The sequence below is a fragment of the Balaenoptera ricei genome, chromosome 2 (assembly GCF_028023285.1).
Source record: "Balaenoptera ricei isolate mBalRic1 chromosome 2, mBalRic1.hap2, whole genome shotgun sequence".
Lineage (NCBI taxonomy): Eukaryota > Metazoa > Chordata > Mammalia > Artiodactyla > Balaenopteridae > Balaenoptera > Balaenoptera ricei.
Genome location: NC_082640.1, coordinates 4,914,005 through 4,984,259, shown reverse-complemented (window position 1 = coordinate 4,984,259; position 70,255 = coordinate 4,914,005). Strand labels below are relative to the sequence as shown.

At 39.3% G+C, this 70,255-nt stretch overlaps 1 protein-coding gene across 1 annotated transcript; it reads left to right on the top strand.

Moving 5' to 3' along the window:
• The first annotated feature begins 25,018 nt into the window (after nt 1–25,018).
• Nucleotides 25,019–62,855, top strand: TMEM236 (transmembrane protein 236). The gene is made up of 4 exons (XM_059915266.1): nt 25,019–25,275; nt 36,540–36,612; nt 40,351–40,492; nt 62,264–62,855. The coding sequence occupies exons 1-4, from the start codon at nt 25,019–25,021 to the stop codon at nt 62,842–62,844; spliced, it is 1,053 nt and encodes a 350-aa protein (XP_059771249.1). The 3' UTR covers nt 62,845–62,855.
• The last annotated feature ends 7,400 nt before the right edge of the window (nt 62,856–70,255 follow it).

The window sequence follows — 70,255 nt, the reverse complement described above, 5'->3', positions numbered from 1 at the left end:
TTTTCTCATCTTACCGATTGTATTAACAATTATATAGCATCCTGTTATATAACTCTTTAAATATTTAATAACAAAATTATAGTTTAAATTCTTCACTCATATCATTTTCTAATTTTTAAAAATTTTTTTCATTGTCGATGAATCCTTGCAGCCTTTAGAATAAATATATAAAAGAAACTTACCTAAATATTTTCTCAAAGACCTTATGTTCAGTTATCTTTTATTTTAGAATCATGGTTCGATTAAGTGTTCTAGTCAAATATCTAGATTATTTTCTATGCTGTTTATAATTACATGCCCCCCTGGTTTTTAAGCAAAGCTGCCTTGAGTTTTATATATTCTTTTTTAGTGTGATCTTCCTTTGAAATTATAATACTTAGTAATTTTTTTCCCTGAAGTTTTTCTAGCTTCAGCAATATTTTTTCCTTATAATATTCTAGAGCATTTTAAATCTCAGTGTTTAAGATATTAGATTTCCTTATTGAACAAAACCTAACATTTTATTGGTGATAACTTGTGATCATACTGTTTGTTCTTTGTTGATATTTCAACTCCCTAGCTTTATGTTAATACTTCCCTCTGCCTTTATTCTCTGTTTCCTGCTTCTTTTAGAGTCAAGAGTTTCTGATAAAGATTGAAGATTAAATTATTGTGTCGGTAAGCCCTTGTATAAACGCGAAAGGAACTGGTTCTAATAATCGTTTGATGTTCAGAGACTTAAAAAAGTTATGTCTATTTTAGAAAAGAGTATATACAAATTCGTTGATCTGCTGCCCTCATAAGAGTATATACAAATTCGTTGATCTGCTGCCCTCATCAGTAACAAATATCTTTTGAGTTTATAGCCTCAAAATGTGTCTATGTATTTACAAATTATAGAAGTTCTACTGTAGTAATACATATAGTACATTATGAAACACACCAAAAATAGAAGTCTTACAGGGCAAGAGGTAAATTATTAATAGAAATTCTAATATTTTCTTCCCGTATCTCTGGTTCATTTAGTCTGTGCCCTAGGATGTGTATGCCCGATTTGGAGACCACTGTTTTAGAGGTTAAGATTAAGCAGAGGGGAGTACGATGTTACTAAGTTGGCCCTTTGAAGTCAGTATCTGATACTACAGGTGGTGCTTTTCCCAGCAACTCTTATGTTGAGAATTTTCAGACTTACAGAAAGATTGAAATAATGCATTGAACACCTGAGTACTCTTTGTCTTGATTGACTAATCATTAACATTTTGTCACATTTGCTTTATCTGTTTATGTATGTTTATATATACGTGTGTGTGTGTGTGTGTATCCATGTTTGTGTCTAGGTGTGTCTGTATGTGCATATGCACATATACTTTATTGTGTGAATAAACAAAGTTACAGACTTCGCACTAAACCATACACCTAAGCATTTCATCATGTATTTTGTAAGGATAAGTACATATTCCTTCATAACCTAAACCTTTGTCATATCTAAGAAAATTAACAGTAATTCTGTAATATTATTCTCACCAAACATCCCCAAACTGTTTTATAGGTACAGTTTTTTAAAAATCCAGGAAATATATCACATTTTTAATGTCCATTTATTCTCTATTAATCTGGATTGATCTCTTCTTTTTTTCCCTGCCTTTTTAAAGATCTACACCAGTTGTCTCATAGTGTGTCCCACATTCTGGATTTATCTCGTCTTTCTTTATGATGTTATTTAATTAACTTGATGCACGGTTCTCATTATAGTAACTCTTTATTATTAATTAATCCCCCCAAATTGCAGTCAGAACTATGTGACTTACGGTTACAGGGGATGAATCTAAATTTTCCAAGCTCGTATCAGAAAACTGTACATATAAATGAACATTGTTAGCCTAAAGTGTGGTTATTCTGTAGAAGAGACCGTGTGCTCAGGCCATCGATGCTGCCATGGCTCAGTACAGTTTTGTGTTCTTCCTTTCAAATTGCATTCAGAGTACCTGAAGAAAATTTGTGCCCTTGAAAAAAATAATTAGCTCCCCTTCTCCACCATTCAAGCCCAAATGAGCTTTTCTCAAGCTTGTTCATGTACCTGATTCACTCTGGATGGCTTTTAGGTATTTTAGAAATGTCATCAACAATTACAGGACTTTGTTTTGGGATGTGTACATTTTGGCATGTTTGTTTAAAAAGACTTCTCTTTACCTTTTAGTCGTATCTTCTATTAAGATATTGAAATCACTTCAGAGGAAGGGAAATCCTTTCTTTTTAAAAGTTCTAGTTTTTACTTATTTTCCTCAAATTGGTTGCCAAATTGGAATCAGGCCGACTAAAATTTATACCCACAGTCAAGTTAGAAACACATGCAAGTTACAGTAATGTACACTATCAGGTTGTGAAATAGCTTGTTTAAGCCCTTGCATTATTTCAGTTGGTTAATGGCTTTTAAAAAAATAGAATAAATGTTTGGAATCCATTGTTTCTGTGGCAGGATATATGAAGTTTCTTAAGTGCAGGATAATTACATATCTTGTTACTTTAAAAAGAGATATGTAAACAATTGAGAATGTTTTTGATTAATTATGTGTAATATTATGTTAGGCATTTAAAATGCCAAATGTGAAACATCCATACGGTATGATTATTTTCCTCAGAACTAAAAACACACAAAAAAGACCTATATACTGGTTTTGGATTTTGTTCCTTTTCCCTCAGAGAAAAAAAAGTTTCAATTTAATATCTTTGATATTCTGTAATTTAAAAATACAATGATAACACTTAGTTGTGAAACATGACTGAAGAAGTTGTAGTGAAGAATACAGGTAAATTCATTTAATATTTACCAAAGAAGCTTCATTATAACAAGTCCATTTCTATAAATGGCAGTTGGCACAGGATAAAAGGAAAGATTTCAGTATTTGCCTTGTAAAATGTATCCGTTTTGACCACATGGGTTTTTTGTAAAGGATGTGGTAATACTTTCGGTTGAAGAAAAGAATAAGAACTAAATTATGTTATGGGAGTTTATTGGAGTTCTATTCTGCTATGAAGTGGAAATTTCAGTTCATTGCCCTAGGAATTTAGATTTTAACCCAGATATATCTTTTCTCAAAAGAATATCTTGCTAGATATGTGATCCTAGGCAGTTCCATGAGTCTCTTGGGCCTTCTACTTATTTATAAATTGTAGTGTACGTGTAACTGTCACATGATCCTTTGACGCTTGCAGAAATTCTGTGCTTCAGATCCCCAGCCTCCCTGCCGTTCAGCCTGAATAACTCATCTGTGCCACTGCAATTACCTCATAGCTCAGAGAAGGAAAAGGTACTGAAACTCAGGAACATGTTTCCAGCACATGGTCATAACAGTATATTCCCTGTGAGTAATCTGGGGATGCCTGATGTCCATTAGTAAGCTCCTGAGCCTTTTGTTGATGTTTGAGTGACCCCACCAGGAACATCTGCGCTTTGAGTAGAAGCGCTTTCATTTGATAGTACTTTCACTTTCATTGGGGGAAGAATTAGATAATTACGACTCTGAAGCATATACAGTTTTCATATCTTGCTTCAAGCTAAAGGAGAGAGGTAGCATTGGACTATATGAAATTTTACCATTTTTGATGTTCTTGTAGGCAGAGTTGTGTTTATTGACGTGAAAATTATGATGAAGCCAACATACTATACTTGCCATCCTTTTGCTGTTTTATTTACTAAGTAAGCAGATTACCTGAAATGTTAGAGAACTATGGAAACTAGCAGTTTCCATCTTTGAGGCTGGCCGAGCGAGTCTTTTTCTGATATTCCAAATAAGGTACACAATCAGCAATGGCATTTTTTTACATCACAAATATTTGGCCTAGAAAAATGTCATTATACATTGTTACAAGTTATTAATATTAATACACATAAACATTAGCCGTTAAAGTTGTTTTTCTAGTCAACAACTTTTTTCTTGTATGTCAGTCAGTTACATGTGTCTGTTATTTTATATAGTTATATAAAACAATTCCAAGGGTAAAATATATATTTTTTAGTTTTCTTGTTTGCACTTTAGGAAATTACATACCCTGCTGGCATTAAAGAAGATTCTTTCCAAAATTAGTTTATGCTGAATCTGATAAAAAAGGCTTATATCAAGTATTCAATAAGGTAGATAAGCTTTTTCAGAGGGGGGGAAAAACAAAATTTCCAATTGTTATCACTGGTTGTGTCATATTCTCCCTTTGTAAGCAGGAGTAGTCACTGACTTTTCAGAATCTTTTTTTGCTGTCTCATGCTAATTTTTTCAAGAATAATTCCGTGAGTGAATACTGGTTGAGTTTTACCAAAACAAAGAAACAAGCAAACAAAAGAAAGTTCTTTATCTTATGTCATAGTAAAAATCAATTTTGTGTTTGTACAGATAATGTTTATTTTTAAAAGATTACTTAGATTCAGATTGGTCTTATCGAAATGATTTAATATCAAAACATCAGGATAATTTAATTTCATTCATGGTTGCCAAATGTTAATTTGCTTGGAGGAGGAGCAGGTAGGCCAGTGGATTCCTTTCAGGTTAACTTAAGTATGTATTTTAAATAGGAAGACTTCTAGTATCTGGAATGGAACTATATTAGGCTGCAAGTTAAATTATTGTGCTGTTGCTTAACTCCATTAAACTAAGGAATATTTTGTCTCTGCATGCCTTTCGTTTATTTGAAAGAGAATTTCTTTAAGGTTTTTAACATGATAGGAGCAAAGTTCTGTTTTTATATTAACTCTTTTCCAGCATTTGTATATATTTAACTATGCGGACCTATTTGAAAAGCAAAAAACACCCCCAAATTTTATTTTATTTGCAACATGACTCTGTTTATGCTTTCAGTGGGGAACATTAACATTGAGTAAGTATCCAGTTTATACTAAATGTTTGTTTTATGTATGTTATAATTCACAATGGTCAGGGAAATTGTTCTCAAAAATTAAGCAGAGAAGGATAGATTAATAGCTAAAGGAGCTGAGTTTAGGCATAAAACATATTTGTTTCTAACAGTTTTGTCAAAAACACTTTGAGATTAAAAACTTTGAAGTATTATTTTCCATTTTTGATGAAGAGGTAAGCGTCATTAAATTAAAATTGACTAGTGTGATCTAAATTACTGTGTGTAGTATGTTTTGAAAGTCATATTTCTAAATATTCTTTTTATCTAGTAATTCACAGCTTATTAATCAAATGCTGTGTATAACTCATTTTTTTCTGGGTGTTTACAACAAGAGCTGTTGTCCGAGAAATGTAAAATTCTATACATAATGTTTGAAATCAATTCAAGGGCAACCTTAACGTTGTCTAGCAGATGACTCCTGTATATTGGACTTGAATTGTTGTAATTTTGGTGACCTGGAGCTCATAATAGAATACAGGGAATTCTGCTGTCATTCATGTATGTGTTCTAAAAATCACTGTGCTGTGCATAACTGCAAAATAAAGAAGCCTTAGGTTTTGTGGGGAAAACTGGTTAGAGGCACAACATTCCAAAACTTCAGCAATGACATACTAATGAGTAAAGGTAAGAACCTAATATAGGGACTTCCCTGGTGGTCCAGTGGTTTGAACTCCGAGCTTCCACTGCAGGGGACACGGGTTCAATCCCTGGTTGGGGAACTAAGATCCTGCAGGCTGTGCAGCGTGGCCAAAAAAAAAATGAAAAATCTAATATAAACAGTATTAACTGTTTCACATGTTAAATGGTTTCTAGATACATGAATATTACAATAAATATAGCAGTTTACCTTGAAAAAGACCTGAGGCATGCCTATGGGAGTGGGAGCGGGAAGGGTTGTATTTGTGGATTGAGTAAAGGTGGGCGGAGGGCCTGCTGGTGTCGGAGGGCAGTTGTGACACCAGACCTGGGTGAGCTGAGGGCGCTGGTGGTGTGAGGTGTGCACGCGTGTGTGTTTTGCCTACTCCTGCGTGTGTTTTGTGTGTTCCTGTGCTCAGTTTAGCTGGGTGCAGTTTTCTACATGTCCTACCATTTCTCCTGGACAAAGCCACGCAAACTGAAATTTGCATTTTGTTCACATTGTTCCCTAGTGTCATCTCCTGCAACAAGCTTTTGTTTTCCAAACAGTCATTATATCAAAACTGACTCTCAAAGTCATTTAGAGATGGAGAATGAGTGGCTAGTCACTATTAATTTCTAACTTAAAAAAAATACCTTTTATACTTTTAAGCGATTGATAAGAATTATGGATATCTAGGATACAAAGCTTTCTTTCCCCCTACTAGATCAGAAAGGATCCCAGTTGAGCATGTGAGCACATTCAAATTCAAAGAATTATGCGTTTTGCTTAATTATAGTGAGAATATATGCCCTACAATCTTGCCCTCTCCTTCCAAAAAAGAAAGAGGAAAATTAAGGAAAACCATTATATTCCGAGTTAAGTGGGCATAGCCATCATGCCATTATTTCCATTGATTTTTAAAAATTAACTATTAATTTGTCCTTCAGTTGGCTGACTTTTGAATGTGTACCAGGTTTTCAAGGTTTACTAACTGATTTCTAAATTTTTACCTATTTCGCAGCACTAAATATAGTAGATATTTATTTAAATATTTACGTACTTTTACAAATCAGAAAATATAAATACAGGTTATTTACACATTCATTTTGACATCAACAGATTTTTGTCTTGTTGGACAAAATTCCTCCATTTATTTCTAAAGCGTGCTGTGTAAATGAGCGGGTCTTCCTAGGGATGAGGTTATCCGTGTCGGTCACATCTACACTGGCTTATTGCATTCACTTTTCCTGGTCCTCAGTTTTATCATCTATAAAGTGAGTTATGTCTCTTAAGTTCTGTTCCAGCTGCACTTCCTCCAGGTGATGTGAAAAACAGCATCACTTTAATTTTATTTATTTAGCAAGCACTTGCGTCGTTCTTACTGTGGGGTGGGTACCACTCTAAGTGCTTTTCAGATAACTCATTTAAACTAGGGTGATGCTGGAGGTGAGGAAACTGAGGCAGAGAGTTTGGTCATTTGCTCAAGGTCATCCAGCCAGATGAAGGCGAAGCTGGGGCTCAAACCTAGGTAACGGTTGCACTCTTGTCCATCAGTTTGTCATTGAAACGTTGATTAACTCTGTACTGCGTGGAAACTCTGGATGCAGCAGTGGAGAATGAGGCAGGCCCCTGCTGTCCAGAATCTTCTCACTAAGGGAGGATTTTGTACTCATGTGTGTGTGAATGAGTGTGTGTATCCCACAGAAGGACTCCAAGGTAGATATTTGTGAGACTACCACATTAGAATGTAAAAATATACATTTTCAGGTTAAGTAATTGGGTCCACGGTTCTAACTGGTTTATTTAAGATGGTTTAAATAAACCACAGGGTTCTAATCTAATGGTGGTAAACTAGGTGAGATTCTTTCAGGGGACTATGGAGACACGATAGTCAAAAGGCCTACTTAATTGATACCTAAGATTAATGATATGTGTAGAAATTAAAACAGTTATGCTGAATCATTTACCTTAAAAGTTCTTAGTCAAACCACATCCCCTGTATGTATGTTAATATGAGCTTCTTGAGGATCAGAATGGAATCTTCTTCATCTTTTTATCTGTACTGTACGTAAAATAATATTTTTCCCACTGTATTCACTTAAGTGTTGAGTGAATGATCAATTCAGTTTTACAGTGTGCAAGATGATTCTGCAGAGAGCTCTGTGTCTGTCAGGGACCTGCCAGGAGGTCGAATTACACTCAGGAGGTCAACTGCACAAGCTTTCGTGAAAGAACTACTTACTGAAGACTAAGGGAACGAGGAAGGGAAGTTGAGGCATCCTCTACCGTCAGGACCCCTGAGTCAAAAGGGGTAAGTGCTCCATAGCAATGCACGGAGCCCAGTGAGAGCTGGACTGATTGGAGGAGGGACAGACGGACAGAGCTGTGACTGGCACAGCAGGCGGGAAAGAGGCGCAAGGGGAGTGAATACCCTAGTGTCCCCTGCTGCCCTCTGATCTCCTGCTGGGCCTCTCATTGGCCGAACCCAACTGGAATACAGAATGATGGGGACATCCGTGTGGGGGGACAAATGGAGAACAGCCAGCATGGGAGAAACATATCTGGATGTGTCTTAGTCCATTCAGGCTGCTATCACAGAATGCCATAGACCGGGTGCCTTATAAGTAACAGAAATTTATTTCTCACAGTTCTGGAAGCTGGGAAGTCCAAGGTCAAGACGCTGGCAGATTCAGTTTGTGAGGGCCTGCTTCCTGGTTCATAGCTGTCTTCTCACTATAACCTCTAACGGCAGAAGGAAGGAGGTAGGCAGCTCCTTGGGGTCTCTCTTATAAGGGCACTAATCCCATTCATGAGAGCTCTGCCCTCATGACCTAATCGCCTCCCAAAGACCCCACCTCCAGACACCATCACACTGGGGCTTCGAATTTCAACATGAATTTTGCGGGGACATAGGCATTCGATCTATAGCATGATTGAAGTGTGCATTGTCATTGAAAGCAATTTGATTCACTGCTTGCAAAAATATTAAAAATTTTCCTCTATCAATTATATTATCACATATTTTATGAAAAGCCAAACATGTTCTAGGTGTTTTCCAGTTAATCGTTTAATATTCACATTGCTAAGAGTTTACATAAAGTACTGAATTTAAATTATCAGTAGGTGGGGCTTCCCTGGTGGCACAATGGTTTAAGAATCCACCTGCCAACGCAGGGGACACGGGTTCGAGCCCTGGTCCGGGAAGATCCCACATGCTGTGGAACAACTAAGCCCGCGAGCCACAACTACTGAGCCTGTGAGCCACAACTGCTGAAGCCCACGTGCCTAGAGCCCGTGCTTCGCAACAAGAGAAGCCACCGCAATGAGAAGCCTGCACACCGCAACGAAGAGTAGCCCCCGCTCCCCCTGCTTGCTGCAACTAGAAAAAGCCCGCACGCAGCAACGAAGACCCAATGTAGCCAAAAATAAATAAATTATCAGTAGGTGGTGCTGCTGAGATTGAATCCAGACACTTAACTGAAAGATTAGGATTCACACAGGTTTTGTGGGAAAGAATGTGACAGAGCCGTCAATTTCTGATTTGTTGTTTTTCATGACATCTGAAAAGCATTGATTTTTAGAATTTTGATTTACTTAATATGTGGAATATTCTGGATTTGCCCAACAAAGGAGCAGCAATGGATGTGTCTCCACAGAATCTGAAGGATAGGCATGTTATAGATCATTTTCTGACATGCTATACTGGGGATTAACTATTGCCTTCTTGATTCATTGCTTTGAGATATAAGCAATGAATCAAAATGTGCCTCAAGATTTTTTAAATGGTTCAGTTTTAATTTCCTGGAGAAGAGAATTAGATGCAGTTTAACAAGTGCCCCAAGCAATCCTTGTGGCCACACTGGCTTGGAGAACGCTGACAATATGCAGCCTTCTTCTTCCGGCCTAAGTTTCCTTATACACTTGGCCTGAGTTTTCACAAACATTCTGGGGACACAGTCACCTTTGAAAAGGTGAAGAAAGCTATGGATCTTCTCCCCAGAAAAATTCTCCCACCTAGAGTGTTATATATAATTTCAGGTGCTTCAGAGATATTTATTTTTATTTATTTATTTATTTGATGTAGACTATTTTTTTTAAAGTCTTTATTGAATTTGTTACAATATTGCTTCTGTTTTATGTTTTGGTTTTTTGGCCGCGAGGCATGTGGGATCTTAGCTCCCTGAACAGGGATCGAACCCGCACCCCCTGCATTGGAAGGCGAAGTCTTAACCACTGGACCGCCAGGGAAGTCCCTCATAGATATTTAGAGTCCATCTATATAGGCTATTTTATGAACCCCTGTCCTATAGAATCAGTTTAAAACTCCTCAGTCTAGATATCGAGGCTTCCCCTAACCTCGGCCCACCCCACTGATGGACCCTTTTGCCCCATTATTTCCATCATAACTCAGGAGGTGTGAAGATGAACAGATTTTATAGATTATGTTCTTGACCATAATGGAAAAATTGAAATCAAAGAACCCGTATGGTTTCTGTACAGCCTATGTGAGTTCTTCATACTACAGAATACAGTCGATTGAGGAAATGATCTAGGCAGGATTTCATATTTTGCATCATTGGCATCTTCCAGGAAAAAAAAAAAAATGGTAAAGGAGATTGCGTTGACCTGTTAAGCCACTTTTTTCTAGACTCAAAGACAAGCCTTTTATTTTGAGCATAATTTTAGGGCCATGGTGTACCACAGGGAAAGGTATTCTGGCAGCACCATGGTGAAGCATGAAGGCTCACGTCAGGCTTCTCCAGTCTTTTACCAAAACATCCTTCGGCATCACCAGGCCTGGATTCTACCAGCAGAGCTGTCAAGTCACTCAAAGTTTTCTTTTTATTATTGAGACTAATAAGTTTGTTGCTAGTCTGAATCAACTTAGCCGTTTACTACTGACTGTAATATAAGTTCAAAGTATTGTTATCATTACAGAGGAAGGTCTATAGACTAATTCCAATACCTTAGGTCAGATCCCAAATAGATATTAAAAATAGAAATCATATCTGGGCCATAACCTCTGTGATGGTGATTTAACCACTACATTGTGTTCACTTCTATATTTATTATAATGATTAGCTAGCTGTTTATGTAAAATTGGTTTATCCAAGCTTAAGTAATATAGGGGGAAAAAAAACAAAACTCATGTTGAGTGGCAAGACAAAGTTTTTAAAAACACATGCAGAGTTTTAAAATGTAAACATAGTTCTTTGTATATATGAAATTTTCATTTACTTATTTCCCATCATCTCATTTTAACAATAGTGTAAAGTTGAAGATGGAATTCAGCAGATGTTTGAGCACCAGTGGGTTCTAACAGCTACTAAGTGGACAGAAAAAAAGTTGGCATAGCGGGCCTGACTGCCATTTTTTTGAAAGTCCTGTTTCCAAGGTTGGCCCTTGGCTGGCATTTGGGAACTTGGATTTGAGGAGGGTTCCCACCATTCTCACAACAGATATGAGTGGCTCACTGGGCCTAAACTATTTGCACAAATGATGTGGTTTATGCTGAACACCTGCTTTCCTTCTGGGAGTCTGGAATTTGGGGACATGTCAGGTAGAGAGTACCTACATGATCAGCCCCAGTAAAAACCCCAGGCACTGAGTCTAGAGAGCTTTCCTGGTTGGCAACATTTCACATGTGTTGTCACAGCTTGTTGCTGGGGGAATTAAACTCGTCCTGTGTGACTCTGGACCGAGGACTTTCAGAAGCTTGTACCTGGTTTCCCTGGACGTCCCCCTACGTGCCTTTTCCCATTGCTGGTTTTGCTTCAAGTCCTTTCAGTGCAATAAATTACGGCCATGGGTACAGTATGCTGAGCTCCGAGAGGCCTCCTAGTGAATCATCAAAACTGTGGGTGGCATTGGGGTCCTTACAACACAACAAGATCCTGTCACTGCCTTAAAGGAGGTCATGAATGTGTAAGGAAAGAAAACATGTACATTTAAAACTACAGCATGAGGTAGAATTTAGTAAGGCATTCAGTACTATAAGAAGAGATAAGGGCTAATATTGCAACTGGGGAGTTAGGTACAGGCTTTAGTCATTTCAGTGTTTTGGAGCAAAATTTTTTCTTCAATTTTATTGTGGTAATAATCGGTACACAAAAAACCCCACGTAATTAACGTACACCCTTTTGTGAGTTTGGACGTATGTATATACTCATGTTACCATCACCACAATCAAGGTGATAACTATATCCGTCATCTCCAAGTTGTCCTTGTGTCCCTTGGTTTTGTTTTTGTGGTAAAAACACTTAATGTGAGATTTACCCTCTTAAACTTTTAAGTGCATAATACTTTATTATTAACTACTGGCACAACGTTTTAGAGCCCATCTCTGGAACTTACCCATCTCGTATAACTAGCTTTATGCCCATTGCACAACAACTTCCCATTTCTCCATCTCCTGGTACCACGATTATATTGTCTACTTCTATGTGTCTGGCTATATTAGATGCCTCATATAAAAGGAATCACACGACATTTGTCCTTCTGTGACTGACTTATTTCACTTATCATGTCTTCAGTGTTGTTGCAAAGAGTAGGGTTTCCTTCATTTTTTTAAGGCAGAATAATATTCCGTTGTATGTATATACCACGATTTCCGTATCCATTCGTGCTTGTGGACATTTGGGTTATTTTCATTTCTTGGCTGTTAACGAATAAGGCTGCAGTGAATGCAGGAGTGAAGATACCTCTTCAAGATCCTGATTTCAGTTCCATCCCAGAAGTGGGATTGCTGGATCATCTGGTAGATGTATTTTTAATATTTTGAGGATGCTCCATACTATTTTCCATAGCAGCTATACCATTTTACATTCCCACCAACGGTGTACAACAAAAATTCCAATTTTTCAATATCTCTCCTCGCCAACACTTATTCTTTTTTTTTTTTTTTGGATAATAGACATCTCAACAGGTGTTGTCTTGTTCCAGATTTTAGAGGAAAAATTTTGCTTTTTCACATTGAGTATGATGTTAGCTGTGGGCTTTTCATATATAGCCTCTATTGTGTTGAAGTAAGTTCTTCTATACTTGATATAATTTTTAGAGTGCCATGAAAAAGCACTGAATATTGTCAAATACTTTTTTCTGCATGTATTGAAATAATCACATGATTTTTTGGTCCTTCATTCTGTTAATGTGATGTTGTCACATCGATTTGCATATGTTGAACTATCCTTACATCCTAGGGATAAGTCCCACTTGGTCATGGTTTATGATCCTTTTAATGTGTTGTTGAATTAAGTTTGCTAATATTTTGTTGAGGACTTTTTATATCCATGTTCATCAGGAATATTAGCCTGTAGTTTTTTGTTTTTCTCTTGTGGTGTTTTTGTCTGGCTCTCCTATTAAGATGATGCTGGCCTAATAAAAGGAGTTTGGATGTGTTCTCTCTTCTATTTTTAGAAGAGTTTGAGAAGGACTGTTATTAATTCTTCTTAAATCTTGATGATAGAATTTACCTATGAAGCCCTCTGGTCCTGGGCTTTTTTTCAGTTGTTGGGAGATTCTTGATTATTGATCCAATCTCATTATTTGTTATTGATCTGTTCAGTCTTTCTATTTCTTCTTGACTCAGTCGTGGTAGTTTTTAACGTTTCTTCTAAGTTATCCAACTTGTTGATATATAATTGTTCATAGTATTCCCTTATTTTTTTTTTAAATTTCTGTGACATCAGTTGTAATGCCTCCTCGTTTATTTCTGATTTTGAGTCTTTTCTCCTTTTTTTCAGTTATTTCAGCTGATGGTTTGTTGATATGTTTATCTTTTCAAAAAACGAACTTAGTTTTATCTGTTTTTTGTATTGTTTTCTATTCTTTATTTCATTTCATCAGTTTCTGCTCTAGTCCTTATTATCTCCTTCTTTATGCTAATTTTGAGCTTAGTTTGTTCTTCTTCTATTTACTTGAGGTGTAAAGTTAGGTTGTATGAGATCTTTCTTCTTTCTTAATGTAGGTGTTTGTCACTAAAAGCTTCCTTCTCAGTACTGCTTTTGCTGTATCCCCTAAGCTTTGGTATATTCTGTTCTTTTTTTTCATTTGTATCAAGATATTTTTAAATTTCCCTTTTGACTTCTTCTTTGACCTAGAGGTTGTTCAAGAGTGTATTGTTTAATTTCCATGTATTTGTGTGTTTTCCTGATTTCCTTTTGTTATTGATTTCTAGTTTTATTTCATGGAAGAATGCAATAAAATAAAGTAAAAAAGATTTCAGTCTTCTTGAATTTGCAGTGACTTGTTTTGTGACTTAGCATGTGATCTATCCCAGAAAATGTTCCATGTATGCTTGAAAAGAGTATATATTCCACTGCTCTTGGTTTGGAATATTCTGTTTATGCTGTTAAGTCAAATTGGTTTATAGTGTTGTGCAAGTCTGCTGTTTAATTATTCATCTGCCATCTGAAAGATACATCCATTGTTGAAAATGCAGTATCATAGTCTCCTACTATTATTGTTTTGCTGTCATGATATGTCTTGATGTATTTCTTTGTGAACTGATGATTTTCCATAGTGGTATGCTTTGATTTCCCTCTTCTTTATCTTTTTTGTATCTACTGTTAGATTTTGCTTTGTGGTTACCATGAGGTAAAACATCTTAAAAATATAAAAGTCTATTTTAAGCTGATAAGTTTGATGACTTATAGAAATTCTACCCTTTTACTTCCCCCCACTTTATGTTTTTGATGTCACTGTTTATCTCTTTTAATATTGTATATACATTAACAAATTATTGTGTCTACAATTTTTTTTTGGTTTTTTTTTTTTTTGGCTGTGCCGTGCAGCTTGCGGATCTTAGTTCCTGACCAGGGATCAAACCCGGGCCATGGCAGTGAAAGCGCAGCGTCCTAACCACTGAACTGCCAGGGAATTCTCTGTCTTTTTAATACTCTTATGCTTTAACCTTTATACTAGCAAAAATGATTAACACACTACCATATTACAGTATTAGAGTATTTCAAATTGGATTATATACTTTACCAGTGTTTTATATTTTCATGTTTTCAAGTTACTGATTAGCATCCTTTCCTTGATGAAAAAAACTTGGAAGAACTACTTTTAGTATTTCTTATAGGGCAGATCTAATGGTGATGAAATCTTTCAGATTTTGTTTTTTGAGGAAGTCTTGATCTTTCCTTCATTTCTGAATGACAACTTTGTTGGGTAAAGTGTTCTTGTTTGGCAGGGTTTTTTTGTTTGTTTGTCTGTTTGTTTCCCCAACACACTGAATATATCATCTGACCCTCTCTTGGCCGGCAAGGTTTCTGCTGAGAAATTTGCTGATGGACTTATGTGGGCCCTTATATGTGAGGAATTTATTTATCTTTTTTTTTTTTAATTGTCTCTTTGTCTTTGATTTTAGGCTGTTTTATTATAATGTATCTTGGAGAAAATCTTTTTGAATTGAAATTTCGGGATGACCTGTTAGCTTCATGAACTTGGGTGTCCAAATCTCCCTCCAGATTGAGAAGTTCTCAGCCATTATTTCTTTTAATGAGCTTTCTGCCATTTCTCCCTCTTTTCTTCTGGGACTCCAATAATGTGTAGATCGTTTCTCTCAATGGTGTCCCACAGTTCTTGGAGGATTTGTTCACTCTTTTTCATTCTTTTTTCTTATGCTGCTCTGACTGAAGGATTTCAAATGATCTAAATTCTAGTTTACTAATTTTTTCTATTGTGTGGTCAAGTCTGCTATCAAAGCTCTCTATTGAGTTATTCAGTTCATTTTATTCTTCAACTCTAGGATTTTTTTTAATAGTTTCTGTTTCTTTGTTGAACTTCTTATATTGTTCATGCACTGTTTTCCTAGTGTCCTTTAGTTGTCCCTGCTTTAAGAGGGTTATTTTGAATTCTTTGTGAGACAGTTCATAGAGCTCCCTATCTTTAGGGTCAGTCACTGGAGCTAATCATGTTACCTTGATTATTAGTGATCCTGTGGCTTTGTGTTGGTTTCTGTGCATTTGAGGAAGTAGGCACCTCTTCCGGTCTTTACAGATGGGCTTCAGCAGGGAAAGCCCTTTACTAGTGAGACATTCCAGGTGACCCATCTGGTGGTGTCTGTGGTTGGCCTTGCTGATGGAGGCCCTGGGCTGGCAGCTCTGGTGCCTGGGTCAGCAGATGGGCAGGCTTGGTGCCTGAGTCCTTGTGGTCAAGCCTGGATCCTGGCTTCACAGAGCCAGCTAAGTGTTGTGAACCTGGGGTGAGCCCAGTGTCTGGGTCTGCAAGTGCTGGCTTGCTGCTAGGCTGGGCACCTGGCTTCATGGAGCTAACGTGGTGCTGGGGTGGGTTGGGAGCCTGGGTCTGTGATAGCAGACCTGGCACTGGGCCTGGCTGGGAGCCTGGGTTCATGGGGGCCAGTCTGGTGCCAGTGCTGGGATGGGCTGGGATCCTGGGTTTACAGGAGCCCACCGGCAGCCTGACGCCACAGGAGCCACCTGGGGCTGTGGAAGCTGGCAGTGCTGGGGTCTGCAGTGAAGCTGGGTGCTCACTTCATTCTCCTGCCACGGGAAGGATGTCTGTTTCCCCAGTGGGCTGCCCAAGTTTAGATAACTTCACATAATGTGATTATCTTTCCTGCCATCTTCAATGGCTCTTTTCTTATTTCTGTGCTCCATCCAGGTGCTGTAATCCCTCACCTGGAACTCTTAGCTCTTCTGAAGGTATTTTTACATGTGGACAGTTGTTCCAGCGGATGTTTCTGGGAAAGGATGGGCACTGGAGATTCTAATACTGCCATCTTGCTGACGTTAGTCCATTCCATTTTCCTGTGTTTTCCTGATTTTGCTTAGTTGTTTATCTGTGTTCTCTTGTAGTCCATTGGGCTTTTTAAGATGATTAGTTTGAATTCTTTGTCAGTTTGTGGAACTCCATTTCTTTAGGGTCAGTAACTAGAAGTAAATGTTTCCTTTGGTGGTGTTATGTTTCCCTGATTCCTTGTGATGTTTGTTTCCTTTGTTGGTGTCTGTGAATTTCAAGACCGTCTCAACAGGCTGGCTCCAAAAGGGACAGGACTTCATCAGTATGACTCAGCCTGGCCTGGGATCCTGGGATTCTGGATTTTGGTGGCATCCACAGGCAGGGGAGGTTCACTTCCAGGGTCCTTGGGGTCTGTAGTTCAACAGTGCTTGTGGGGTTTGTGATTGGGCAGGACTGGCTAGTTGAGTGGGGCCGGCTGGCGGAGCTCTGTGGTCAGGTGGGGTTGTCCGTGTGGCTGCGATGCCGTCTCTGAGATCTGTGTGCACTAGCCACTGAAAACCTCGACCTCTTGTTAACTTCTTAACCGTCTCCAGGTGGTCTAGCTGTGCCAGTTTCTTCAGTTTTCTGCATGAGGTGAGACAGAAGTGGGCCTCTTGAGGAGTGCCCTGAAACGCTGGGGAAGTTGGATATGCACCTTGGTCTCTCTTTTCTCCACTAGAGAAATGGGCCAAAGGGGATCCTTCTCGGTGCTGATGTGCCGGCTTGGGGGACACTGGGGGGCAATGCAGACAAAGTGAAACTGTTCTTCTTATAAGAACAGTTCTTATAAGAACATTCCTTTTAAATGTGATCTTTCTTAGTTTTCATGCTCTACTGGGGTGCTGTAGCCTCATCCCTGGGTTCTGGAATTCTCACGAAGGCATTCTTGTCCATGGATAGTTGCTAAACTGGTGTCTCTGTTGGGAGACTAGGGCTGGGGACTTCCCATTCCACCGTCTTGCAGGTGTCACACCTTGGAGCAGACTTAAGAGTCTATTCCATTAAGACCTTTGAAGGAGTATTCTGTTTCTCTAGCTAGACTAGTTTCTTGAGCTCGAGAACGTGCCTGCTTTTATTCAGGAAACTTTACCTGAACCTCTGGGTTGACCATGTCCCCTTCCTCTCTGCACTGGAGGTGACTCGGATACGCATCTCTCATTGCACGTGTACTGAAATGATTCATGGCTCCATCCGTCTCTTCAACCAGATCGTAAGCCTGTAAGGGCAGAGGGCATCATGTCTTGGTCATCTTTGTACCCTTGCATTAGCATAGTAGCTAGCATAGAGAGTCCACTCAGTTCATTTGTGAATTCATTCTGTCACTCATTCAACGAATAATTATTGAGATCTTACTATGTGCTAAGCACTAGCCTAGTATGAGTATATAACAGAGAGCAAAATTGGTAAAAATTCCTGCCCTAAATAAACTTACCTTCTAGTTGGGGGAACAGACAATTAATGTAATAAATAAGTCAAATAAACATTATGCTATTAATAAGTCAAAAGAAAAAGTAGGGAGAAGGATAAGAAATTGAAGAGGGAGAATATTGGAATTTTGGATAAGCAGTCTCACTGAGAAAGTGTCATTTAAGTAAAGGCCCAAAGAAAGTGAGGTAGTTGGCTCTTTGTCTTCTGTAGGAGACAACAGCAAGGAGGAAGGCTGGGGGAAACCTTGATGCCTGGTGTGTTTGAAGAATATTGAGAGAGAGTAATAGGAAATGAAGTCAGAGAGAAATGTGCTGAGTGGTAGGGCCTTGAAAATTCTGGTAAAGCCTTGGGCTTTTACTCTAAATGAGATGGGAAGCCAATGGGGGGCTTTTGACAGTGAAGAGATCAACTGACTTACTTCATTAAATGTTTATCAAACTAAATAGTCCAAGAAGACATATTAATTATGTACATTTATAGTCTAAATGGTAATTTAGGTTAGAAGATTCCAAACCCACAATATCTTTAAAACTATCCCCTTAAAACAAACCAAAACAAACCTGCACCGTGCAATGGAGTTAGGGAACATTGCATTTAGGCCAACCACTTAGAGATTTTGATCTAGCTAGATTAACCAAAATAACTAGATAATCGTCACTTCTGCATACTTTCTGAAGATATGGGTGTATCTACTAACATTGTTCTCAAGTTATTTTATCTTAAGTAAGGAACAATTGGAGTGCTGCAAACTTACCATCATATCCATAACCATGAAGATTTGAGAAATTTAGGTTAAATCATTCTTGTGAACTTTGGGATGAATATACGGTAATTAATTAGGGCTGCATCTACACTCAAATGGATTTTATTTCTTTGCTTAAATTTGTCACTTTGGAATACTCAAAGGTCAACTAGATTACTGTAGTCCCTTAAAAAATAAAAGCTGAGAATTATTGTAAAGAATGAAGTGACTTCCTGCCCCTCTTTAATATTATATTTCTAATTCTTAGGTCCCATTTATATACCACTCCACACAATTTGTGTGATGTTTATATAGCAGGAGTGGGAAGTTTTAGTTCTTCCTTTCCTTTCTGCTTTCTTGCTGTTTTGAGACCTGGACAATTATGATAGAAAACATTTTACAAGAGAGCACCATTACTTTTAAAAAGTAAGGACATTCTAGGGTTTCCCTGGTGGCGCAGTGGTTAAGAACCTGCCTGCCAACACAGGGGACACAGGTTCAAGCCCTGGTCCGGGAAGATCCCACATGCTGCGGAGCAACTAAGCCTGTGCGCCACAACTACTGATCCCACACACCATAACTACTGAAGCCCGCATGCCTAGAGCCTGTGCTCCGCTGCAATGAGAAGCCCGTGCACTGCAATGAAGAGCAGCCCCCGCTCACCGCAACTAGAGGAAGCCCGCATGCAGCAACAAAGACCCAACGAAGCCAAAAATAAATAAATAAATTCATTTTAAAAAAAAAAGTAAGGACATTCTATATAATTTGTTAATTTGAAGAATAAAGTCACTAGATACCAGATATTAAAAGGGTTACAAGAGTGAATACGCTGTCATCTTTGTTCTTACAAAGTTGTTTATTTATAAATAGCCAGAGAGATGAAATTAATCCTTTCCCTATAATATGAATCTGTATAGTCTGGACTATGACAGCATAACATTAGTAAAGGGGCTTATATCACATGGTAACATAATCTTACTGAGTTTACTTCAGGTGATTTATTTGATGACATCATCTTATGAGGATCAGTAATGTATTTTGGAAATACTCTTTGGAAATGATAAATAATCAGTAAATTAGGCGTAGGGACACACTTTTGCCTCTTCCCTGGGCTCTTCGTAGATCCAGCTTGATCCCGAGAGCAGTTTCACTGCCACCAGATCCTGCCTTTTTGCATATCAACACCACATGATCACAGGAAACAAGCCACAGATATGCCAGAACATTCCTGGCAGTTTGTACATTTTGTTTCACAGAATGAAATGCCGAAAACAATGAGCAAAACTTGAGATTACAAATGATCTTACAAACAATTTAAGAGACTTTCAATTTTTGGCTTCCTGCCTGCAGGAAGGAAATGACAGTTGGAAGTGTGGAGAACAGGTGCTACCCTGGACAGCATGATATCTTCTGCTTACTAAAATAAAAAACACTGCATCAACACTCCTGTGTGGAAGTGAGTTCTAACCACAAGACTCAGTCTTTCCACCACAGACCCAGCTTCAGAAAACCAAATCTGTTTCCTACCAGGAAGTTGTTAAAGCCAGCCTTAAAGAGCAGACCCAGGGACAGAGTTCTTCAGATCAGTCTTGGATAAAAATCCAAGTAAAGAGTTTGGGTGGTTTGAAAATGTCCCCCTCCGTGTCCTTCTAATTACTGGCAGTGCAATTGCATGGCGGACTCATCAGGGGACTTAGAAGGGAAAGAATCAGGATTGGCATAAACTGGTCCCTGCTGAAGGGGTAGGTGATCGTAAACCCTCTCTTGTATCCCTTTGTCTTTGTCTCCGAGTCAGGGGTGTGGCATTATTTTTTCCCCAGTAGCTTAATGCTGGCATCATGACTTGCTTTTTCTTTGGTAAACTTGCTGGTTACTCTATCCCTCATGAAGGAAACTTCCCTGCCTCCCAATCTGTTCTGGAAAATTTAGACAAATGATACTTTGGAAGGGCTGAGGACCCTGAAATGATTAAAGGCTATGCCTCGGACCAGACAATTACCAGACAGTCCTCTCCAACCTCCTTCATTAACGATGCAAATCCATCATGGATATGCATTCTTGAGGGCATGTGGGTTGGAAAATGTTGGGAAAGGCATTGTAACATTGGGACCTATAAAGTCTTTGTGAATGCTTGCAAGGGGCATAGTCTTTTCCGAACACGCATCGTGAGATTAACAAGCTCTGCAATCCCCAGGGGCTTTGTCCTTTGAGCCATGGCTATCTAGGAAGGAGACATGGCGGCTGTCACTGGGACCACTCAAGGACATTGAAACTCATGAGCTGAGTGAACAGATTGTATTGGGACAGGTAGTACATGATTTCTCCTTCTGAAGGGTCAGTGTAGGAACTGCATTCTCTTGGAATAAAAGACGAGTTAGCCATTTTCACAGCCTCGCACATTCTCCCTGCTGCCCACCACTTCTCTTACCTTTCATCTGTTCATTCCTTCCTTTCCCAAGTATGTACTAAGGGCCTATTATGTGCCAGGCATTGTGCTGAGAAGTGATGGTACAAGGATGAAAGCAGACATTCTCTGCCTTCAAGGAGCTTGCGGTTTTGTAGGGAAACCAGTGTGCAAACATTGTAGGGAGACAAATGCTCCAGTGGTAGTATTTGAAAGCTGTTTTACATACAGGAGGAAATACTCGCTTCTACTTGGAGAAGGAGAGTAAGGAAAGGTTTCACAGAAGCTAAAACCCTTAATCTGGGGCTGAAGGGTGAAGACTACACTTATTCACACTCTCCTTTGAGGTCAGGAGAAGACATTCAAATACAACCCTAACTGTCCAGCAAGGAAACAGTTCTTCAGGGCATTCCCCCATCTCCTGCTTGCCTCTTGGCTGTTTCACTGCTGTTTAGTACAGCCACTGCAGGGATAAGTGGGAGTGAAATTTGTTCATTTTGCTTCTGCTTGGAAGTGAGGGAAAACAAATTTGTGGAGGGAAGATTCTAAAAGAGCACAACATTTTTATTAAGCTGGAATTTCTTTGTTCAAGTGACTTTTATTAGTCTAAAATTATTTTCTAATTTTTATGCTTGTGAAATATTACAACTATGCAAATATTAATTTAAAAAAAACACAAAAACCCCCTCTGCCCCAACTCACCCATTCCCCAGGGATAGCACTCTTAACAGTTTGGTGGATTATCTTTCTGGATCTTAAATTTACATTTAAATCTACAACTATAGTATTTCAGAACAAACATCCAATTCTTCTCTCTCCCACCCCTCTCCCCACCTCACTGCATCATGAAAATTCTTAAAATTATTTTTCAAGGAAAATATAATTATACTATATGGAGAAGATTGCTGTAACAATATATAGATCTTGCTTTGAGTCAATAGAAAAATCGATACATACGTTCATTTGTACCATTTTTTTTTTTAGATTCCATATATAAGCGATATCATGGGAAAGAATCTAAAAAAGAGTGGATGTATGTATATGCGTAACTGATTCACTTTGCTGTACAGCAGAAAGTAACACAACATTGTAAATCAACTATCCTCCAATAAAAATTTTTTTAAAAATAAAGGTTTCTTAAAATTCCCCTGTGAAACCAAAAAAAAAAGAAAAGAAAAGAAAAGAAAAATCAATACAGGCCAAAATTCACCTTCTCTAATCAACTCGACTTTGATTTTTTTTCAATCCTCTCCTCTGAATCATCCAGTAGTTTTACATATTGTTTCTGTATGATATTTGGCCCCTGCTCATGAACACATTTTTCTTTTCTTTTGTCTTATACTCAAGCCCTTTGGTTGCAAAGAATGAAGGCCCTGTTTTGTTAGAATACAGGTGACCTGGAGAGTCGAGCAGCTGGGGGACTGGTCTTTCTTTGTGTGCTTGCATCGTCCCATCCATCTGTCCCAGTCAGCTCACTCTCTGGATTGACCTCCTGTTCCCTCACCATTTGGCTTCCATTTGTTCATTCATTCATTCACTCATTCATTCATTCACTCACTCACTCACTCATTCAGCTAATTACTGAGTTTGACCACATGTCAGGGGTGGTTCTAGCACATACAGTTTGAGCCGCTCTGATCCTGACTCAAAATCATGGCCTCCTTTAACTCCACTTGTCAAATTCTCCACGTTTTTTAGTTCAAATTCCTAAGGGTGAGAAAGTGATTGGCCTAGGTTATGCCAGGCCACGTTTAGACGGCTGGACCTCTGTGGCCCCGTGCCTGTTCGTCCAGATGTGGCTAGAGGAGGGTGGTGGAAGCCTGGGCAGGGTAGGGCTGTCCAGCTCACTCCGTACACCTTCTTAGGTCCTACCTGTGTGTCTGTGTCATCTCCCTACCAAAGCGTAAGTCACTCACTAAGCCTCTACCATGATCTACCATGATGTTACAAGGGTAACACAATCAGTCTTTCCTTTACATGGAGTTGGGCTCGTTGTGGGCAGAGGACGACAGTCATAAACTCCCTGCCACTCAAGGAAAGCACAGCTAGTATCAGGGCGTTCCCTGTGGTGGAGAACAGCTGGTCCCATCACGTGAATGTAACACTCTTGGTCTTATCTTTGAAGGTAAAAGTGAAGATAGAATAGGAACCGGAGGAAGATTAGAGGTGAGAAATATAAAGTGAGTCTCAGTTTTAAATTCCCGTACATGGAAATAAATGGAATTACAGTCCAGGTAAGAGCCAGGCTGTTTTTACTCGACACCTGTCTTCAAACGCTCAGATCACAATTTCTATTAATACACAAAATTTGTGGAAGAAATTATAATACATTGTAGCACTAGATGACTCAAGACCGAGGGTTAGGAGGTTAAAATCTAGTTTGTATCTAGTATCATTTAAACAGAAATTTTGTCAGGGATGATACAGAGAATTGATGTCAATGGTATGCTATTAGAAATAGTTGTCTTAACAGAACCGCTGCTCAGACGGTTTTCTGCCCCATCCTTTCGTATTCTTGCTGTCCTTCTTCCAAGTCTCTTCTTTCATTTGTGAGGGCTTCTGCTACACGTCAGTGGATCCGAGGTCAGAGAGAGTAACTTGACCGCTAGAGGAGCCGCCTGTCTGATTATCCTGCAGTGGGAGGGCAGGAGGTGTGAATCCTCGGGGCCACCCCCAGAATCCTAGGTGCATCCCGAGAGCCAGGCAGCCCCGGGGTCCCTTCTGCGGAGGGCCTCGGGGGAGAGAAGCTGAGAGAAATGCACACAGGGGTCGGGTGGTGAGGTGGGGTGGCATCTGACAAAGCCAGCAGGTAGGAGGGGTTGGGTCAGCGTGTGTGGGTGCTGGACTCCCCTCGTCACTCCTGCACTTGATGTATCAGGCTCCTCTGTGCAGGTGGCTTCCCTGTCTCTAGGTTAATACCACTCCTGCCCTGCCTTCGCATCAGCACCGCCCCTCCTTTCCAGGTGTTCAAGTGACTCCACTGTTCAGAAAATGCTTTTTGACACAGACACGCACGCGCGCACACATGCACGCACACACGCCCCAAATCCTTCATGGGACGTGGAGTTCTGACCCCAGCCGATTTTTCTAGCATCACTTTCCCCTGGGTCCTGCCATACACACCAGACTCTCACCACCATTCCTCCCTCCTTGCTTCTTTGCCTGCCTGAAATGTCACTGACACCCCAACACCCACCTTCGGGCCTCCTCATCATCTTTCCCTCCCCTTCCCACAGCCCAAAGAGGAAGTTCTCTGGGGTACCGTGGCATTTAGGCTATACTTCTGACCTCGGTTAATTTTTTGTTGCCCGTAGGTTTGTTTCCTCCATGGATTGTGAGCTTTTTTAGGGCAGGAACCTTTGTCCCTCATTCATTGTCACACCCCACACCCGGCAGGGTGCTCGTCGCGGCTGCTCCAAAGCGGTTTGCAAAGGAGGGATATTCATGGGGACCTCTGTTGTCTTTTCAATATTTGCTTTTGGACTAGATATAGATAACTCTTTGTGTGTCGATCCTGATAACCGGTTCCTCGTATCGCCATGTTAGCTTCCTGACCTGCAAAGTAAAAATAATGCTGGTCTGCGTTGCATAGCAATTAATGTGCAAGAACAAATAAATATTTCAAGTAGCAGGAAGAAGTCTGGTTAGGAAACTGGCAAAGTGAATCCAAACTCCCTCTTCAAGCACTTTGAAGAAAAATGAGGGGTCATTCTCCTAGATGAAGTCTCAGATTTTGGGTATTTCTCTTTGCCTGAATTTGCTTAGATATAAAAATAGGGGATTGGATTATGTCTCTTCTTCCCCTTTAACTCTAAAATTATATTATTGCAATGTTTCTACTTAACAGGTGTTAAATATTACATAAATGTTTTTTTGTGCTCAAATTCACAATAAAGACTACATTAAAAGACCCCGCTTTCACCGATGCTCCAAAGCATATCCTGAAATTCATCTGACTTCTAGTAACGGATGTGCAAACACATTAAGTGATCACTTCCACAACTCCTCTGTTTCTTTAAGAGACCTCGGTTGTTAAGTTGGAAGTTCATTGAACCATATGAGGGTCAATAAAAGAATAAAAAGTCACCGGTTAGTGATTCGAGTACAAGGAACTTGATCCCAGTTCAGTGTCTGTGTGCCCATATGCTGCTCGCAGTCAGAGAGAGAGCCTTTGCCCCAGGCGCTCGCCCCTTCCAGGATGGCTTCCGGAAGACTCGTGAAGCTGTTGGTTTTTGAGCTGCTTGAGCTTGCTGCTTTCTCTGTCCCCACGCTGGTGATAATGGAACAGTTTGCTGATGCCTACCAAAGCACAAGTGGTACATCCGACAAAACGCATTATTGGCTGATTGTTTCCTGTTCCATCGCCTACGTATCTTCAGTGACTCTTTTGATTTGGGTTCCCGTGAAAGTTCTCTTGTACAGGAAACGTCATCTTTACCAAAAAATCAAAGGATGGTAAGTAAAAGAATTCTTTAGCAGGGAACCCCTGGGATGCTTTCAAAGAGATTTTCTCATGTACTCTGGGTAAGGATGTTAGTGTAGCACACAGGTACATAATGTGAGATTAAGGAGAAGTAATAATCACTTTATATAAATGTGTTCCTATTATGGTATCTTCCATATTTTTTATCGGGTCATTTTTTACTGACATGTGTTCCTAAGAGTTAGCATGAATCTCTGATACTCTGAGTAGTAATTGTTGTTGTACTAATTCCTCTGTACACTGAACCGCACAAAGTTATCACAGTTAATTTACAGAAATCATAATTGTAAGGTTCTAATATAGAATTTTTTCTTTTGTGTAAAACTGAAAGTAATGTCTATGTTAAAATGTTTACATTGCATTATTTTGTAGCTCTAAGGCATCCTTTGAGCATTAACCAACAGATTTTTAAGCAAATTGGTTCCTTTACTTAGATTTAAAAAAAATAATACTTTGCTATGTTGGTAAATTCTATTACCTTGGTGAGGGGAGGGGTAAGTACTTCAAATAATAACACAGAAATATTTTAAATAAGTCAAGGTTTAATATGGATTGAACTCAGTTTAACTAATGACTGTATTGATCCAAGTAAAGGTAATGAGAACGTATAATCTCTGATCCTCATATATTTTTCCTTTTAAATCTTCAGATATGGTTCTTGTCATCTGGGATTTCTTTGTTTTCTTTGATAAGTTAAATTTTTCTTTCATACTGATTTTTTTTTTTTTTTTTGGCTGCATTGGTCTTCGTTGCTGCGCACGGACTTTCTCTAGTTGCAGCAAGCAGGGGCTACTCTTCGTTGCGGTGCGTGGGCTTCTCATTGCGGTGGCTTCTCTTGTTGCGGAGCACAGACTCTAGGCGCATGGGCTTCAGTAGTTGTGGCACATGGGCTCAGTAGTTGTGGCTCGCAGGCTCTAGAGTGCAGGCTCAGTAGTTGTGGCGCACGGGCTCAGTTGCTCCGCGGCATGTGGGATCTTCCCGGACCAGGGCTCGAACGTGTGTCCCCTGCATTGGCAGGCAGATTCTTAACCACTGCGCCACCAGGGAAGTCCCCATACTGATCTTTTAAAGTTGAACAACATAGGACTTCCCTGGCGATTCCGTGGTTTGGACTCTGTGCTTCCACTGCAGGGGGCCTGGGTTTGATCCCTGGTCAGGTAACTAAGATTAACATTCCACAAGCCACACGGTGTGGCCAAGAAAAATAAAGTTGGACAACATAGAACACATTTGAAAAGCAAGGAGTCGGGAATTTTAACCCAAACAAAGGCAGAAATGTAAAAGTAATAGACACAGCAGTATAGCGAGAAATCCTGTTGGGAGGGTGTGGCAGGGGAGGCATGAAGCGTGGGGCGCAGGAAGGGCTCCTTAGGTGCTGACACTGGGTGTCACCCCCAATCTCACCAGGGGACTTTCAGTTCCCCGACGGCAGAGCTCCTGTGAGGTTTCCGAAAATAAATCATGTGGCTAGCATCAATGGGGTTTAGGTGTTTTCCAACACTTGATCCAAATCCTCAGCATCAACTAAGGGGTGGGTCTGAAGCTGAGCTGGGCCCTCCACCCCTCACACCCGCTAGATGTGGCTTCGACTGTTGAAGACTCCTGGCCAGGCTGGGGAATGTGTAAATGAGTACAGGAGTAAATCAGTGGCAAGCTAGTTATGCCCAAGAAGGTGCTCTTTGAGGTTTTTTTACATTGGCTCAATCCCTAGGACCTTAGGTCTGAATATCATTCAGGCAGCAAACCTTCCCATGTTGCTTACTATTATTAATATACTATTATTGTTATTGTGATTAAGCTATAATTGCTTCTTTACTGATCACTTATTATGTACTATAAAATTTATGTATGAATTTCATTTCATCCCATACCACCTTGTGAAGTATGTATTTTTTATGAGCTTATCATTATTATTCCCAAGACGAAACTGATGATTAGAGAGGTTAAGAAACTTACCCGGTCAATTGACAAGTGAGTGAAAGGACTATACTTTGGACCCAGGTCCATCTGATTCTGTAATCAGTACTTCTAACCACTACCCGAAACTGCTTCTTTGAAGGATGAGGTCCCAGTCTCTGGGGGCAATTGAAAGTAAGGAAGAGAGTAGTCTTTCATTTCTACCCCCTAGTGTTTGTGTTTGTGTTTGTTTGCTGTTTTTGTCTGTACATCTGGTCCAGCTACTCCCCTTGTGCTAAGTTGTCTTCGGCTGTCACAACAATTACATCTTCCAGTGATTTCTTTTGGGAAATCCTCTTCCAGTCTTTTGTTTCTATTTGTGGGTGTGGCCGGCCATGAGTGTTCTAAATAGTTTTAGATAGAGGACAGGTGTTATCTATGATTTCAGTGAAACTGTGAAACTGTTCCCTCATGACCTCTTTTATGAGCCATTATTTTCTCTTACTGGCTAGAAAAGAAGAAATTGTTACTGAGTACTAGTCTAGGAGCCTTACACATTCCATACTGTTAAACTTAAACTTTATGACAACCTAGTAGGTATGCACTAGTATTCTTGTTTTATAGATGAAGAAATGGAAACTTGAACATGTGATTAACTTTGTCTAGTGATAAAGCTTATAACTGGTGGAGCTGGGATTGGTGAGCCCAGACTGATCTTATTGTGTGCTGTTTCTTCTAACTTATGCAACTTCTCCTGTATTTTTTCTGACTTTGAATGCTAAGTGTGTTTCAAGAAAAATGCAATTCTTCTAGTGTCATTAGGATACATTTCCCCTAAAGATGTATATTTGGATGTTATATATGAGTCCCAAAAACGTGTATAGGATATTTTAATATATGTGGTAACATAGCATGCGTGTGTCATATAACCTGATTCCTAGATGAAGATGATGCAAAAATTATTGCTACTATAGAAAGTAGGGATTGAAAGTATGAATTATTTTTGAAGAATACTTAGATAAATAGTTGTTTATGTGAGATTTCATAGATTCTTAGCATTCACAGATACACTGTTGATGGGCCTATTTGAGAACCTCTCTGTATGTCCACGTTGGCATCATGGGCCCTGTGAGGCTGGTATTCAGGAGAGAGTGAGTCAGCCAGCTAGTGAAGCCCTGACAATATGGCTGAGAGTTGCAGACCTGAGTTCAAATCCCAGCATTGACCCTGATTGGGAGACCGTGTGTGAGTTCTTTAAATTCTTTAAATTTTAGTTTTCTCATGAGCAGAACAGCGACGACCTAGTTTCTTTATTGGATTGTTTTAAGAAACTGAATAAGATTATGCATGTAAAGTTCCGAGCACAGTGCCTGGCACATAGTAAGGACCCAGTGAATATTAGTGTTGTGACCTCAGACTGAATCATGTTTCCATTGAAAACGTGGTCTGGGATAATCCTCAGAATGACTCTGAGAAGTGGTAGAAGTGATGATAAAAGTGATAAAACTGAAGAAAATTCTATGTTATAAGTGATACTCTGCATATCTGGAGAATCTTGTAGGTCTCTTTTATCCTTTGAGAGTAATGAGGGTCAATAAAGTGGTATCATGAATATCTTATAAAGTATTTAGCATATATACATAACATGCTTTTATTTATTTTTTACTTTTTTTAAATTGAAGTATAGTTGATTTATCATGTGTGTTAATTTCTGCCACATGGCAAAGTGATTCAGTTGTACATATATATACATTTTTTAATATTCTTTTCCATGATGGTTTATCTCAGGATACTGAATATAGTTCCCCGTGCTGTACAGTAGGACCTCATTGTTGATCCATTCTGTAGGTAATAGTTTGCATCTGCTCACCCCAAACTCCCACTCCATCCCTTACCCTCCCCCGTCTCCCCCTCGGCAGCCACAAGTCTGTTCTCTACAGTGTGTGTTTTATTTTTCATTTTCTCGCTTGACCTGCATGCCTGTGTTGTAAAGTTGAGGGAATGGATATAATTGCCATTTTATAAGGCAGGAAACAATGTCAGAGAGCTTAAGACACACACTAAACCAGAAGTAGTCTGAACTTTTATCCGGTGTTCTTTCCTTTATTCTTGTTAAACACTTCCTCATTCTTTTGGAATGATTGTTCCTTTTTAGGGTTGCCTGTCATAATTTATAATAGCCTAGGGAGCTGGTTTGAGGAACGAAGAAAAGCTATTTATATCCACACCAAATTTTATATCGCAGTAAATAAGAGGAATCTTTGCCTGGGATATCAGTGAATAGGTGAAAACATTGACAAACTAGCCAGAAACTGAAGCAGATTTCCTCAGAGAGGGTACCTTGGGGCAAAATAATCCTGGAGGACTTTTGGGGATTCCCAGACTGCTGTGAAAGTCAGGGCTATCCCGGACAGTGCTAAGTTAGAAAGACTCCAACATTTTGGAACATTTTACCTTGTTTACATCCTTAACATATGCCCCCAGATTTGCTGTTGATTTGTTTCAGTTGGCAGTGGTAGTAGCGGCAGTAATAGTTATAGCTGTCACCATAGTAAAATAAGAGCAAATACTGACTGAACAATTACTATGTACCAAGTAGCGTTGTAAACACATTGCCTGTATTATTTTAGTTAATTCTCTAAGCTTTTTGAAGAAGAACACTTACAGTGCGCATTTAACAAGTGAGGAAATTGGGGCACAGAGGTTAAAAGACGACCCAGCCAGTGAGTAGGAAGCCAAGACCAACCCCAGGGTGTCTGGGGTCTGAGCCCCTGAATGGTCCACAGGGACACACAGGAGTGACAGGCTAACCCGAGGAGGGAGGGCTTGCTCTTCTCAGCACCTCTGAGGAGGTCATCGGCGAGTTACCACGAACTAAACCCTGGTGCTTAACAGTTACCTCTTCCCAGAGCATCCCCTTTCTTTCAGTCTGTCTGTCATCTTCTGAAACACTCAGGACTGATCATTTTCTCCTCCTTGATTACAGGCTTCCTCTGCTTGTCCCACCATCTCCAGTACAGCGGCGTGAGTGGATTCACTTTTGCTTTTCTCGGCTGCATATGCAATGTCGCCAGATTCCATGAGTTCTTTCTCTTTCATTCAGGACCTTGCCCTCCGTGGCTGTTTTCCTCTCCCCAGTCAGGCGCTGATTTCCAGGGCCACCTGGAGGTGTACACTTGAGGTTCTGGCATAGTTCCCCAACTTTTCACCTATTCAGGTCCAGCGTCAGATCCCTTGTTCTGGTCGCTTGTGTTCAAAAGGAGGCATGAAGAGCATTTTATTAACCTGCTGGTGCTCTGGCAGCCTTCACCAGCTGCTGTCCTTGCCTTTGGCCTCTCTGTCCCCCTCATTCCCTCCCAGTCCTTGTTGACAGAGTCATAATCTTCTTGAAAAATGGTGTCTGCATGTCAGTTCCACCTTTAAAACTCTACGCTTCCCCTTGCTTGTAGAATTCAGTGTTGGCATCATTCTGAAGCTGGAAGGCACCTTAGCGTTCATCTAGGGCACTATTTCTCACAAGACAGTCTGCCTCTGATTTTAAAGGGAATTTACGACTTTTTGTGTCTCTAAATATGAGAAGAGCCTTCCTTATTTCCTTGTATTGAAATAAACTCTGCCATCATGTAGCTTCCTTCCAATCTTCCTTGTACATGTCGCATCCTCTGCTCCCCTTTATATGCCAGTGAATTTGGCCATGGCCGGGAGCTCTACCCATTGCCCCCTGATTTCCCCTTTTTATTGCTTTCCTTTTTTTTTTTTTATAAGATGCATCAAGCATTTTATTTATTTTTTTTGAATATTTTTTTGAGTTTTTTAAAATTGGGGTATAGTTGTTTTACAATGTTGTGTTAGTTTCTACTGTACAGCAAAGTGGAGTTCCCTGTGCTATACAGCAGGTTCTTATTAGTTATATATTTTATACATATTCGTGTATATACGTCAATCCAATTCTCCCAGTTCATCCCACCCCCTCACCCCCTACCCCCCACCCCCCAAGATGTGTCAAGCATTTTAATTCGGACGTTGCATACTTCAACTTGCATAGAAAAATTTGGCCTCATCAATCAATCAATCAATTTTCAGTGATTCAACACTTACCAATTTCAGAGTACTGTCCTTGTTATGAAATTACACTAGCATGGCTACAAGCAATTAATTAGCCCCATATAATGGTCACTCTCAGTAGCATGAGCACATTTCTTTCTTTTTTTAAAAAAATTTTATGGGAGTCTAGTTGATGTACAGTGTTGTGTTAGTTTCAGGCGTACAGCAAAGTGCATCAGCTCTACGTATACATATGTCCCTCTTTATTGCTTTTCGAGCACTATCGTCGGCTCTCAGAAACTGTCACTTGTACAATGACGACTCCCCACGTTGTGTCTCTAGGGGTGACCTCTTCTCTGAGCTCACTGTGTCGACACTGAAGCTTTTCAAATATTTGAAGATGGCCTCATCGCTGCCATCTCAGCCACATCCCATCCAGTCTGCTACATCTTCTCTTCTCCAGTGGCCAGGCTCCATCAGTATTTCTTGTCTTATGATTTCTGGACCCTCTACTCTTTGGGATGCCTCCTTGGGATGCTGCCTGGCTTGTTAATGTCTGAGTGGGGTCTCACTGATACCACACACCTTCAATTTATTACAAAGCACCGTAACGCGAAACGTGGCAAAACAAGGTCTGCCTGTATATTGGTTTTAGCCAACAGTTCTAAGTTTTAAGGCTTGACGATAAACCTCTGTGTCTGGACACTCTGTCCTCTGGGCTCATCACGGTGGTGGCTCCACCCTCCTGGCCTTGGGCAGCAGCCCTGCGCTCTGGATCTGAGGAGGGAACCCCTGGGCCTGTGGTGACAGCGGCAGCTTCCCTGGCCTCTGAAGCATCATCAGAGTCATTCTTCCCTTTTCTTGAAGGATAGTATGTATTTGCAGCCATATAGCTCTGTTTTAGCCTGTTTCCTGCCGATCATACCCAGAAGTCTCACAGCCTTTCTTCATTTTGTCCCATCTCTGTCCCCCTTCAGTGCAAGCTGTCAGGGTTTCTGCTGAGATGGTTCGTTGGATTCACAAGCCACACCCTTACTGTTCTCTCCAGAACATGCTTTCTCATTTTTTGCATCTTTTGCAATATGGATAGGGTGAGAATTTTCTGAATCTTCAAGATGGGGCTTCTTTTTGTTTAACAATTCCTTCTTCAATTTATCTCTCTCCTCTTGCGTTTTACTCTAGTCAACAAGGAGAAACCAGGCAGTGCCTTCAACACTTTGCTTAGAAATCCGCTTAGCTAAGTGTCTGAGCTCATTGCTTACAAGTTCGCCTTTCTACTCAACAGAACACATTTCAGCCAAGTTCTCTGTCACTGTATAAAAAGGATCACCGCTCCTCCAGTTTCCAGTAACACAGCCTTCATTTCTGTCAGAGACCTCACCAAAAGGACTTTTAATATTCATATTTTTAGCAACATTCTGTTCATAATAATATATGTATTCTCTAGAATGGTAGAGGCTTTCTGCACAGCTCTCCTCTTTCTGAGCTCTCCCCAGAATCTTCTTTAACTTCCATATTTCCACTAACATTCTCTTCTGGGTAATCTAGCCTTTCTCTATCCTGCATCTTCAGACTCTTCCAGACTATCTATTACCCAATTCCAAAGCCACTTCCACATTTTGGGTATTTGTTACAGCAGTATCTCACTTCCCTATAGCAAAATCTGTGTTAGTTTCCTAAGACTGCCATAACGAAGTACTTCTAACTGGGTGGTTTAAACAACAGAAATTTATTGTGTCACAGTTCTGGAAGCTAGAAGTTCGAGATTAAAGTGTTGGAAGGCTTGGTTCCTTCTGAGGGCTATGAGGGAGAATCCAGTCCAAGCCTCTCTTCCAGCTTCTTTTTTTTTTTTTAACTTTTTTTTAAAAAATTTATTTTTGGCTGTGTTGGGTCTTCGCTGCCGTGTGTGAACTTTCTCTAGTTGCGGCAAGAGGGGGCTACTCTTCATTGCAGTGCGCGGGCTTCTCACTGCGGTGGCTTGTCTTGTTGCAGAGCATGGGCTCTAGGCATGTGGGCTTCAGTAGTTGCAGCACGCAGGCTCAGTAGTTGTGGCTTGTGGGCTCTCAAGCACAGGATCAGTAGTTGTGACGCACAGGCTTAGTTGCTCCACAGCATGTGGGATCTTCCTGAACCAGGGATCGAATATGTGTCTCCTGCATTGGCAGGCAGATTCTTATCCACTGTGCCACCAGGGAAGTCTCTCTTCTAGCTTCTGATGGTGTGCTGGCAATCTTCGGCATTCCTTGGCTTATAGATGCATCACCCTGATTTCTGTCTTCATCTTCACATGGTGTCTTCCTGTGTTTCTTCATGTAATCTTCCTTCTGTACATATCTGTCTCCAAATTTCCTTTTATATACGGCCACTGGTCTTATTGGATGGGGCCCTGACCTAATCACCTCATTTTAACTTATTACCTCTGTAAAGACCCTATTTCCAAATAAGGTTATATTCTGAGGTCCTGGGGGTTGGAACTTCAGCATGTCTTTTAGGGAGGACACAATGCAACCCATACCACTCATTAATAAATTAGAAGCATATGTTAGCAGTAAGTCAAGATTTTCAAATACAGGTTATCATTATTTCTGCTTAGATAAAACACAGATTTGGATTAGTATTCACTTATTAACTATTCTGTTCATTCATTTAGCATTTATTGAATTCCTGCTCTGTGCCAGACATTCTCCAGGGTTATGGGGTTCTTGAACTTGGATGAGAAACAAGTTACATCTCTATTTTAGATAACCTCTGATTGAAAGATGGCATCTCTTTCCATTATGAATGTTGGTAACAAACCACAGTAGTATTAGCAGGACCTGTAATTTTATTACATAGATTTTTCTTCATATCACATTACAATTGTTGCAGATACTTCAGATTACGGTTTATGATCTTCACTACCTTGAAATTATGAGAGACTACAGTTTCCACTAGATCTTGAATGCTCCAAAGAAAATAAGAAGACACTGTATTCTTAGATAAGTGTATATATTACTAAATCAAAATTTTAAAAGAATGTGGATAACTGTATTTCAATATAATTGCTTTGTTTTGTGAGTCTATGTATTTTGTGCATTTAAAAATTCTATTCTGAGAAGGGTCCATAGGATTTAGCAGATTCCCAGAAAGTTTATTGTACAAAAAAGATTTAGAAACATTGTTCTAAATGCTGGAGCTAAAGTAATGAACAATTCAGATAAGGTACGTAGTCCCGTGGAACTTACCTTGGGGATAAGCACACAGGAGCCAGACATGGAAGATCTATGATCTAGATTTAGGTCTACGATCTAGAGATGCCCTGGCAAAAAAGGAAGAGCCAGTGTAAGCCTCGAAGGTGGGGCAAGCTTGGTGTGATCACAGAATAACCAGAGTGCTAGTATGGCAGGATTAAGTGGATGGTGGGGAAGAGGCAGGTCATTCTAAGTGAAGAGAGTAGGAGAAATAAGAGAAACCACATCACGTAGAACACTTAGGCAACAGTGATAGGTTTCAATTTTATTCTAATTACATTAGTCATACATTGAAAATATTTTAAAAATCTCTAAAATATACAAATAAGTGTATTTTGTGGTAAAATACACCTAGCATAAAATTTACCATCTTAACCATTTTTAAGTGCACAGCTCATTGGCATTAAGTACATGCACATTGGTGTGCTACCATCGCCACCATCCATCCACAGAACCCTCTTCATCTGGCAAAACTGAACCTCTGTAGCCATTAAACAGTAACTCCCCATTCCCCACTCCTCCCAGCTTTGGTGATTTTTGAGCATGGCAGTAACAAGAGGTGTTTTACATTTGAAAAATCAGATGTTTGCTCTATGGAGAACATAGTGCTAGACAAGAAGAGGGACACTAACAGGAAACTGGTAATGAAACACTGCAGATGAGATATGATAGTGAGCGAACCACGGTGTTAGCAGAGGTTGGTTCAAAATGCATTTTGGCATTAAATCATCAGGCAGCATTTGATGATGATTGGAATGGGTATGGGTTCTTTTTTAGGCGTGTTAAGTCTGAGTTGCCTATTAGACATCTGAGTGGAGGTGCCAAATAGATAGTTGGGTGTCCAAGTCCAGAGCTCAGGATAGAGGCCAGTGTATATATACTATAATCTGTTTGTGAGTCATGGGCAAGTGGGTGGTGTTTAAAGCGATGGGATTGGCTGAGATCATCAAGGGAGATAATATAGATAAATAAGGGGTGCAGGAATAATCCCTGGGGCACTCTTATTTTTTAGAGATCAAGCTGAGAAGAGGACTCTGTGAATGCCCCAGCTAGCCTCAGAGAGCTGAGTGCTGCAGGAATCTGGATCTGGGCTCAGAGAAGGAGGCAAAGCTACCAATTTAAAATTCCATCTTACCTCTGGTTTTAGCAGGTTGTACTGAGTCTGGCTATGAGAGATGGGCTATCCAACGCCCTATCTTATGTCTATACCTAGAACATCTAGAATGGGACTGGGGTAGAGTGAAATGGTGGGACCAAGAAGAATTCTTAGTCATTTGTAAGACTCCAACAATACTTTTTGAACTTAAACACATACTATCCTATATATGTAATTCGTATAATATGTATTTAACTAAGGAAAGAGGGGGTAAATATTTCACTATAGAAAACCTCTGAGTATGTTTTATCTTCCCATAAATTAGTGATGTTAAATATATATTTTAATTCTCTCTGTCATGATAGACTATTATATATTATATCTCAATAACTATTTGATTGCTTGATCATACAAGGCTTAAAAAGTGGTCCAAAAACAAATTTAAAAACTATGTGATTTTTATGTCTATATGATTTTTTTGGGGGGGTGGTTCAAGTAAAAAAATCCAGGTGTTTTCACTCTAAGTCATCTTTAACTATCTAACAATATATTGTTTCTAAATATATTTTTTGAAAAATCAGTTTTACAACATGGGGTATAGTATCACTTGAGAAGGTCATGCTGTGCTTTTTTTCAGTTGGTCACCAGACCCTGAACTCTTGGACAGGATTCTGATGAATGAATTTTGAAAATATTGAATGTCATTTGTCTTGTACTGTGATGCTTTTAGCAGTCGATGGTTTGCTAATTATTTGGAAACCTCTCACCCCTTTGTTCTAGAAAAGCATTCTGGCTTTTGTGTGTGTTCCCCTTTGCCATACTCAAACATTTGGGAAATGGAAATAGGGAAGTAGTAGCTTCTTAGAAAAACTATAGATGAATGGAACAGGAACTGCAAAATTGGCAAAATGTAACAGGAACTGTTGATCTTGTACATTATTGCTTTTGCTTATTTTTTCTCCTTTGCTAGGAGACCTGTTATGATGATGTGTGTAGTCCTCACCACGCTTCCCAGCTTCAGCTTTTCTATAGCAGTGACCAAGGTATGGAATTTTGATTTCTTGTCCTGCAAGATTTTGAGTTTTTAAAAATGTCCTCGGTTATTAAAATTTCATAGAGTGGTGTGCCCAAGCAAATTTCCCGAAGTTTATTATCTCCAGTCTTATTCTAAGTTGCAATATATATATTTAAGGTACTAAGATCATTGTTACCTCTGTGATTGTGGAGGAAAGTATAGCAGCCAATTAAAAAAATTGCTTCTGTGTTTGTATGTGTGAGAAAGGAATGTTATTTGAAAATAATAAAAAAGCAAGGAATTTGAGAGTAGATCCACATGTGTTTCCTCTAACCTGATGTTTTTCATGAGTGTCCTCGGCTCTAAATGGACTATCCAATCAATATCCAAGGGAACAACCACTCACATGCTAAAGCTTTGATAAGATTCCATTGACAAATAATTTGTACACGATGTTTATTTGAAAATAAATTTGAGTTTATGTTTCAATAAATGCAGCTACAAAGGGAGTCTGATGAATGGACATCTGCAGGGCAGGAATACTATAGGCAGAACTTTCGGCCTGTGAGAACGCTATTACCCAGAGAGTTCAAAGCAGAATGCCCTGCTAATCTTATTAATTTTCAAGGTGCTGTGAAAGATGTAATTTTATTTATTTATTTATTTATTTATAAGATTTTCATTTACATGTTGAGTAGGTAGTCATTAAGTGCTTATTACATTGCCAGGTACTGTGTTAGAAACTGAGGATAGAGCACTTAGAAAATTTGACAGTCTCTGGCCTTCAATAATTTTTTATTGACAGTAGAGAGAAAAATAAACAGGCAGTTAGAATAGGTATGATCAGTTCTGTGAGAGAGGTGAGTACCAGGTAGTGGATGACATCATTAGAAATTACATGACTGTTGGGAGATGTCCTACATATAGCATTAGGACAATGTATGAACACACAGAATAACCTCAGAAAGCCATACAGATGAACTTTGCATCAAATTGCAACACACAAATATTTTAATCTAGATTTATCATTTTCTCCTTCCTCCCCAAAGACCTTGTAAAGCACTCGGGAGGTTCCCAAGAGCTTTGAAAATTCGGTGTACAACACTTTCAAGGAACACCACTATCACAGATGATGCTCTATCTACAGTTTGATTGCCCTTTTTGGGATTCTTTCCCATTATGTCTCACCCACTGTTGCATATTTTTCTTTCCTTTTTTCTTATTTTTCACTGAAGTGCAACACACGAACAGAGAAGTTCACACAGCATAAATACACAATGTCAGTGGAATACCACAAAGCAAACCCCCATGGAAACACTACTCAGGTCAAAAAATAAAACTTTGTCAACTCCCTAAAAGCCACTTCCAGTGACTACCTTTCCTTCCAACCCAAAGGTAACTTCTATCTTAACTCCTAATACCACAGGTACCACAGGTTAGTTTATCTGTTTTTGAAAGTTTTATAAAGGGAAATCAAATTATCTATTATCTATCTATCTATCTATCTATCTGTCTATCTATCTATCTATCTAATTTGTATCTGGCTCCTTTGATTCAAAAGTATGATTCATTCATGTTTTTCTGGTTAGCTGTAGTTCATTCATTTTCATTCCTATACAGTATTTCATTTTATGAATATATCACACTTTATTCATCAGTTCTACTCCTTTTTGTTAAATGGGCAAAATAGTTTAATAGACTTTTCACAAAGAAGATCTACAAATAGCAAACAAGCACATAAAAATATGCTGAACATTATTGGTCATCAGAAAAATGTAAGGTAAAACACAATGTGATACTACTACATACCCACAAGAGTGGTTAAAATTTTTTTGTTGTTTTTGTTTTTTTTAAATTAATTTTTATTGGAGTATAGTTTCTTTACAATGTTGTGTTAGTTTCTACTGTCCAGCAAAGTGAATCAGCTATACATATACATCATCAGTTCTGCTCTTAATGGCCATTTCAGTTTCCAGTTTTTGCTGCTGTGAATATCCTTGAACATGTCTCTTGGTGCCCATGCGCAAGCATTTCAGTTGGTTAAATGTGTAGGAGTAGAACTGATGGGTCACAAGATGTTCAAGTACTCAATTGTAACTGACAATGTCAGTTCTTCAAAGAGAGTGTACTAATTTAGACTTCCACTAGCAGAGAATGAGCAGTCTTGGTGTTCCTCATCCTCAGCAGCAGTTGCATTTTAAGTCTTTTTTATTTTAACCGTTCTGGTGAGTATATTCTTGAATTTCATTGTAGTTTTCAATTGCATTTCCCCAATAATTAATGAGATTGAGCATATTCTTCATCTTGCCCATTTTTTCCTAATGTCTTGCTTATCTTTAAAAATTGATTTGGAAGAATTATTTGTATATTCAGATTTCAAGCCCTTTTTTGATTATATGTATTGCAAATACCTTCTCACTCTGTGACTTCGTAGTCTTCATGGTATCTTTTGATGGAGAGAAGCTCTTAACTTTAAAAGAGTCCAATGCATCAATTTCTTTTCTTTATGGATAGTTCTTTCGGTTACTTGTTTGAGACCATTTTGTCATATTGTGAATCTGAACCTTGAGGTCCTGAAGATACTCTCCTATATTATATTTTGGAGGCTATATTATTTTGCCATTCTCTTTTAGATTCACAATCCACCTGGAACTAATTTTTGTATATGTTGTGCAGTAGGGAATCAAGCATTTTTTCCCAAATAATATCTAATGAACCGAGTACCATTTATTAAAAAGTCTGCCCTTGCCACATTTATCTGCAGTGCTGCCTTTGTTATAAATCAGATGTGTGTATACATGGTCTATTCTGAGCTTTCTGTTCTGTACTGCCTACTTTTCTATTCCTGTGCCAACACCACACTGTCTTAATTCTTGTAGCTTTATAATAGCTCTTTATATCCAGAAAAGTAATCATTCCTATCTTCTTTTTCTTCTAGAATGGCTTGCACTTGGTATTCTCATATTCATCTTAGAATCAGCTTGTCATTTTCCACAGAAAAGTTGGAATTTTGATTGAGGTTGTATCAAATTGTATCATTTTAAAAAATCTTATTTTCTAACTCTTTGTTTTTGGTATGTAGGAATAATTTATCCATTTTGGGGAGATTGTCCCCATTTATAATCATATAGTCTATGAATAATGACAGTTTGATTTTCTTTTCAATACTTACATTTTATTTCTTTCTCTTGCCTTATTACACTGGCTAGGACCTCTAGTACAGTGTTGAATAGAAGTGGTCATGGTGTAACCTTTGTCTTATTGTTGATCTCAGAGGGAAAACTCTTAACGTATCACCATTAACATGACGTTTGCCATAGCCTTTTTTGTAGATACCTTAAACAGATGAAGGAAGTGCTCCAAAGCCGAGCTGGGTTTACCCAGCTCTCTCTTCTTGGAAGACCCAACACTCTAATGTTTGTCCCCCTAGATCTTTGAGCTAGGACTCTCAGAGGCTCTGCTTAGCAGTTGGATTGGGAGAGATTCCCCATTCCACTATTCCAGGAGCCTACTGTTAACTTTTTATGCACATTTACCAAGCTCTGTCTTTAACTGAAAGCTCTTCCATTGATATGAATCCGTATTACATCTTTAGAAATGGTTCACAACCTTGTGGGGTTGAACACCTAAAAAGCTGAAAGCCAAGCTTCTAGTCTTTTAGTAAATGTATGTATAATTAATTTAGCACTGCTTTCAAACTCCTCAAAGAATTGTGAACAAAGAAAGTACAAAAATTTAATGCTTCTAAATGGTCTTCTGAAAACAGGTTCAAAAGAATATTAATGGTTCCACTGATATCTTACCGAATACTTTACCTGACCTGCCAGTCTCTTTGGTTCTGACCTGCTTGATCGTGGTTGATATTATTGAGAAACTCAGGACATATCCTCTTAGAGGGAGGCAAAAGAGTAAGTATTCTTTTAAATACAAATATTTTTTAAAGTTTCACATATAGTTCACCTTTCTCCCACTCTTGTCTGTTGACATGCTTAATGATATTTTTTAAGAGCTAACATTACAGATAGAAGATTACAAATGAAGATATCCAAATATAATTATAGCTACTTTGATAGCTATACAGTTATTCTTATTTCTTTTTTGATTTTGATAGTACTGACAAATGAATAAAGTTACTAAATATTTAATACTAAATCTTTAATGTTTACTCTAACATGAAAATTACCTAAGTAAATTATTATAGATTTGTATTTTTAGGAACTCTCTCAAAACCTTAAGTTGAGATGAATAAATAGAGAGTTTAGTCTGGATACCTTTGATACAGGGGTTAATATGACTGCTGCAGATATGTCCTAGAGATTTCTATGTTTTTAATCATGGATTGTCAAAAAACTAAAGATCACACTCAAAACCAAGATATGCCACATTCTTCCAAAGGGAGCAGTTGAAACTAAATATTGGTTGGCCTTTAAAAAAACTATTTTGTTAATTGAATATTTTGTTTGGTCAGTCAAAAATTCCCTCAACATTCATTTAATTTTATGTGATGGTATCTGTGTTTGATTTACAGTATTTGCATGGTATGGTTATTGTATGGCAAAGATTTTGTCTTTGAAATGTGTAGGTTTTGTTAATCATTCCCTGACAGAGTGGATGGGATAAATTGAGTGAGTCATAGGAGAACGCTTTGGGGTAATAGGGCGACTACTACAACCAGGAAGGAAAACGCTAGACTCATTTCTTATGAGCCATCACCCCTCCAGTCACTCTTGCTCCTCAGATTGAAAAGCAAAACTGAGTTGGAGGCCACCAGGAAACCTGAGACTCTGAGCTTCATATTTTGCACTTTGCCCTTGGGTGGCGGATGATAGACTGTTAAATTTAACATAACACAGGTGACAAGGTAGAGAAGATGGCAGCCAATGAGTCTGTTGAAGAAAAGGTACTCCCAAGGTACATCTGCCCTCCACAGACAAGTGTGTTTGTCTTAAACTGAGGATATTTGGGAATCGCCAAACCCTTTACTACTTCTGTAGACTCCTTAATGACACAAGCCCATTTTGAAATTGGACTGTTTTTAATGAGTCTGTATTTTCCATGTTAATGTGAAGTTGCTAAGTTTTTAGTGAAAGTTCTCTTTTAAAAAATGCACATGTATATTCTTGGGAATCACAAGGAAGAAGTCAGTCTTGGGGAGAAGACTCTAGAACATCTTGTTCAATTGCTGCTTCTTAGTTGAAGTGCCTCCTTCTTGAGCTCGTCTCTGCTCAAACTTAGGAAGGTTAATGTCTGGTTAAATAGCGCCACCATTTACTAAAATCACACTTTAAAACACTAGCATTCATTCAAAATACCTTTGTAAATATTAATTATATGTGTATTTAATTTTTGTGCAAACTTTGAACTCAGTCTCCTATACTCATTTTAACAGGCATACTAATAAAATCAATTCTGTGAAGTTTTAACCGATGGGGTATTCTCATTTATCCTCTGGAACGTAAATTAATACATAAACTCATAAACATAAATTATAATACATAAATCTGAATATAAGCAAGTATGCTATAAATACAGTTTCACTGCATGTGCTACCTCAGAATCAAAGCAGTAGGGTAGGGGTGTGTGACAGCAAAGTTTAGAATAATTTGTCTCCCTTTAGAAAATGTTCAGAAAGAAATACCTTCTCTTCTTTGCTATCCAGATAGTTTGACATGCATCCACACTAGTCAACTTATAGCAGTTTTCACTTTATACTAGATGAAACTAAGGTACTCTACAATGCTTGGATTTATGGACACACTTGCACTACCCTACCTTTTGTTGTTGTTGTTGCATCAATATATTTAAAAAAAAATCTTAATGGAAGTACAGTTGATTTACAATGCTGTGTTAATTTCTGCTGTGCAGCGAAGGGGTTCAGTTGTACATATATAAACATTCTTTTTTTATATATTCTTTTCCATGATGGTTTATTACAGCATATTGAATAGAGTTCCCTGTGCTGTACAGTAAGACCTTGTTGTTTATCCATTCTCTATATATAATAGTTTGCATCTGCTAACCCCACACTCCCAGTCCATCCTCACCCACACCCCCTCCTAACTATACTATCTTAATTCCAAGCTACCAAAGTTTGATCTTTGTGTAGCTTTTCTTCTTCTAAATTTAAAAATAAAAGTTCTATATTTGACATATGCTTAAAGCAATCTTTCCTGGCCCAAAGAATCCTTTCTGCTAACTTCATACTACCAGCTGAAATACCTAAGTATCAAGTGATTACCAAGCCGTAACGTTTAAGCGGATCATTTTCTGTAGACTGGGGCTCACTTGGGAATATTTTTTGGAACAAGGATCTCTGAGGCATGGCAATCTCACAGATGCACATAGCACCTAATAGTGTCAAATCCCGGTCATGAGAACAAATAATAAGAATACAATATATAGCCTGCATGTCCCCTGCTCTTACTAGTGTGTGGGTACAAATGAACACAGTTTTACATTTCCATCTGAATTTTGCTAGCTCAATACCAGCCTGTTAGTGACTGGACCTCCATTTCTCTTCCTCTCCCATATTGTTCTCTCTCCCATTTTAAAATTTTTTTGGCTGCGTTTTGGGTCTTCGTTGCTGCGCGTGCGCTCTCTCTAGTTGCAGCAAGCAGGGGCTACTCTTAGTTGTGGTGTGTGGGCTTCTCATTGTGGTGGCCTCTCATTGCAGAACACGGGCTCCAGTAGCTGTGGCTCATGGGCTCGGTAGTTGTGGCTTACAGGCTCTAGAGCGCTGGCTCAGTAGCTGTGGCACACAGGCTTAGTTGCTCCGTGGCATGTGGGATCTTCCCGGACCAGGGCTCGAACCCATGTCCCCTGCATTGGCAGGTGGATTCTTAACCACTGCGCCACCAGGGAAGCCCCTCTCTCCCATTTTTAAATGAGACCCTAGATGGGTCTCCCGTGGTCTCATTTGTTGGTCTAGACTGTTGAATATCCTCTTGCCCCTGCTTTCCTCTCAGCTGTCTTTCTCATGTTCAAACAACTTGGTGTGCTATTTTCCCACCACCCCTGCTCGACTCTGCTCCAGGCACCCTTAGTACTGCTGTTTCTTGCCTCTGGGATATTGCTTGATGTTCTGCTGGTGTTTTGAATTGATTACCTTTCCTCTGCCATTGGAGTACTGACTTCCCTCCCCTGAGTTCTACGTTCCTAGAAAAGTCCCACACAGAGTCATGGAATAGCTATTTTCACTTAGAAACACAACCCTTTTATCCCCAGAATGTATATGGAATCACAGACTGTCTGGGCTTTAATGATTTCAAGTAATGGCCGTTCAATCCACTGGAAACCACTGTTTCCTCTCCTACCACTAGATCTTATGGCTGATTCTGGTAGAGCTGGACTCCTTCTTCTTTGGGAGTGGCTTTTTTTCTGAGGAGCCTCATCGTTTCTCCTTACATCAGCCTCACCTTTATTGTCTGAACCCCAAATCATGGTCACCGTTAGATTCTCCTCCCTGCCCCCACCAAGATTCCTTAACTCCCGTATAAACCAGTGACTGCAGACAGACAGCTAAGGGAGTCTGTGGCTAGGAAGTGAGTTTTCAGTCCTCCCTGCAGGACTCATTAGAGTAGCGTGAACCCAGCTTGGGCGCCATATTGCAAAGCGGTATAATAGCGTATCGTGGTTAAAGGACTATAGGGCCCCAGGTGACGGCAAACTTCATTTTATCTAAGGTGCTGGAGGTCAGAAAAGACTAAGGGGAATACCTGGAATTTGTAGGAGTTTGTAGGCAGACATGGTGAAGAAAGCTTTCTCCACAGAAGGAAGGTTGGGTCTCTAGAAACTCAGGTGTCCATGTAATAAATGGGCATGTTTGGGAAGCAAAAATAACTTCGGCTGCATTTCTCACCCTGACTGGGCAAACCTAGCGCTGGAACAGAAGTTGCCTTCTTAAGACCAGCTCCTGTTTGCTTTTCAAATAGTCAATTTGGAAACCTCCAAAGCTGCTCCAAGAGCTACTGTAAAGATCTTCTGGAGCTGGGGAGAGCAGGAGGGGGAGGCTGAACTGGGGTCTCTGGATGCCCCAATTCCTACTCTTCAACCAGAGAAACACAACTTTTGTTTGCTTAGGAGTTAGTGTTTTATGTAAGATTTCACTGGAAAAAATGCTTCTTCTAAATGTCTGCAAATCAACGTAGGACCTCATTTAGAGTTGTTGGCTGTACCTATATCCAGCCAATTCTCAGCACCTCCAGCCATTAGTCCCATGATGACACTGCACAGTCTAGAGAAAGATGTGACCCCCTCCAAGGTCTTGTGACTGTTGCTGCTCTGGGGTATGAGACGATGCAACGCAATCCAGTCCCATCTAATACAATTAGAGGTTCCTTTAGGAATTTGCAATTCTGCAATGCGATTCAGCTTTGCAGACAGAGGTGGATCATCCCGGTGGAGTACACACAGGCTTGAGGCCCAACACGTACAAAAACCAGATAACATTTTTAACATTCCACTTTTGAATTTTTAAAATGTCCAATGTTTTCTGTTTCTCCAAAATAATACATATTTATTTAAGGATCATCAGACATAAACAAAAAAGAAGAAAATGGAAATCAACCAGAGTTCTACACACTAGAGATCTATAACTGATAGCATCTTGATGGGTGTTCTTTACTTAAGAAAACCTACTTTATAACTTTTTTTTCTCAACAATATGTGGTGGGTATCATTCTTGTTAAAAATTGGTGGATATTTCTTGTTATTACATCTTCCACTGCATCATTTTTGTTGGCTGAAAAATATTTCCGTGTATTAATGAGCCATGACTTATTAACTTATTGTTGGACAACTAGATTTTCCCCCTAGTTTTGAGCTATTGTAAACACGACTGTTAATGACTTGTTCGGAAGTGAGAAGGGTTGAGAAGAAAAGGACAAGGATGTGGTTAAGATGAGTAAGGTGGTGTTTGTTTGAGTTGGGCAGGGGAGACAAGCCAGGTTAGAGGACACAAGTGTGGATGGTGCAGGGGGTCTATGTTTACAGGGACCCTGAGCTGTGTATGGGAGTCATCAGCCACTGTGCGAGGTAACTAGCCAAGCAGAGGCTGGGGACAGAGTTAACTGCTGCTGGACGGCAGCCGAATGATGTCAGGATGATGACCATAGACAGTGTCCTCAGAAGACCCTGAGTATCCGCACATGCCCAGACTCCTTGGCAACAACGCTTGCCAGAAGAAAGGGACAATTATGGACTGGCTGCTCACAAGGACAAACACAGAGGGGGTCGCAGGGGGTCGTACCAAGGGGGTGGCAAGATGGTTTGGCGACATTAGGGCTATCTGCATAGTCAGACGTGACTGGCTAGAAGTGAGATTGACAGGCTGTTTGAGTGGAAACCGTCATAGCTCTGCAGAGGAGGCGGTTTCCATCGTCACATCAGTAACAGGTGCAGCGTAAGGTTTTCAACTAAATCTGCTCTCAGTGGCCCTGAAGGAACTCCAGTTCCTTCTGTGTAGCCTCAGAGACTTGAACCAAGTGCTGCAGGGACTCCGGCAGCACAGGTGATTATTTCTTTAGGTGAAATGCCTCCGTGTGCGACTTTGGGCTCAAAGGATATGCAAGGTTTTAAGGCTGGCATCTGTAATTTTTTTAAAGTTCTCCAAGCAATTCTGATGCCCACCTTGATTGAGAGCCTTTAATTATACATTAGGAACTGAGACGAAAGCAAGTTAAAAGCCGAGAGATGAAATCCAAATTCCTAAAGGAACCTCCTTTCCAGATTTCCTTGGAATGGAACTCATCACTCTGTAACCAAATAAAGTGTAAGAGACGTCACAGAAGGTAAAAGAAAAAAAAAAGGGGGAGACACTACTTTTCTCTGAATAAAATGAATGGCATTTTGAGTCCCCCTTTGCTTCTTTTTCAGAAAAAGCTTATCATACAATCTGAACCCAGTATGTGGGCTGGGTTTCCATTATGTGTTTTGCACTGTGGTTAGAGAGTACGTGTGAGGAACGGTGTTTGCGGCCACGCCAAGAAGGGGGAGCATTTCCTTTTAAACCCTCCCTTTGCTGTTTAGAAGAAGGAAGTTTCAGGAAAGTATGTCAGCTCTAGGATTTTTTCCCCTTCTCAAGAAACAAGTAGCCATTTACCAGACTGGGAGTGAGAGAAGGGTAGAATTTCTGATTTATACCTTCTAAAGAGGGACCAGCTGTCAGGATTAGGACAGTGTAGACCGGGCCAGAAACTAGACTGCAGTGGGTCCCTGTGTCAAAAGGCATGGGGCATCAGGTGCTGCCAGAACTGAGTTAGGACTCCCTTTAATTAGGACAGCTTTCCATGATTGTAACAATTTGGCATTTCATTGTTAATTTTTTCCTAGGGAGGAAATAAAATGTATGAACAATTTTAATATATAAAGTGAGATTTTTGAGAATTGCAAGATATTTTCAAAATAAATATTTTCAAGGACTCTAAGAGTAAGGGAACCTAAAGAATTCAGCATGCATTACTTTATAATAGCAACAAAATTTTATGGCCCCAGCAAGAAATTAAAGGCATAGGTCACTGATTTTCAGTATCTTGATTTCCTTGCGCAGGACTGAAGAGAGTGACACAGGTTGCTGAGCTGACGGCCAGACAGCCTTTTGTTTACATCGTGTATACATTAGTGGTACCGTCCAGTGCATAGGGACCCCAGTGTGCTCAGACTCTGCTTTCACGGGAGATTTTAGGCCCCCAAGTCCCCCCATTTCAGGTGGGATGGGTGTTCTAAAGCAGCGGTCCCCAACCTTTTTGGCACCAGGGACCGGTTTGGTGGAAGACAGTTTTTCCACGGCCCCGTGGGGAGCGGCAGATGAAGCTTCCCTCGCTCGCCCGCCGCTCACCTCCTGCTGTGTGGCCCGGTTCCTAACAGGCCGAGGACCTGGACCCATCTGTGGCCCGGGTGTTGGGGATCCCCGTTCCAAAGTATGCTTCCTGTGAACTCACAAACGCTTTCTTCTGGGAACCACGCATCGGCGCTTTCGTCCCGTGCCTGGTGCCTCCTACTGCTGCCAGGGCCCGGGAGGCTTTTGAACCCCTTGAGCCACGCCTGGGGGTGCCGGCCCGAGTCCAGGGGCCGTGCAGGCGCCGCGCCGCGCATGCGCACACTCGGCTGGGCCCACAGCCAGTGGCCTTCCCTTACCGTTGAGCTGCACGGTCCCCAGGCTGCGCTGCCAGGAGCTCCAAATGCCTTTCAGGGCTTCTTTACCAGATCAGTCCGTGGTCTCGCTTAAAGGGCTCCATCTAGGACCCAGGCCAGAGGATAGTCTATGCAGGATTCCCAAGTCTTCCTGTGATGGGAGGGGATTGAGAGCATGGGGGCCGGGGTTGGGGGGAGGGCGGGTATTATTCAGCCTTGTTTCGACGCTTTGGCTTACTTGCCTTAGTGCAGATTTTTTTTTTCTCCAGAATGCGCGTGGCTCCATCATGCTCATAGTCTCCGGAACAGGAATTCCTCCCATCTTTTACGCGGCAAATCTTTATGGAGGATCTGTTCCGTACCAGACACTCCACTAGGCTCTGGGGGTGAAATGGTGGGTGAAAACAAGCAGAGCCCCCACTGCATGGAGCTCACCGTCTAGTGGGTGTGGTACCACGTTTCTGAACGACACTAACAAATACCTATAATTAAAGCTGAGGTAAGGGCTCTGAAGGCAACAAATCAGGCTCATTCCCACATGTGTCCATTTTTGTCACCCTGATTGGGCTCACGCTGGGGTTTCTAGCTCTGGTCTATATCCAAGCACTTAACTACTAGAGGAATTTCAAACCACTTTGAAATCTAGAATTATTTATTGTATATATTAATATATACATATTATATATTATATACTTATTACATTGTTAGCATAATTCATATTATCATTATTATAGTATACATACTATATTAATATAAATGTAGAAAAATAAATTTTCTACTTATGTACTGTAAATTAAATTACATTCTCTCAAAAATAAATACCGTATGCTAACACATATATATGGAATCTACAAAAAAAAAAAAAAATGGTTCTGAAGAACCTAGGGGCAGGACAGGAATAAAGATGCAGAGGTAGAGAATGGACTTGAGGACACAGGGAGGGGGAAGGGTAAGCTGGGACGAAGTGGGAGAGTGGCATTGACATGTACACACTACCAAATGTAAAATAGATAGCTAGTGGGAAGCAGCCCCATAGCACAGGGAGATCAGCTCAGGGCTTTGTGACCACCTAGAGGGGTGGAATAGGGAGGGTGGGAGGGAGACACAAGAGAGCGGGGATATGGGGATAGATGTATACGTATAGCTGATTCACTTTGTTATACAGCAGAAACTAACACAACAATGTAAAGCAATTATACTCCAATAAAGATGTTAAAAAAAAGGGTAAAAAGATAAATTTAAAAAATAAATTAATTACATTCTCTGATATAAACACATATCAAAGAGGAGAAGGACCAGAATATCCCAAATGAAAAGCTGAAGATTAGAAAATGAAGAAAGTTTTCTCAACCTTAACAAATGGAATTTTTAAGAATCGATAATATTGTCAGTTTTTAGCAATTCTTGTCCAGTATTAGATGAATCTATAGAGGGAAAGATGGTCTTTAAACTACCAAGCCTTCCTGCCGTGTCCTCAGACAAAAGAATTCTCTTAGAATTTCACATTGCCTAAAATTCAGAAATGAATTTATTTCTTGTCAGATTTATGCAGTGCCTAGCAGGGAACTGGAACTGAATCTGAGGGCTTTTGGATTTACGGGATCACAATACAATGCCTTTTTTAAAGGAAGTTGTCACAATTGTCTCACAGCTGAGAATGTATGCCCAAGAGATCCTGCAGAACTGATGATAGGTTGAATTCATTAGTATTACTAATTATTATTATTTGATGAAACCTTGCATACAGTTTTGAGCACAGAGCATAGTATGCTGGTCAGTGTTTAAACAACTGTCTCTACTGGTGGGGGAGCTGGGGAAGCCCTGATTAGTAGCATTTGCCAGTTTTTTTTTTGTTTTTTTTTTTTAAACGTCTTTATTGGAGTATAATTGTTTTACAATGGTGTGTTAGTTTCTGCTTTATAACAAAGTGAATCAGTTATACATATACATATGTTCCCATATCTCTTCCCTCTTGCATCTCCCTCCCTCCCACCCTCCCTATCCCACCCCTCTAGGTGGTCACAAAGCACTGAGCTGATCTCCCTGTGCTATGCGGCTGCTTCCCACTAGCTATCTATTTTACATTTGGTAGTGTATATATGTCCATGCCACTCTCTCACCCTGTCACATCTCACCCCTCCCCCTCCCCATATCCTCAAGTCCATTCTCTAGGTCTGTGTCTTTATTCCCGTCTTGCCACTAGGTTCTTCATGACCTTTTTTTTTTTTTCCTTAGATTCCATATATATGTGTTAGCATACTGTACTTGTTTTTCTCCTTCTGACTTACTTCACTCTGTATGACAGACTCTAACTCCATCCACCTCACTACAAATACCTCCATTTCATTTCTTTTTATGGCTGAGTAATATTCCATTGTATATATGTGCCACAGCTTCTTTATCCATTCATCTGATGATGGACACTTAGGTTGCTTCCATGTCCTGGCTATTGTAAATAGAGCTGCCATGAACATTTTGGTACATGACTCTTTTCGAATTATGGTTTTCTCAGGGTATATGCCCAGTAGTGGGATTGCTGGGTTGTATGGTAGTTCTATTTTTAGTTTTTTAAGGAACCTCCATACTGTTCTCCATAGTGGCTGTATCAATTTACATTCCCACCAACAGTGCAAGAGTGTTCCCTTTTCTCCACACCCTCTCCAGCATTTATTGTTTCTAGATTTTTTGATGCTGGCCATTCTGACCGGTGTGAGATGATATCTCATTGTAGTTTGATTTGCATTTCTCTAATGATTAATGATGTTGAGCATTCTTTCATGTGTTTGTTGGCAATCTGTATATCTTCTTTGGAGAAATGTCTATTTAGGTCTTCTGCCCATTTTTGGATTGGGTTTTTTGTTTTTTTGTTATTGAGCTGCATGAGCTGCTTGTAAATCTTGGAGATTAATCCTTTGTCAGTTGCTTCATTTGCAAATATTTTCTCCCATTCTGAGGGTTGTCTTTTGATCTTGTTTATGGTTTCCTTTGCTGTGCAAAAGCTTTTAAGTTTCATTAGGTCCCATTTGTTTATTTGTGTTTTTATTTCCATTTCTCTAGGAGCTGGGTCAAAAAGGATCTTGCTGTGATTTATGTCATAGAGTGTTCTGCCTATGTTTTCCTCTAAGAGTTTGATAGTGTCTGGCTTTACACTTAGGTCTTTAATCCATTTTGAGTTTATTTTTGTGTATGGTGTCAGGGAGTGTTCTAATTTCATACTTTTACATGTACCTGTCCAGTTTTCCCAGCACCACTTATTGAAGAGGCTGTCTTTTCTCCACTTTATATGCTTGCCTCCTTTATCAAAGATAAGGTGACCATATGTGTGTGGGTTTATCTCTGGGCTTTCTGTCCTGTTCCATCTATCTATATTTCTGTTTTTGTGCCAGTACCAAACTATCTTGATTACTGTAGCTTTGTAATATAGTCTGAAGTCAGGGAGCCTGATTCCTCCAGCTCCATTTTTCGTGCTCAAGATTGCTTTGGCTATTCGGGGTCCTTTGTGTTTCCATACAAATTGTGAAATTTTTTGTTCTAGTTCTGTGAAAAATACCATTGGTAGTTTGATAGGGATTGCATTGAATCTGTAGATTGCTTTGGGTAGTAGAGTCATTTTCATAATGTTGATTCTTCCAATCCAAGAACATGGTATATCTCTCCATCTATTTGTATCATCTTTAATTTCTTTCATCAGTGTCTTATAGTTTTCTGCATACAGGTCTTTTGTCTCCTTAGGTAGGTTTATTCCTAGATATTTTATTCTTTTTGTTGCAGTGGTAAACGGAAGTGTTTTCTTAATTTCACTTTCAGATTTTTTCATCATTAGTATATAGAAATGCAAGAGATTTCTGTGCATTAATTTTGTATCCTGCTACTTTACCAAATTCATTGATTAGCTCTAGTAGTTTTCTGGTAGCATCTTTAGGATTCTCTATGTATAGTATCATGTCACCTGCAAACAGTGACAGCTTTACTTCTTCTTTTCTGATTTGGATTCCTTTTACTTCTTTTTCTTCTCTGATTGCTGTGGCTAACACTTCCAAAACTATGTTGAATAATAGTGGTGAGAGTGGGCAACCTTGTCTTGTTCCTGATCTTAGTGGAAATGGTTTCAGTTTTTCACCATTGAGGACAATGTTGGCTGTGGGTTTGTCATATATGGCCTTTATTATGTTGAGGTAAGTTCCCTCTATGCCTACTTTCTGGAGAGTTTTTATCATAAATGGGTGTTGAATTTTGTCGAAAGCTTTTTCTGCGGCTATTGAGATGATCATATGGTTTTTATCCTTCAGTTTGTTAATATGGTGTATCATATTGATTAATTTGCATATACTGAAGAATCCTTGCATTCCTGGGATAAACCCCACTCGATCATGGTGTATGATCCTTTTAATGTGCTGCTGGATTCTGTTTGCTAGTATTTTGTTGAGGTTTTTCGCATCTATGTTCATCAGTGATATTGGCCTGTAGTTTTCTTTCTTTGTGACATCTTTGTCTGGTTTTGGTATCAGGGTGATGGTGGCCTTGTAGAATGAGTTTGGGAATGTTCCTCCCTCTGCTATATTGTGGAAGAGTTTGAGAAGGATGGGTATTAGCTCTTCTCTAAATGTTTGATAGAATTCGCCTGTGAAGCCATCTGGACCTGGGCTTTTGTTTGTTAGAAGATTTTTAATCACAGTTTCAATTTCAGTGCTTGTGATTGGTCTGTTTATATTTTCTGTTTCTTCCTGGTTCAGTCTTAGAAGGTTGTGCTTTTCTAAGAATTTGTCCATTTCTTCCAGGTTGTCCATTTTATTGGCATAGAGTTGCTTGTAGTAATCTCTTATGATCCTTTGTATTTCTGCAGTGTTTTTTGTTACTTCTCCGTTTTCATTTCTAATTCTGTTGACTTGAGTCTTCTCCCTTTTTTTCTTGATGAGTCTGGCCAGTGGTTTATCAATTTTGTTTATCTTCTCAAAGAACCAGGTTTTAGTTTTATTGATCTTTGCTATCATTTCCTTCATTTCTTTTACATTTATTTCTGATCTGATCTTTATGATTTCTTTCCTACTGCTAACTTTGGGGGTTTTTTTTGTTCTCCTGTCTCTAATTGCTTTAGGTGTAAGATTAGGTTGTTTATTTGAGATGTTTCTTGTTTCTTGAGGTAGGATTTTATTGCTATAAACTTCCCTCTTAGAACTGCTTTTGCTGCATCCCCATAGGTTTTGGGCCATCGTGTTTTCACTGTCATCTGTTTCTAGATATTTTTTTTATTTCCTCTTTGATTTCTTCAGTGATCTCCTGGTTATTTAGTAGCGTATTGTTTAGCTTCCATGTGTTTGTATTTTTTACAGGTTTTTTTCCTGTAATTGATACCTAGTGTCATAACATTGTGGTCAGAAAAGATACTTGATACGATTTCAGTTTTCTTAAATTTACCAAGGCTTGATTTGTGACCCAAGCTATGATCTATCCTGTAGAATGTTCCATGAGCCCTTGAGAAGAAAGTGTATTCTGTTGTTTTTGGATGGAATGTCCTATAAATATCAATTAAGTCCATCTTGTTTAATGTATCATTTAAAACTTGTGTTTCCTTATTTATTTTCATTTTGTTTGATCTGTCCATTGGTGAAAGTGGGGTGTTAAAGTCCCCTACTATGCTTGTGTTACTGTTGATTTCCCCTTTTATGGCTGTTAGCATTTGCCTTATGTATTGAGGTGCTCCTATGTTGGGTGCATAAATATTTACAATTGTTATATCTTCTTGGATTGATCCCTTGATCATTATGTAGTGTCCTTCTTTGTCTCTTGTAATAGTCTTTATTTTAAAGTCTATTTTGTCTGATAGGAGAATTGCTACTCCAGCCTTCTTTTGATTTCCATTTGCATGGAATATCTTTTTTCCATCCCCTCACTTTCAGTCTGTATGTGTCCCTAGGTCTGAAGTGTGTCTCTTGTAAACAGCATATATATGGGTCTTGTTTTTGGATCCATTCAGCCACTCTATGTCTTTTGGTTGGAGTATTTAATGTGTTTACATTTAAGGTAATTATCGATATGTTATGTTCCTATTACCGTTTTCTTAATTGTTTTGGGTTTGTTATTGTAGGTCTTTTCCTTCTCTCGTGTTTCCTGCCTAGAGAAGTTCTGTTAGCATTTGTTTTAAAGCTGGTTTGGTGGTGCTGAATTCTCTTCTTTTGCTTGTCTGTAAAGGTTTTAATTTCTCTGTCGAATCTGAATGAGATCCTTGCTTGGTACAGTAATCTGGGTTGTAGCTTTTTCCCTTTCATCACTTTAAGTATGTCCTGCCACTCCCTTCTGGCTTGCAAAGCTTCTGCTGAAAGATCTGCTGTTCACCTTATGGGGATTCCCTTGTATGTTATTTGTTGCTTTTCCTGTGCTGCTTTTAATATTTTTCTTTGTGTTTAATTTTTGATAGTTTGATTAATATGTGTCTTGGCGTGCTTCTCCTTGGATTTATCCTGTATGGGACTCTCTGCACTTCCTGGACTTGATTGACTATTTCCTCTCCCATATTAGAGAAGTTTTCAACTGTAATCTCTTCAAATATTTTCTCGGTCCCTTTCTTTTTCTCTTCTTCCTCTGGGACCCCTATAATTTGAATGCTGGTGCATTTAATGTTGTCCCAGAGGTCTCTGAGAGTGTCCTCAATTCTTTTCATTCTTTTTTCTTTATTCTGCTCTGTGGTAGTTATTTCCACTATTTTATCTTCCAGGTCACTTATCCGTTCTTCTGCCTCAGTTATTCTGCTAATTGATTCCTTCTAGAGAATTTTTAATTTCATTTTTTGTGTTGTTCATCATTGTTTGCTCTTTAGTTCTTATAGGTCCTTGTTAAACGTTTCTTGTATTTTCTCCATTCTATTTCCAAGATTTTGGATCATCTTTACTATCATTACTCTGAATTCTTTTTCAGGTAGACTGCTTATTTCCTCTTCATTTGTTTGGTCTGGTGGGTTTTTACCTTGCTCCTTCATCTGCTGCATGTTTCTCTCTCTTCCCATTTTGCTTAACTTACTGTGTTTGGGGTCTCCTTTTCACTGCCTGCAGGTTCATAGTTCCTGTTGTTTTTCGTGTCTGCCCCCAGTGGGTAAGGTTGGTTCAGTGGGTTGTGTAGGCTCCCTGGTGGAGGGGACTGGTGCCTTTGTTCTGGTGGATGAGGCTGGAGCTTGTTTTTCTGGTGGGCAGGTCCGAGTTTGGTGGTGTGTTTTGGGGTGTCTCTGACCTTATTATGATTTTAGGCATCCTCTCTGGTAATGGGTGGGGTTGTGTTCCTGTGTTGCTAGTTGCTTGGCATGGGGTGTCCAGCACTGTAGCCTGCTGGTTGTTGAGTGGAGCTGGATCTTAACATTGAGATGGAGATCTCTGGGAGAGCTCTCGCCAATTGATATTACGTGGGGCTGGGAGGTCTCTGGTGGACCAATATCCTGAACTCGGCTCTCCCACCTCCAAGGCCTAGGCCTGACACCCCGCCGAAGCACCAAGACCCTGTCAGCCACATGGCTCAGAAGAAAAGGGAGAAAAAAATAAATAAATAAATAAAATAAAAGTTATTAAAAAAAAATAAAAAAGCAATTAACATAATAAGAGAGCAACCAAACCAATAAACAAATCCACCAATGATAACAAGTGCTAAAAACTAAACTAAGATAAACATATAAATCAGAAACTAGTCAGTCGCATACAGCAAACCCCAAGTCTACAGTTGCTCCCAAAGTCCACCTCCTCAATTTGGGATTATTCGTTGTCTATTCAGGTATTCCACAGATGCAGGTACATCAGGTTGACTGTGGAGATTTAATCCGCTGCTCCTGAGGCTGCTGGGAGGAATTTCCCTTTCTCTTCTTTGTTCGCACAGCTCCTGGGGTTCACCTTTGGATTTGGACCCGCCTCGGCGTGTAGTTTGCCTGAGGGCATCTGTTCTTCACTCAGACAGGACGGGGTTAAAGGGGCAGCTTATTCGGGGCCTCTGGCTCACTCAGGCCGGGGGGAGGGAGGGGTACGGATGTGGGGCGAGCCTGCGGCGGCAGAGGCCGGTGTGACGTTGCACCAGCCTGCGGCGTGCCGTGCGTTCTCCCGGGGAAGTTGTCCCTGGATCACAGGACCCTGGCAGTGGCGGGCTGCACCGGCTCCTGGGAGGGGAGGTGTGGAGAGTGACCTGGGCTCGCACACAGGCTTCCTGGTGGCGGCAGCAGCAGCCTTAGCGTCCCATGCCCGTCTCTGTGGTCCGCGCTGATAGCCGCGGCTCGCGCCCGTCTCTGGAGCTCATTTAGGCGGCACTTTGAATCCCCTCTCCTCACGCACCCCGGAACAATGGTGTCTTGCCTGTTCAGCAGCTCCAGACTTTTCCCCGGACTCCCTCCCGGCTAGCCGTGGCGCACTATCCCCCTCCAGGCTGTGTTGACACAGCCAACCCCAGTCCTCTCCCTGCGATCCGACCGAAGCCTGAGCCTCAGCTCCCAGCCCCCGCCCGTCCCGGCGGGTGAGCAGACAAGCCTCTCGGGCTGGTGAGTGCTGGTCGGCACTGATCCTCCGTGCGGGAACCTCTCCACTTTGCCCTCCGCACCCCTGTTGCTGAGCTCTCCTCCGTGGCTCCGAAGCTTCCCACCCCCGCCCACCCCCCATCTCCACCAGTGCAGGGGCTTCTATTCTAGTGTGTGGTAACCTTTCCTCCTTCCCAGCTCCCTCCCAGAGGGGCAGGTCCCATCCCTATTCTTTTGTCCTTGTTTTTTCTTTTTTCTTTTGCCCTACCCAGGTACGTGGGGAGTTCCTTGCCTTTTGGGGAGTCTGAGGTCTTCTGCCAGTCTTCAGTAGGTGTTCTGTAGGCATTGTTCCACATGTAGATGTATTTTTGTGGAGGAAGGTGATTTCCACGGTTTACTCCTCTGCCATCTTGAAGGTCCTCCTTATTATTTCTTTAATCTCTAAAAGTACTATGACTGAAAGTGCTTTGTGTGCTTCATATGCTTTTTAAAAATTTTTCATAAGACTGTGACTTGTCTTCTATTCCAGATTTTTTTTTTTCTCTCAGCATGTTATATTTAAATCATTAGCATTTTTCTTTCTCTAGACCATTTTCCTCTCAGGGAAAAATTGATTTTGGGGACTGTGCATCAAGACTAGTCATACTTTTTCTGAATGAGTCTTTAATTTGATCTTCTGGTTGCTGTGAGTTGAGTAACAACCTCATTTCACATCAGCTGCCTTGATGGCCTCAAGAGCGTCTTTGATGAATCCCCAGGTCCTCTCTAGCTCCCGTGCCCTGCATTGTCCTCATCTTTGGTGAACTTAGAGTCAACTTAGAATCAAGTCCAAAACCTTGGCCCGTAAGCTCTACATCATCTGGCTTTGCCACGGACAGTGTTGTCTAGTGCTTAAGGGTCTGAGGTTCATGCTCCATCCCTCTCCTTGCTCGCTGTGTGACCCTGGAAACAATCCTTAATATCCCTCTGCCTTAGTTTACTCATCTTTAAAATGGGAACATAATAGTATCTACATCATAGAGGTTTTTTATTATTATTATTATATTGAAGTATAGTTGATTTATAATATTTTGTTAGTTTCAGGTGTATAGCAAAGCGATTCAGTTATATATATTGTATATATTTCAGATTCTTTTCTGTAATAGGTTATTATAAGATGTTGAATATAGTTCCCTGTGCTCTACGGTAAATCCTTACTGCTTATCTATTTTATATATAGTAGTTTGTATCTGTTAATCTCATATTCCTAATTTATCTCCCCCCACACCTTTCCCCTTTGTTAGCCACGTCATAGAGTTTTTCTAAGGATGAAGTGAATGGATGCATAGAAAGGGCTTAGATATGGAGAAGACACTTAGTAAGTCTTAGCTTCTCTCCTCTTCTTCCCTCTCTTGCCCCACCCCCAGCCCCTCACCACGCTCTCCTCCTTTCAGCTCATTTTAGCTGAAGGAGCTTTACACCTACTCTCCCTACCACCTGGAAAGTTCCTTTCTTCATTCTCACATAATTCATTCCTATTTATTCTTCAGTCTCTGCTTAACTGTCACTTCCCAGATCCAGGGGATGGAGTGGTGAAGGCGGAGACATTATCCGCTGCATCATTCTCAATGCCCAGCCTAAGCTTGGAACAGCACTCTACAGTGTGTCTGCTAACAGCAGACAGCTTGGGTGTCCAAGTGTTCTAGCCCTTAACCAACATCAGGAGCAGTCTTTTGGCTGCGCCATGTGGGGATCTTAGCTCCCCAACCAGGGATCGAACCTGTGCCCCCTGCAGTGGAAGGTGAAGTCTTAACCACTGGACCACCAGGGAAGCCCCCGTCAGGAGTGGTTTTGAAGCTGTTGTTTGGAGAGGCAGTTTTGAAGCCTGTCCCCCTACTAACGGCGCTACCTAGCACTCGCCTGCTGTTGGCACTTGAGTCCAGCCCTCTTCCCCCTCAAAAAGGCCATTTTACCCCTAAGCTGAGATTTCCCTTTTCCAAGTTGCCTTTATACGGTGAAATTTTTGAATGAATAAAATTACAATGTTGATTTCATTTAAAAAGTGCATTTTTAGTAGCAGTGTCATTCCTGTCTTGTTTTTAGGTACCCTTTTTTGTGGTTCTCCTCTCTCTTTTTGCTCTCTTTTTATTTAAATAACTTTTATTGCTTTCTTTTTCTTTTTGCAAGAGGCTTACATGCTCACTCTAGAAAATTCCTCACTACTGATTTGTTATGTTGTACTTACATTTTCCCTGTAAGTGATCTAAAACTTTTGGGGAACAAGTTAGAGATAGAAATACATCAGTATGAAGAAATAATAAAGCAAAAGAGGTATGAGTTACCTACTTAAACATTTATCTGTTATCAAAATTGCATTTCCTTAATTATTTGACGTGCACGGTGAGGATAAAAAGTTGTTTTGGCAGCTGGCATCAGCCGTGGGGAACTACGCAGCAGGCCTGCTATTTTTACTTTTTATTTTGTATATGTTGTATTTCTTTCTTTTTTAATTAATTAATTAATTAATTTTTTGGCTGTGTTGGGTCTTCATTGCTGTGCACGGGCTTTCTCTAGTTGTGGCGAGCGGGGGCTACTCTTCGTTGCGGTGCATGGGCTTCTCATTGCAGTGGCTTCTCTTGTTGTGGAGCACGGGCTTCTAGGCACACGGGCTTCAGTAGTTGTGGCATGCCAGCTCAGTACTTGTGGCTCTCGGACTCTAGAGAGTAGGCTCAGTAGTTGTGGCGCACGGGCTTAGTTGCTCCGTGGCATGTGGGATCTTCCCGGTCCAGGGTTCGAACCTGTGTCCCCTGCATTGGCAGGCAGACCAGGGAAGTCCTTTACTTTTTACAGGGCAATGTGAGCCTTTAAGGAAGTGAGTAGATTGCGCTCTTTGTGTTAATATCTTTTACAGATTTTGCACAAATAAATATAATTTTCCTCAAATAGAACCCTGACAACTAACAGCAGCAATAAAAAGAATTCCAGCTATAAGTGGAAATTTTAAAAATAATAATTTGGAGGGAAACTAATCATGGAGCTGAAGGGAATAGTATTGAATACATGAAGGTTTATGTGACTGGAGGATAAACTTGCTGGTCTGTTCTAATGACCAAATGAATTCTTGACATCCTCAGCTCTACCCTGCCCTTTGGGAGGCCAGGAGAGCTTTCCAGCTCATAGTTATAATGCTTCTTACTTGGAAAGAGGACAGCAGAAACCCTAAACTAGTCCCCAAATCTAAACTAGTCCTTAATGAGCCGTGGAGAAATATGAGGATTATTTTACCAAATACACGTGGATTAGGGCTTTTGTATTTCATTAAAACTGAACCCTAGCTAAGAATTCGTTGTTTGTACCAACAGCTCTTATCCTCAGATATTGCGACTCTCAATGACTGTTTAAAAAATGTTAATGTGTCACTTCTTAGATTGCACTTCCTGGCTTTGAAACAATGCTGAATTTGCAGTCATCCTCAAGATCCCAAATTATATGCTTTGTTCCTCATATCGACAAAGGAATTTGGATTTTCATTTGAACACCTTGATCTACTACGAGAGGTGAAGGAGAGTGCTCTAAGACATGACACACTCTAAGAAACGTATTTTCTATATTGATTTTTTTTTTGGTAAAATAAGAGATACAATTGATGCAAGTGAGCATCTGAGTTTTAAAACAGATGATATTATGATTGTTAAAATAATAGTAATTAGCATATATTTTTCTCTCTTGAATGTAATTTATCAGAATGATTCCTTTCTCTGTCTGACTTACTTCATTAAGTATGATAATCTCTAGGTCCATCCATGTTGCTGCAAATGGCATTATTTTTTTCTTTTTTTTAATTTATTTTTTATGGCTGAGTAATATTCTGTTGTCATATGATATCACTTATGTGTGGAATCTAATTTTAAAAATGACACAAATGAACTTATTTACGAAACAGAAACAGACTCACAGATCTCAAAGTCAAACTTATGGTTACCAAAAGGGAAACGTAGGGGAAAGGGATAAATTATGAAATTGGGATTAACAGATACACACTACTGTATATAAAATAGATAACTAACAAGGACCTACTGAGCACAGGGACCTACTAGAGCACAGGGAACTCTACTCAATATTCTGTAATAACCTATATGGGAAAAGAATCTGAAAAGGAATGAATATATATATATATATATATATATATATATATATATATATATATAACTGAATCACTTTGCTGTACACCTGAACTGACAAAACATTATAAATCAACTATATTCCAATTAAAAAAATGATTCCTACTCATGCCACTGTGACATCTAAGTCTGATAAGGAAGTTTCTAAGGGTCATGGTTCCTAACATTTATTTATGAATGATTCATACCAGAAGTAAATAATATCTCATCAAGAATTTAATTATTTTTTTAGTTGATAAATGTACTCAATTCACACTTAAAATTTAAAAATAATTGTATAGAAAGAAAACTGAGGTTTGTCCTTTAAACAACTCCTACTTATAGTAATCAAGCCTTTTATTAGTCATTAATCATAATAACTTATTTGTTTTAAAATGTTTTCACTTCAGCTCAATACATCTCAACAACTTTTATTGACTTTGTGTCTTTAACCTTTAGAGCTATTCCATCTAATGACTCCCTTTAAATTTTGTCTTATCAAGTAATGTGGCAGCTCAGCACATTTGCTGAGTAAACTTTGTCAAGACCTGAGAAATTCTTAGCAACGAAAACGGTGCTTAAGTGTTCAAATATTTGGAAAATAATGTGCTAGTCCTTTCGTGTAGAAAAATCATACCATCAACAGTTAGTAAGTTCTGAGATTTGAGCTTCCTTCATAACCCCAACCTCAACACCCATGTGTATACGGAGAGGCACACACGTTCTCTTTCTCTCTCTCTCCCTTTCTCTTTCTCTCTCTCTCTCTCTCTCTCTCTCTCACACACACACACACATACCTCACACTCACTCTATGATGTTCATGAGGAAACACCCTACTCATTCAGATGACTGACATGTTGACCAGCCACAGCTTCACGGTCACAAATGAGATACTTTAGTCTAACCCATCGCACTGACGAGTTCAAAACCTCTGGGGGAAAGAACAGCTTAAGAATCTTGGATACAGAATGTTACCCTTCACTAAGACTCTCTCATGCTCAAAAAAGACTCTCTTAGCACCAGACTCTAAGCTTGGCGATCTGGGTTGTAGTGATCTCTGTGGGCATCTTATAAAATAAGATTGGACCATTGAATTTTGATTCATTTGATTTTATGATACGTGTCTGTTTTATAATTAGCATGTGATGTATTGCCTCTAGAAAGTGCTAGCAGCCATAAAGTTAAGGGATTGTCAACTGGGGTCAAACAAGTCTGGGTGTGAATTCCAGCTCTGCCCCTTCCTAACTGTGTATTTGAATTTGGGCATCATTTCACCTCTTGTACTCCAATTTCATATTTATCGAATGGGATAGTAATCCCTATCTCTCAACTTTTTTTCTGAGGATTAAATGAGATAATGTGTGAAAGTGCTTACTTAACTCAGTAACCAGTAATGGCTGTTATTCTGAAATGGTAAAAATGACTTAGGATCCATACCCAGGGAAGTACAAAGACACAAAGAGCCTTCTCCGCCTCTGTATTTTTTGCGCTGTGCTACTCATTGCTATCTTGAAATTCCATGTGTGAAACAGACCTCAAATAAGAGAACACTTAAATTTCATTTTTAAATTTAAATAAAAATTTAAATTTACATAAACAATTTAAATATCTCACTTTAAATAAAAATTTTAAAACTCACAGTTAAATAAAATTTAAAATTTAATTTAAATAACAATTAAATTTTAATTTAAATAATTAAAATTTTACATTTTAATGAAATTTAAATTTAAACTTAAATAACAATTAAGATTTAATTTAAATAACAATTAAAATTTTACATTTTAATGAAATTGAAAGAAAAGTTAAATTCTAAATAAAAATTTAAAATTTAAATAAAAAATTTAAAATTTAAATGTAAATAAAATTAGAAGAAAAGTTAAATTCTAAATAAAAATTTAAAGTTAAAATGTAAATAAATCAATTTATTGCAGGTAACGAAGACAGGCACATCCACATGACCAGTTTGTGGCAAATAAAAACTGTTACGCTTGAATTGAGGCAAAATGAAGAAAACCTGACACCTTCACAGCCAGCCGGGAGCACCCGCCTGCCGCGGCTGCCAGGAGCCACCACAGGGGGCTCCACTCCTGAGCTGGAGGGACCCCAGGAGCCCACCTTCGAGCAGGGAGTCCTGAGAACGATGTCACAGCGGGACGTGCGCTCTGAGATCTTCCTCTGGAGCTTTCTGCTGTGGTCCGACACCATAGAGATGGTGCGGGTGGCCGGGCACCACGACGTGTACAAGTCAGGCTGGGTCTACCCCGTCTACATCTTCAGTTTCATTTCTCTTCTTCGAATGATACTGACTCCCCAGAACCCGCTTCTGAATTCCCTGGGCATCGTGCTCCAGGATCTACCCTTTATCTTTGTTAGACTTAGTTTAATCATTGTCCTGGGAACGATCACACCCGTCTTGGGCCTTTGTAAAAATGTACTCGTGACTCTCTCTTATGTTTACTTCAATCACTTAACCAAATTCAGGATTTTCTCTACCTTTGAGACATCTTTTTAACAAGGAAATGTCCCATAGTCAAACCTCTTTGTTACGCACATGTGCGCGTTTGTAATCTTTTTTGGGGGCAGGGATAAGTTTTTGCACTATAGGAAGAAATGAAGAATAGATGCTAGAGAAAAAAACTATTTTTAAAAACTGTAGCATGTCAATTTTTAAAATGTATACAAATGGTGCTAAATTTAAGCAAAGTTATAGTCTTCTAAGTTGGTTCCCCTTGATCTCCAGAAAATGTTAATAGTTAATTTTAGTTACATCTTCTGCACTTTTTCTAAAAGCACCCTTCAATAAAGCCTCTTAAAAATTAGAACATGTTTTCCCACTAAGTTAGTCCAAGAGTGAAATTTTTTAATTGTTTATATAAAGTACATCACAAGAATTAATTAGTTAAAATTAATTTTAGGAAATACACTTGTAATTATGGAATAATGTTTAAATTCTTTAAAAACATTTGAATTGTAGTTTTAGGGTCTCCTTCAAATATGGAATTATGCTCTTTATTCCACTGTGGCAAGTGACTTTTATGTAATCAATTGATTTCAGCATAGAAAGCAGTAAATTTAGTTTCAGACATTTGACTCAGTTTAATATAATGAAGTCAAGGTACACCAGTAAGACCTAGATAAAGTTTTATAATAGGAAGCCATTAATTGAAGAGGGAGATTTCAAAGTAAAAGAATATCTTATTTGCGGAATTGGATACCATCATGAAAACAGTCAGGTACAAGCCCTGTTGAAAATTAGAAGTTCAACTTACAAATATAAAAGCAAATGCATTAGTGTCTTATGTGATAGTAAATAATGGTTATCCTGATGTTAAATAATTAGATACAGAATTATGTGATTTGCTTTCATATGTTGGGATGCTCTCAGATACTCATAGCAGGGGCTCTCCATTCTGCATACATTTTCAGATGCTAGAAAGATTTCTGAGAGGCTTATGTGTGCAGAGCAATGTTTAACATAGGCATTCTCTGCAGTGATCTGTGATAACAAATAGCCTAAAGAATGGATAACTGAACTTGCCTGCCACTCCACCAAATCCCCCAATCTCACTCTCCCCCTATGCTTTATGGTTTTTCCTTACACCATAAGAGGAGGTCTATTCACAGTTGTTGAAAGCTTAGCTTCTGGCTTTATGACTTGGGGCAAATTCTTTGACTACTGTAAACCCCAGTTTCCACATCTAAAAGATGAGCATATTACTAATACTTTAATAGGGTTAAATAGTACTTTATAAGGTTGAGAGGATTAACCAAGATAGGGAATGTTCTCATTACATTGTCTGGCAAACTATAATAACCCGATGAATACTAAGTATTTTAATTGTACCCTATAGAGAAACAGGTAGCTTAAAGCATTGTTTAAATTTTCCTGTTTTATTCTTTTCTGTGTTCTACTTACCCTCTGGGAATAATAATTGAAATCATGCATTTGTGAAAAGTAAAATACAAAATCTTCAGATTACCTCAGACCATAATTTTCCATCAAGTAGTATTATGTCCAGAAGTGAGTAATCTACTGAATATACACATTAAAGTTGAAGTATATAAGTATTCATTCATCAGGCATTGGAGTGTCCCTCTTATGAGTTCTCATAGAACCCTAACTATAGCACTTTTTAAAGACTTTCATTATGTGTTTACTTTTATGAGTTCCCCATTAATCTTTAAATCCCTTAAAGAAAGGCCGGAGGATATCTTGTTTAACAATGTATCTTTATCTTCTTCTGTCAATCCTACAGAAACTTACAATACTTATAATTCTAAAAATATTATCATATAAATAATTTCTTTCAAGTAATACCATGATAATCTTTATGAAGAAGAATTTATAACCAAGTAGTTGACTCTAATATTCTTAAATATGAAAATATTTTACATACATTTATATTTATCTTTACATTAGAATTTATAGAGTGAACAATGCTCAGATAAGCTGAAAAGTATTACTTATTTGAGTTTAGAATGCATTTTGTATCTAATATTTGAATGCATTTTGTATCTAATATTTGAATATGACTACGCCTGATATTTTGGAAAGTTGCAACACTTTGTATAAATAATGAAGGAGTGTACAAAAGGCTCCATGTAGGAGGAAAATTATTGAGTATGTAATTTAATTTAATAGTTTACTAAGGGTGTACACATGTTTATAAAGTTCAAGTCTATGGTATTTAATAGGCATTGCAGCAAATTATGCTAATGAAACATTGGTAGTTCTACACTGTGTGATTAAACGTTATGCTATTAAAATTATATTGTAATTCTCATTGCTTCTAATGGATTTTGGTATTAAGACCCATGTAGCTTTTGTGTCCTTATAAAAAGTTATGAAGTTAACTTTACATATAGATTAAAATTAAATGGATGGAGAAAAATATACCATGCTAATATTAATCAGAAGAAAGTAGAAGTACTTATATTCATTTCAGACAGACCAGATTTCAAAGTAAGGAAATTTTTCAAGGGTTAAGAAAGGCATCATTACATAATAATAAAGGAGTCAGTTCTCCAAGGAGACATAATCCTTAGTGTGTATACACCTACCAACAGAGCATCAAACCACATAAGGCAAAAACTGATAGAAATGCAGAGAAATAGATGAAACCACTATTATAGTTGGAAATTTCAACATCCCTCTCTCAGAAATGGACAGTTCCAGCAGTCAGAAAATCAGTAAAGACATAGTTGAACTCAATGACACTATCGATCAACTGGATATAATTGACATCTACAGTCTACTTCATCTGACAAAAGCAGAATACACATTCTTCTCAAGCTCACAAGAAACATTTACCAAAATAAACCACATTCTGGGGCATAACAGAAACTAACAAATTTAAAAGAATAGAAATAATATAATGTCTGTTCTCATAATGGAATTAAATTAAAAATCAGTAACAGACAGGTAATAGAAAAATCTCCAATTATGTGGATATTAAACATTTCTAAATAACACATGGGTCAAAGAAGAAATCCCAAGAGAAATTAAAATATATTTTAGAGTAAATAAAAATGAAAACAAAACATCAAAATGTGTAGAATGTAGCATAAGCAGTGCTTAGATGGAAACTTATAATATTGAATGCACATATTAGAAAAGAAAGATCTACAGTCAATAAATTAAGTTTCCACCTTGGGAAACTAGAAAAAGGAGAGCAAATGAAATGCCATGTAAGGGGAGGAAAAGAAATAATAAGAATTAGAGCAGAAATCGGTGAAATTGAAAACAGAAAATCAATAGAGAAATCAATAAAACTACAACCTGGCTCTTTGAAAAGATTGATAAAACTGTTATGCCTCTAGCCATGCAAACTAAGAAAAAAAGAGAAGACACAAATTAGCAACATCAGAAATTAAAGAGGGGACACCACTACAGATCTCACTGAAATTAGAAGGATAACAAAGGAATGCTATGAACAATTCTATGTCCACAAATTAGATGACCTAGACAAAATGGATCAACTCCTTGAAAGAAACAATCTGTCAAAACTCACACAGGAAGAAATAGATGATCTGAATAGGCCTATACCAATTAAAGAAATTGAATCAATAATTAATATCCTTCCAAAACAGAAAGCACCAGGTACAGATGGGTTCACTGGTGAATTCTACTTAACTTTTAAGGAAGAAATTATACCAATTCTCTGCAATCTCTTTTAAGAGGACAGAAGAGGAAGGAATATTTCCTAACTCATTCCACGCAGCCAGCATTATCCTAATACTAAAACCAGACAAAAATATTACAAGAAAACTACAGAACAATATCTCTCATGAACATTGAGGCAAAAATCCTCAATGAAATATTAGCAAATCAAATACAAAAAGATATAAAAAGAGGGAAGCGGAGTCAAGATGGCTGCATGGAAGGACGCAGAGTTCCTGTCTTCCCACAAGTAGGGCACCTGCCGGTTGCTGGTGGGGGACCTCAGCACCCAAGGAGATGGGAGGAACCCCCGAGAGACTGGGTAGGACATGGGGGGAAGTGAGGGAGGAGGAGAAGTGGAGGCTGTACGGGACTGGTGCCCCGAGGGGTGGCTGGGAGAGGGAAGGATTTCCCATGTCTGAAGGGACCCTGGGGGGGCTCGGAGGATAAGGGGGGAGTGTGCCTAGTATGTCCCCTGCCCAGTCAGCTCTGGGAAGCCTGCTGGGCTCCTGGGCCAGGTCCTCCACCCTCTGAGGGCCCGCTCTGGGCTGCCTGGGTCCTTGGGGCCTAGGAGGGAGATGGCGGTGGGGGAGCAGAGGAGAGGCGGTTGGAGAGGGGCCCTCCAGGATCAGAGGATCAGGGGAGGTGCAGAGGGCGTCTCCCCTGCCCACTTGGGCCCAGGGAGCCTGCTGGGGTCCCGGACCTGGTCCTTCACCCTCCAAGGCCAGAGGCACTCCTGGGCCCTTCCTGCATGTTGAGACTAAGCCCCACCCCCCCGAGCCCCCAGGGCCTTTTCTGGCCCTGTGGGTCCTAAACATAGGCCCCGCCCACTGCCTAAACCTCGCCCCTGCCTAACCCCCGCCCCCCACAGCCAAGGCCTTATTCAGCTTTTTTTTTTTTTTCCTCTTTTTTCCTATTGTGATTCTGTTTTACCTTCCGGTAGTTGTTTAATCTATATTTTTATTTTTTCTAACATATCTGTTAGTTTTCTAATTTTATTTTTTTCCCTTTGTTATTGTTTTGCTACTTTTTTTTTTTTTTTTTTTTGCTGCCCTGTACTATTTGCAGGATCTTGGTCCACAAGCAAGGGGTCGGGCCTGAGCTCCTCTGGTGTGAGCTCCAAGTCAGGACCACTGAACTAGCAGAGAACCTCAGACCCCAGGGAATATTCATTGGAGTGAGGTCTCCTGGAGGTCCTCATCTCGGCACCAAGACTGAGCTCTACCCAACAGCCTACAAACTCCAGTGATGGAAGCCTCAGGCCAAACAACCAGTAAGACAGGAACACAAACCCACCCATCAAAAAAAAAAAAAAAGAGAGGCCACAAAAAAAGGGTTACAGATGAAGGAACAAGGTAAAAACCTATAAGACCAAATAAATGAAGAGGAAATAAGCAATCTACCTGAAAAAGAATTTAGAGTAATGACAGTAAAGATGATCCAGAATCTCAGAAACAGAATAGAGGCACGGCTCGAGAAAGTACAAAAAATGTTTTAAAAAGGTCTAGAAGAACTAAAGAACAAACAAACAGAGATGAACAAGACAATAACTGAAATGAAAAATACACTAGAAGGAATCAATAACAAAATACCTGAGGCAGAAAAACGAATAAGTGAACTGGAAGACAGAATGGTGGAAATAACTGCTGAGGAGCAGAAAAAGAAAAAAGAATGAAAAAAATTGAAGACAATCTCAGAGACCTCTGGGACAACCCTAAACGCACCACCATTCGAATCATATGGGTCCCAGAAGAAGAAGAGAAAAAGAAAGGGTCTGAGAAAATTTTCAAAGAGATTATAGTAGAAAACTTCCCTAACATGGGAAAAGAAATAGTCACCCAAGTCCAGGAAGCACAGAGAGTCTCATACAGGATATACCCTAGGAGGAATATACCAAGACACATATTAATCAAACTAACAAATATTAAATTCAAAGAAAAAATATTAAAAGTAGCAAGGGAAAAGCAAAAAATAACATACAATGGAATCCCTGTAAGGATATCAGCTGATTTTTCAGCAGAAATTCTGCAGGCCAGAAGGGAGTGGCAGGACATACTTAAAGTGATGAAAAAGAAAAACCTACAACCAAGATTATTCTACCCAGCAAGGATCTCACTCAGATTCGATGGAGAAATCAGAAGCTTTACAGACAAGCAAAAGCTAAGAGAATGGAGCACCACCAAACCAGCTTTACAACAAATGCTAAAGAAATTTCTCTAGGTGGGAAACACAAGAGAAGAAAAAGACCCACAAAAACAAAGCCAAAACAATTAAGAAAATGGTAATAGGAACATACATATCAATAATAACCTTGAATGTAACTGGATTAAATGCTCCAACCAAAAGACACAGACTGGCTGAATGGATACATAAACAAGACCCGTATATATGCTGTCTACAAGAGACCCACTTCAGACCTAGGGACCACATACAGACTGAAAGTGAGGGGATGGAAAAACATATTCCATGCAAATGGAAATCAAAAGAAGGCTGGAGTAGCAATTGTCATATCAGACAAAATAGACATTAAAATAAAGACTATTACAAGAGACAAAGAAGGACACTACATAATGATCAAGGGATCAATCCAAGAAGAAGATATAACAATTGTAAATATTTATGCACCCAACATAGGAGCACCTCAATACATAAGGCAAATGCTAACAACCATGAAAGGGGAAATTGACAGTAACACAATAATGGTAGGGGACTTTAACACCCCACTTACGCCAATGGACAGATCATCCAAACAGAAAATAAATAAGCTTTAAATGACACAATAGACCAGATAGATTTAATTGATGTTTATAGAACATTCCACTCAAAAGTGGCAGAATACACTTTCTTCTCAAGTGCACATGGAACATTCTCCAGGATAGATCACATCTTGGGTCACAAATCAAGCATCAGAAAATTTAAGAAAATTAAAATCGTATCAAGCATCTTTTCTGACCACAATGCTATGAGATTAGAAATTGATTACAGGAAAAAAAATGTAAAAAACACAAATATATGGAGGCTAAACAGTGCACTACTAAATAACCAAGAGATCACTGAAGAAGTCAAAGAAGAAATTAAAAAATACCTAGAAAGAAATGGCAATGAAAACACAATGACCCCAAACCTATGGGATGCAGCAAAAGCAGTTCTAAGAGGGAAGTTTATAGCAATTCAATCCTACCTCAAGAAACAAGAAAAATCTCAAATAAACAATCTATCCTTACACCTAAAGCAACTAGAGAAAGAAGAACAAAGAAAACACAAAGTCAGTAGAAGGAAAGAAATCATAAAGATCAGAGCAGAAATAATGAAATAGAAATGAAGAAAACAATAGCAAAGATCAATAAAACTAAAAGTTGGTTCTTTGAGAAGATAAAGAAAATTGATTGATAAACCTTTAGCCAGACTCATCAAGAAAAAAAGGGAGAGGACTCAATCAGTAAAATTAGAAATGAAAAAGGAGAAATCACAACTGACACAGCAGAAATAGAAAGGATTTTAAGAGACCATTACAAACAACTGTATGCCAATAAAATGGACAACCGGGAAGAAATGGACAAATTCTTGGAAAGGTACAATTTTCCAAGACTGAACCAGGAAGAATTAGAAAATATAAACTGACCTACCACAAGTAATGACATTGAAACTGTAATTAAAAATCTTCCAAGAAACAAATGTCCTCAAACAGATGGCTTCACAGGAGAATTCTATCAAACATTTAGAGAAGAGCTAACACCCATCCTTCTCAAACTCTTCCAAAAAA

What these genes read in the sequence shown, in the direction of transcription:
- TMEM236 (XM_059915266.1), top strand. Translation starts at nt 25,019, where the DNA reads ATGGCTTCCGGAAGACTCGTGAAGCTGTTGGTTTTTGAGCTGCTTGAG. An exon ending in TACCAAAAAATCAAAGGATG is followed by an intron (nt 25,276 to 36,539) that starts GTAAGTAAAAGA and finishes CTCCTTTGCTAG; the next exon opens with GAGACCTGTTATGATGATGT. An exon ending in TCTTAGAGGGAGGCAAAAGA is followed by an intron (nt 40,493 to 62,263) that starts GTAAGTATTCTT and finishes AATTTATTGCAG; the next exon opens with GTAACGAAGACAGGCACATC.